Consider the following 72089-nt stretch of genomic DNA (forward strand, 5'->3'; position numbering starts at 1 on the left):
ATCTTCAACACCTAAGGTGGCTTTCTTAGGGAGCAAGTAACACGACGTCAAGAGATCATGGTTCAGATTTGCTCTTGTCGCCATTCATCAGTACTGAAACAATGCATTAATTAATTCAACTTAGCAATCATCGGACGTACTTCCATTGATTGATTGCTTGAAGACCACTAATGTCATGTTTCAAGTGCGTTCACACAGGAGGCGTCCATGATTCAGTATCCTTTTCATGAGAATTAAAATCCTGAATCAATCCAAAAAAGTAAGTTGCTAAATCACTGTCAAATGTGAAACACAAACACAAAATAGTTTTGGCTTTTCTTTCTCCAAAACAAATTAAAGCTATCTAGCATTGTGTTAGCGTGTGGGGGCATCATCAACTGTTTCTTCTTCTTATCTCAACAACACTGTTTCTTCTTCTTATCTCAACACCTCTCTTCACACTCATTCTCACTGTGCACCTTAAAACAGGCACTAAGTCTAGAGTTTAAGAACCAAGAGATTGCGAAAAGGTCGAAAATGCCTGATGGAGCTCCACTTGCTTAGTGGAACAAAGTGAAACATCATTGTTAATGCACATAACATTATATATATATATATTCTTAGATCACAAGTATCAATTCAGGCTCTCACTTTGCTTGTGGAGGTGTATAATTAGTAGATAGTGATTGGATTCCAACTATATGCAAACCGCGTTTGAATTGATAGGAAGAGAGAGTAGACTTAGTTGTTAAGTATTAAGGATTATATTATTATTAATCTCGAACTAGGTTTCATATGAATTCCAGAGTGTAATCCATCAAAAACATCAACATCTAGATTCTCCATTTTCTAGATTCTTGCAATTAAATTCATATTAAAATCTTTAAACACAGTTCGTCAACTGATAATTTCCATGCGTTTGCTTTAGTTAATTAGCACCAATCATTAAACAATTTTATGATATTTTATATATATAGCGAATAGATATTACATGGAAACGCTAGCTGTTTTTTTGTTTTTTGTTTTTTACTTAAAAAAAGGAAAAATGGGATCAGTGACTGATGAGCGAATTCAATGCCTCGAGGAGGTGGACGGAGATGAGCACCGCCGAAGCCGGCACGCTGAGCGTGACGGCCGCGAAGATCCCGATCGCCCAGCTCGGCCTCGTGCTCATCAGGACGGTCTGCAGCAGGCACATGACCTCGCAGACGTCGGCGTGGTAGGTGGCGTAGTAGCGCTTCTCCCAGTCCATCCAGTCCGCCGGCGGCTCGTAGTTCGTCTCCGCCATCTTCATCTCGTGGATCCGCTTACGCAGCACGATCATGCTCTCGTCGACGAGCCTGCCGCCGCTGTAGTCCCAGCCGAAGGCGGCGACTCTGTGGGAGGGGAAGAGGCCGGGACGGCGGCGTAGACCGCCGGGGAAGCTGGATGGCAGGTGGTGGCGAACGGGGAGGGAGAGGGTGGAAGGACACATGGTCGGCCGGTTAAGGAAGGGAACGGTGAATTGCGATGTGAGGAGACAAGGGCGGGGATTTGGGGGGGTTTTTATAGGGATGGCGAGGGAATTTGTCAGGTGATCATTTGGCGGGTAATTAACGGTCGCGGCTTGGCCGTGTCGATCCGGCGGCTGGGGATCCAACGTCGGCCCACGTGAAGCGTCAGGACGTAGACGCGTGGCGGCTAGTATTTAGTCGGCGCCGTAGGGTAGGTTACTACTCGGATTGTTTATTACTTTTTTTGAGATATTAATTATTCGGGAAGCTTCATTTCTTCATTTTGTCAATGGGACACATGGCAATTCAGGATTAATTCTACTAATTTAATAAAAACTAACACACGAATAAATATTTCTACAATTCTTCTGTCTGATCCTTTTAATTAAATTTATAAAATTTAAATTTTATCATGAAATAATATTTTTTAAAAATTAATTTGTTCGGATAACCTGACGCCCGTCGAGCGTCAGCCGTGACTCATCTCCGATGAACTGGATCGGACTCCAGCTCTGATTGCTCTTCTTTTAGGTTTCTCCGATGACCTCGAAGACAGATTTTATAATCAGGCATTCGAACTTTAGATGTGATGGATATAGGAGGTCAGGTGTGGTAGGACAGATCAAAAGTCAAGTCAACGGATCAAAAATCAAATCAATTAGTAATAAGTGAGGTGGAAGCCAAAATGCTCTATCCGACACCTCCGATATAGCTCACCAGACTCCTCCGATTCAGTCCACCAGACTCGGTTGTCCAACTCCTCTAATTCGATTAACCCGACTCCTCCAACTCGACCAACCCAACTCCTCCGACTCAATTTATCAGACTGCATCGACTCGATTAATAAGGTCTTTCAGCTCAGTCACCCTTGGTTGAGACTCATATTCTATGTGGCTTATCATACCGTGGGTAACATAGCCATAATTCTTGGAAGACATGGGCAACATAGCTATTCCTCCCAGAAGACATTGACAAATGCACGAGTAACATAATGGCATACCCACAAGCCTATATAAAGTCACCCGCTTTCACAGGCGCATGTATATGCATTTAGACATTTAAATTCTTCTACTACTCTAACTTTTATTCCTCCCTATTCCTTTACAACTTGAGTGGCGGAGTCATCATGTCGAGTCCAATCTCGACGCTCATTCTAATCTCTCATTGAGCGTTGACATGAACTTTGTGAGCTTCTTTTGCCATCGTGTCATCTGCAACCTTCCCCATAATAGTTATTTTTCATTGACTCACTAGATCATAATCTCAGACAAGAACACCGATTAATCTTAGAGCTAGAAATTTTTTTCCCATGATTCATTTACCGGATAAATCTAAACAAAACTTCTTACACATTTAAAAGTCAACTTTCAAAATATTCTTTCCATTTGATTCATTAGCAATTTTTATTGCTATAAAAACTTGAATAGCAAGAGAGTGTTAGCGCAACAGTTAGATTGTAGGCGTATATGATAAATCCATCCTCGAGATCCATATTGATTAAAATTTGATGTACCGGACTATTCTTTTATAAATTGAACACAATGTAATAACTGAATGGATATTTTTAATTTCATCTCTCACCTTATTTCATAATCAAACATCACAAAAAAACAAAAAGACAGAGAAAAAAAAACAGAGCACACGAGCATCTCTTATTGCATAACCAAAATCAATCAATGCCTCCATGAAAACACACACAAAAAATGTTTTTTTTTTAAAGTTCAACAACATTTGAAAACTTCTAAGATGCACTTGAGTTTCAGCCTGGTTATCACAGATATGTATAAATTAAGCATATCAACCAGTGTTCCTCATTCCTGCAGCAATGCCATTGATTGTGATGAGCAGAGCATCACGAAGTTTATGGTTATCGTCATCGTGCCTCAACCTCTGCAGAATCTCCACCTGCAAGAGATTAAGTGGATTGAGATACGGCAGCCTGCTTTCGATCAACCTCCTCAACCTTCGGTTGTTGTCAGAGAGTTTCTCATGGCCACTGACAATTAGCACAAACTTCTCTGTCGCCTGTAACTCTGACCTTAGCTGGGAACCTAGAGCCCTTCTGCTCTTGGAGACAAGTACCTCTTCGTAGTGTTTTGCTATGGGAATGTCGGCCTTCGCGACTACCATTTCAATAAGATCGATGGTTGATTGGAAAAAAGGCCACTCCTTGTACATAGCCTTGAGGTCCTCCTGGTAGCCCTTGTCACATGCATCTTTGAGGCCAGAACCAACTCCGAGCCATGCAGGGAGCACAAACCTTGTTTGGGTCCAAGCAAAGACCCACGGAATGGCCCTTAGGTGCCCAATGCCGGTGGAAGCCTTCCTCCGTGTAGGCCGGCTTCCGATATTCAGGAATCCAAGCTCAGCCTGAGGAGTGGCCTCCTGGAAGTAGCCTAGAAAATCTGGATTCTCATATACAGTGCTCCGATACTGATTGCAGCTTGCCTTGGAGATTTCCTCCATGACACATCGCCATTTCTTCTCTCTAGGTGGGAGTGGAGGATTCATTGTTGCAAGAAGTACAGCAGTCGAGTAGATCTCGAGTTGCCTCACTGCAGTCTGCGGAAGACCAAACTTGGCCTGGACCATCTCACCTTGCTCTGTCGACCGAAGAGTTCCCTGCCAACAAAGAGAACAAACGGCTCATTGGCATTGTGAATGTTTAGTTGACGATCATTTTAACTAAAGCAAATGTGTGGAATAGACTGAGCTAGATTGGGCTCGACAAAGTGAAGAACTTCACTGTAGGTTGACTTACCATTACTGAACCAGGAGGCTGTGACTGTATGGCTAGATATGTCGGGCCACCACCGCGACCAATGCTACCACCTCGACCATGGAAAAGTGTAACTTTAATCCCATACTCCTTGCAGGCAGCAACAACATCCTCTTGAGCCTTGTATAATTCCCATGCAGCTGTAAATCGCCCAGCATCTTTACCGGAATCAGAGTAACCAACCATAACCTGAATATTATTTGCCAGTTGTTAAAATCAGAGATGAGAACTACGGAAGGATATGTAAAGAAAAGTATACTCACCTCTTGCTGCCCGTTATGGTTCTTTTTAATGTGCTCTCTGTACCAATCAATCGAGAGTAACTTTCTAATCACGGAGCCAGCTGCTCTGAGATCTTTCACCGTCTCAAACAAAGGGACAACTCTAAGCCTGTGAAAGGCACAAGGTATGTAACTCACACTATTCTATGTAGATATTCCTTCTGTCTATTATCATTTGTTTTATGATTCTATCCATTCATATGCATTCGTTTCGCAGAACAAGAACCAGCATAGTTTCTCTATAACATTGAAAAAGTTATACCATGCTGAAACTGATAATTAGAAATCTTACGTTCCGCCAGGACATAGTCGTCCTAGTTCCCCACTGACTGAAAGTCTAGCATCTTTCTGCAACAGTTCTACTGCAAGAACATCACTTGCCTGCCAATTACAAGTAATGCCTCAGAGAAAATATTTGAATAGCAAAGTAATAAGTAACTAGTGTAATAAGTAGATACATTTGAAGCCATTGAAATCACATATGCGCCAAATGAGTCACTCCCTAGTTCAGCAGCAACCCTAAAAGTGTCAAGAACCTCTTTCACATCTGAAGTCACCTGAAACGTACCATCAAATTTTGAATTAAAAAGAAACAAATGCTACTAGTTGAATGGGACTATAGCATGGGATTATAGTGGATACAATTATAAATATCAGCACAAGGAACATAAACAATCAAGCATGTGCAGGAGACAAACTAATGGATTATTCTCAACCTCTATTCATTAATAGATCAGTATATCATCCTAGGTTAATAAAAAAATTCAAAGATTAAGCATCAATTCATATTTTCAACTTTAATGGGAGCTGGAATCCTAGAAAATTACTCTTCCCGACCGTGGAAGTACATTTCTGCTACATGATATCTATGTAAAACAGAGCACTTCAAAAAATCAACAATCAGGTCCCCAATAGGGTTTGCACAATGATAGCAACATATTTGGTTTCAAGTATGCTCTGTAATTGTTGTATACCGTAATGTTTAGCATGTACCTTCCTATCATCAGTGAGATACAAAATCATATATAAAGTATGTTGGATCAGATCTATTGAAGTTGATCCAATTGGTTTAGGTTTGGTTAGTCATGTCGTTGGTAAGTTGATGACTCAAACTAGTGGAGCATCGATATGGTGATGTGAATCGTGTCTCTTCAAATTGTTGACATACCTTTCTGTCTGTTAAGACACCTATTCAGGTGAATTGACTCACTTCTTTAGGATGATCATCACCGATGAGTTTGTCGTCAGATGTCCAAATACCCCTTTGAGTATGGCAGAGGTATCTTTTTGGGTATCATTGTCACCGACTTAATATTGTTGGTCATTGAGTTACCCCCTTCAGATGTTGGCAATCATTTTGGGTAAGTTTATTATTCCAGATAAGATATTTAAGATCAAGGCAAGGGTTAGACCATTTATTTTTAAAACAATATTCCCCACCCAGATCTTATGGTTTATCAACAATTGCCTCATAATATAATGACCTTCGACTTGAGATACAAATACTCAATTGTACATTCAAAAGTTGTCCATTGTTTTGCCCAGCCATTTCATGCTTCCTCATTGGCCAAAATGATATTTGTTGTTTTGTTCTAGGCATGAAATCATGCACACAACATTGTATGCTCGCTGACCTCGAGTCTCCTATGATTTCATGCTAGGGGCATGGAACCTGAGAAAATGCAGAGTGTTGCATGTTTGCTGCCTTTAAGGGCATCTCCAATCATTAAAGCTCTAAATGAGCTTTTTTTATGATTTCAATATGCCATGTCAATATTATAAAACCTCATTGAAACATCCCCAATGGTTAAAGCTCTAAATGAGATTTTTTATGATATAATTCATAGCATGTAGTTGCATGGCTCCATGCATATACATCAATTTAATACAAAAGAACAGATATGAGTTTTCACTACTGCTCTTGAACTATAAACCTCAAACCTCATATCTACAATGGTTTAAGCTTTTTTATTCAGCTTTTTTGATTTTAAAAACCTCTCACAAACCTTGCATTGGAGATGCTCTAAGGCACCTCCAGCTTCTTGAGGAGAGCACAAAAATTGAGATGACTGAGTTTCTATGACATTAATTTCTTCTTTACTCTAGAAAGTGTTTTATTATGATCTAATCATGAAATAGCTATCCATGTTCTTATTCGACCAACTATCAAGAGTTCAACCCACTCTCAGTCACATTATAATTTATCCATTTGATCATGAATTAATTAGTACTTGGTATTGTTTTATTCTATCTTATTTCTTGTCGGGTAATACCCTAGCTTGATTTACTTGTGTGGAAAGATATAGAGGGGTGGGCAGTAGAGGGAAGGGATTATGTTGTTTTCCTCTTCCTCTTCTTCCTCCTAATTACCCAAGTCAAGCAAACCATTTTGGAGGTTTAACGAACCAAATTTATGAAAATGAAACAATTAAGTGGCTTGACTAAGCCTTGCGCACTTAAAGTAGTTCTTCCTTTCAAATCTCAATGTTTGATAGATTATAAAATATTTCAGCAACGTAGCTCACTAATTCCTTTGTATGTTGATAAATGATAATAAAGGAAGAAGTTTTATTAACCTACGAGAATATGTTATCCTACTAAAGAATTTCTGACTGTATAAACATGATTAACTAAATACAAAATCAAAACCTATTCTCAAGGAATACTTCAAACAGCAGTAGATGTCATGTAAACAATAATCATTGAAGATAATGAACTACTCAGAAAGGCAACATACTTCTATGCTGGGTGGAACTAATGGACGTTTTCCTTTCAGCTCTCTAGTCAAAAATTCCAATTTTTTCTCTTCATCCCATTCAGTGTACAATCCCATGTCCAAGTATTTAGTAACAGCATCTAGAGTTTCAGAGTGTCTGCTAGCTTCCTGTAAAAGGCTAATACAAGGTGAACATACCTACGAAAATGCCCCAGTACATCCACAGTGAAGCAAATAAAATCAGCAAGTACTACCTGACGTAAATCAAGCTTCATTAAGACCATACCGAAGGTGGCTACCCTTCTTATCAAATCTGCTAACCGTCCATCAGCAAGTATGACAGATCCACATGATTGCTTCAAAGTGAATATAGAGGATTGGTAATGCCATTTGACCAGCATAAAACTGCTACAAATATTTTATAGAAAGAATCAGAATGGAAAGAGTTTCTAAACTCATACCAAAGATTGATAACAAAGAGTAAGGGGTTCGAGAAGCTGCTCTGTAGTTTCATAGTATTCTATAGGATCGTGTTCAGATGGCAGATCCTCAAGTTGAAGCTCTAGCCGTCTTTGAGTCTTGAGGAGCTAATGTGCAAGAGCATAACATTAGGGTCGCTAAATCTATTAAAACAATGGCGATGGTAAAAGCTTAACTTTCTTGGGTAAACTAGAGAAACAAATCATGCAATTTCTAGCATTTAACATTATCTGTCGAGACACCAAGGGTAGAACTAACCTTGTCTTTCACATTTCCAAGAAAAACCCGGTAAGGAGTGAATCCAGGACGTTGATGTAGACTAGGTTCTAAAAGCTTCCGAAAGCTTGACCTGCCTATTTGAGATTCAGCAAATAGTTTCCTTTGCGCAAGATGCTGACTGGAACTTGACCTAGTCAGTTTTTGAGACCCTGTTACTGATGATTGGCTAGTAGGGCTAGGTAAAGAACCACCAGTAGGTGAAAAACCACCATCAGTTTTTGGCAAGGACAAACCCAGTCGGACCGAAGGTTTCTTATCATTCTGTAGATAAATAAATGTCAGTTAACCTTAATACATGTATCTTTAAAGTTTCAACTGAAGGACAATAAAGTGACTAATTGCCTCAAGATATGAATAAATGAAATAATCCAAACAATATCCACTAAGACTTACCTGACGATTAATATTGCCTGGAAATTCTACTACAGGATATTTAGATCCTCCATCACTGCATTCTGCATGAAAAATAAACAACAAATGATGACTGTTTCATGACCATAATGCATTAAGACATTATTCATGATATCACTGTGTTCCACAAAATATCATCTTTACACTATGAGTCGCCGAACAATATGTTTTCAATAAAATTTTAAAGACCCTACAATGATGGGCCATAACTAGGAATGCAGTAGGTGGTTTATGCTCCCATTTTCCCTAGTGTGTATTTTCTTTGAGTATATGCTCAGTATATCATCTTTCAACTATCATAATTGCTTAAACAAAGCTGTTTTTATCATAAGTTGTTTAACAGGTTACTCAATTGCATGTAAAGCCAAAAGGGTTCCACTACAACAGGAGGAAAGGTGAAACGTCTACCTGTGCAAGCTGGAAGATATGCACCGGCAGGAAGCTGTGCTGGCAATGCAGACATATGCTGATTTTGATGCTTTAGAGGAGTTCGATTTACGCTTGAATTCCATCTTTCAGAATTCAAGTTCTCAGATTCTGATTCTGCATTTACAATGTTACATAAATTCTTACAAAATTTCAACTAATCATTTTATTATTTATTGAAATGAATTACACTTGGGCAGCAGCTTTGTTGCATCAAAACATAGTTTCAAGTTTCAACAAAGAATAAGGTGTAGGTAGGAGATTTATGTTCCAGAACTAAAAGAATGTAATGTAAGTAAATATCTGTGTGAATATGAGTCTTCTTTTTCATGTTTACACAGAATATTTTTCAGTATAAGATATCAGTGTGTGTATATGGTATATGCGACATATGACATGATATATCATAACTAGGTTATATTTGGGTTTTTAGATAACCCGAGACTATGAAACCATCCCAAGTCATATAATATCTAGACTTAGAAACTTGACTAAAAGATGAAGACCCTGTTTTCGCATTAGTTTGGTTTTCTGGATCAGGTAGGATATGTCTGATTTGTTATTCACCCCTAGTAAAATCTAATATTTAGGCTCATTCTTCGGATGGTCAACCCTATATGCATAATGAGAGATAAACTACTGTAGCAGGAAAATTGTTATATATGTGTATAACATAGAAGAAAAAGGATATACTAAGAAAGTTTTTACCTTAGCTTCTATCAACCAATTTGGATGATGTTGATTGGTCAAATATGATTTGACCCGCATCTAGTGGTAACATACCTGATCTCAATCATATTTATCTTGGGAAAAATGAGATTTCTTTGATTTTTAAGACCATTGCCCATAATCAAGCAACTTAATCAATCACTAAGACAAAAGTTGACTAATGGATGGAAGCAAGCATATTTTAACTTAAAAAGGGAAGACTATGCTAGAATTAGTTGCCAATGATGGATTATGGACTTGAGTAATCAACAATCTCAAAGCGCATAGTGCTTTCATTAAAGCTTAATTCTCTCTCACTAGTGTGCAACTAGGTTTCGGCAAATTCTCTAGAAAACAATGAGATTAGTTGCCCTTTTGCGACTTGCGCTACTAGGAAGAGCCTATAAACCATCCAGCTTGGAAATGATGACTTGTCCTAGCAGCAAGAGAAATAATCAAGCTTTTTTTTATGAATAAGAAAATTTAATCATCTCCTTGAACAACCTCACCAACCTCAATTAATCTATTCGATCAGCTCCTACAATACATTTCACTATATGATTATGTTACTCAATGTGGATAAAATAACAAATACTACTATATAGAGCATATAAGTTGAGATGGTATGGATTTGTTCAAGGGCAAATAATAGATTCTACAATGAGACAAGTTGGATCAACCAACGATCGAAATGTCGTTCCGTGCCGGGCAGCACAAACAATTTTTACCGTTCAGCTGGGAAAGCGAAACCGACACCCTATGCGCAGCTATTTCAAGCGCGCGTCACGAGCACTGGAGGCGTCACGACGCGATGCTTTCGACAGAGCCAAAAGAGTAGCGGGATGCTTCCGGTGCTGCCAAAGGTGTGTGGGCGCCGGAGGAGTCGCGGGCGCGCATCGCGGGCGTGTACTGTGTAAAATTAATATTGTAATTTAAATAATTCAAACAATTCTCATTTAAGTGTGATATTTTAAAGAGACTTTCATAAACTCTAATTAAATTATCTTAATAAAATATAAAAAATATATTTAAAATTTTAAACAAATTAATAAATTTTATTAAATGATATTCTGAAATTGTTTTTATTGTTTTAAATTTTATTTAAAAAATCTAAATTTTTTTATAAAAATTCTAATAAATTAAATTTATATTCTGATTTTTAAAATTATTTTGTATTTTTTACTGTTTTAATATTTAATTGATATTTTAATCTTTTTTATTATTTTAAATATATACTATTTAAATTAATAATTAATTAAATGAATAAATAGTTAAGTTATATAATTATTATATATAAAATACCATCGTTGTATTAATTTATATAATTATGATTATTTAATCTAGGCATTGGATAACTATAGAGGTTAGATAGTAAAATATTACAAGAACCAATGTTTCCATCTGATTCACATCGCTCCTTTTAGTATTAGTAAGATAACATATTATGATGTATTAATTTTAATTCAAATTATTAATAGATCAATTTTTAAAAAAAAACTATATTTAATTATTTTTTCTAACAATATTAAGTTGTTTAATAATAGAGAACTTATATAAAATCAATATACAACTTATTTTTAAATTATACACAAAAAATATATTTATCTAATAATTGCTATATATAAATAAAAAAAATACCAAAATTTATATCGGCACGGCACGATACGATACCGAAACTATATCATTCTGGTCTAGAACCGAAATCTTAACACAGGTCGAAATTTTAAACCTTGGAATTAACTAGAGTAGAATGTATAAAGGATAAAGGGAGATCACAAACTCTAATTAATCTAGTAATGTGTTAACTGATTTACTAACATTCTTTTGATGATGTCAATACTTGAAACTTCAACATTCCTTTGTCCAGATATAAAGTAATGGGTTAACTGCTGAAAATGGCCTAGATCCTAGCAAGGAGTGGCAAGCTAATAGACACACAAACTTTAGTGATCGATGCTTCTATGACCTTGATATACTAGCATTTGAACAGATAAGTGGTTCCTTTTTTCAGATTGTCAAATGCAATAAGAAGACGAAGTCATGCAACATGTTATTGGAAAAACATTTCATAATCAAACAGATCTAGGGGTGTAAATGAACCAAGCCTCTCATGAGCTATTTGAAGCTCGGTTTGATAAAAGCTCATTTGAGCTCGTTTAATAAGGCTCGTTAAGATAAACAAATCAAGCTCAAGCTTCACAATACTCGGCTCATTAGTTCGTGAACATGTTCGTTAGTAAGCTCATGAATAAACTTTTAAATGAAAAAATAATAGTTTTAATATTGAATTTATAGATTTTACACTCTACTTATGAAAAATATAAACAAATATATTAAATTTATTATTAGAATAAAATTGTAAATTGTAATAAGAATATTATAATTTTCTCTAAATATATAATTTAGTTTTTAATGAATATTTAAATTTATAATTTATATTTATTAAGCTCGTCTAGGCTTGATAAAAGCTCAAATAAGCTCGTGAGCCATGAATATATTCGTTAAATAAAGCCCGAGCTCGGCTCGATTATAAACGAGTCAAACTCAAACATTCAAGAGTTCAGCTCAGCTCTATTATACCCTTAAACAGATCCATTTTGGAAGATCTTGCACTCAGTAGAAAAATGTATATTGTGAGAATATTGTCCATGCATAACTACGTTACTTTACCACCATGCCATATATAATTGATAGAAGCACATTAGTGCTTGCAAGCATATATTAGACCAACAAACCTTGGAGTGAGATATCCTGTGCCAACTTAGCCAACGCATCACTACATCTGTTCATAGATAACTCAAATCTTAGATTATCAACCTCTCGAATGTAAAGATCAATTGCCATCCACCGTGATAGCAATGAAACATCTCTGGTAACCTGCAGCAAACAGAATAGATACCTTTGATTGACAACAAGTAAAAAAATGAGTTGATTCAACAAACAAGAAGCACAAACAAGGTACAACTACAAGCATGCTTTCACTTTAATGTATTAACTAGTGCTTAAGCATTTGGGGTCAATGGTTCGACCTAACAAATCAATGAATCGGTTCACTTATGCATGTTGGTTGTGATACTTTGTATCGAAGTGGGGCCTAATCTTAGCCATTGTACGGTGTTCAAATAGGGTTGTATATGTGATGTGATGCCACTGTTGAATCACACATACTGACAATTAGGATGGTTCTAGGGTATAAGTTAGACTTTGAACCAATGATTCTTTTAGACAAGCAGTATAGTTTCTTGACAAAAAGGTGTTGGTGTACCTTTTTCATACAATAAAGGATCATATGAATTAGTTGTTAACAAAGCATGACTTATAACAACACATGACCATGAGTTTGAGCATATCTATTGTTAATATTGTGTCTGAACTACATTTAACCCTAAGCGCAATTGTTCCTCTCAAACAACCCTTCCATAATTCAAGGAGAGCGAGGGCATTCAAAACTTATACTTGAGGTTTTTAATCAAATCAATGAGCAGCAAGTCAAAAAATTGATCAAAATTACTCATCTGTAGCACATTCAGGTGAACACTTCAGAAATATTAAATATTTACTTATAAATTAAACATACAGATGAAGAACTCACTTTTGCTGTAACATTTGGATTTCCATCTCGATCACCACCCATCCAAGAACCAAATTTTATGGGCGTGCAGGTTAGGGGAAGTGGCTTACCGGTGTGCTGTAAGTGAAGAAAATTGGGATTAAGTGAAACCATTGCTGTTAGGATCTCAGTCAAAGCCAAGAAACAGAAGGAGAGGAACCTTTTTCAAAGCAGTGCTGACACGACGAAGATAATGTGGTACAGCTTTCCAAAGTGATTGCTCAACAATGTGCAAACCTACCAGCATTTTTTCATGATAAATAACCCTTTTATACAAAATTATACAAGGCTTTTTTCTCAAAAAAACAATTATACCAGCTCTAGCTTCATCAACAGGAGTAGGTTTATGACGTCTCAATTCATCTGTCTGCCATAATGAGGTGATCTCCCTTACCTAAGGAAACAAAAGATTTATGACTATTTGAACTCAGTGAACTCACTCACAAGACTCTCAATAAGAAGATACCAGGTCTTCTATCAGCATTTCTTTATCTTCAATGCTTAGATCAGGTCTGTCATTATACTCCAGAAGATGCTGCAGTATGGGTCAATGTATTAAAATAAATGCACAGCATATCAGACCACAGAACTGAAAGATGAACTGGTAAAGTATGATCATAACCTAGAAAATACCATAATATCTATATACATTGAACTGTGAATTGACTCGACTTAAAGACCTGTTGTGATTCACCACTACTGAATGTTGTGAAGAAGGTTCCTAGGCACAATTGTATATAGAACTTGTTGCCTCTGCATTTCTAGTTGATAATGGTATCCCCAAAAGCACATTCTAGAACCCAAGGCATTTGTCCCTCAAAATTTATCCATTTTCTTCTTGCAATATCATCATGACACAACAAGAACACCTTATCAAGTCTAGCCATAATATTTACACAGATTGTGATTATTGATTATTCAACGTATACTACTTTCTCTATCAATGACAGGATTAGTGGATTTAGCACATACTTGCTCAGGAACATAGACTAATAAATTCATTGAATATTGTGCAGAAGACATAGAACAAGAGGTTTGTCCATTCTGTCATCCCTAAAGCAATTCCCATATCAGTTTTGGATATACAAAAACTGATCATCGCGGACACTAACATGATCACATCAGGAATTGCCTGATGATGATGTTATCGAAGAAAGGTGAGTCAATACATAGATTCATTGCAACATTCCTATTCTAGTACTTTATGCATAGACTCACCTTGCTTCGATAACATGATCACATCAGAAGTTGCCTAATGATGATGATGTTATCGAAGCAAGGTGAGTCTACACAGACTACTAGAATATGAATGTTGCAATTGACAGTAAGGGTTGCAGGTAGGCTCCACCTTTATATCCAGCTTCCTAGTTCATGAGGGCTAGGCTTATTCAATTACTATCAACTATTGGACACAATGACCTTCTCAAACAGCACACCCATGGCTTGTTGTGGCCTTTGTTGTTATAACACAATTGTCTTCAAGCCATGTGCTTCTGTTGATAAAATGTCCTGATGTTGCTATAAAACAAAAGTACACCCATGTCTTGTTGTGGCCTTTGCTGTTATAACACAATTGTCTTCAAGCCATGTGCTTATAAAATGTCCGGATTTTGCTATTAAAAAAAAAAAGAGACAACCGGTACACAAAGCTCCCCCAAATGCAAGGTCCAAGGAAGGGTCTATTGTTCACAACCTTACCTTATTTTACAAGAGGTTGTTTCCGAGACTCGAACCATGACCTCTAGGTCACACGACAGCAACTTTACCGTTGCACGGCTCCCCTTCTAAAATGTCCTAATTTTACTATGAGTTACCAAATTAGGTAAATATGGAGGTAAAAGGGACAAAGAAGGCATTCTCTAGTGTTATTTTTGAGCTTTACCTGAAGGATCCTTTTCAGTGATAGAAATAAGAATGGAACCCCACGTTTCCACAATAAATGCAAAATGACAGAATACAAAAAAAATTAGAATAAGGATAATGGTCCCTAGAATATGGTTGTTATGCACAAATTTTTGTGCATTTATGCAAAAACAAGATAGATGATTCTGGAGTGTAAAATTTAGGCTATATAATATATAAGTGAAAACAATCCGCAAGTCTCACAAATATTAGGCATATAATAAAACTTCATAGTGCAGATCAAAGCAGCACAACAAGCACTAAGGATAATTATAAGTAATCACTACAAAATCCATGTAGCTAACCCCAAATAGTTGGGACAAACACTACTACTTGATGATGATGATGATTAAAGTCATACAGAGTGAACCCTGACCAAGTAAATTAAAAAGAAAAAGAAAAAAAAAAAGATAATGGCCCCATATTGAAACATATCTAATCCATAGATCAAACAAATCTGCAGGATATGATGTTCCCTTCAAAATAAATAAATACAAAAAAACTGCATTAGAATTTACTGAAGGAATTTAAGGTGGAATGCAGATTTAATAGATGAAGATCTCACTTGCTGACCCTTCATATTGTGTCGTTTGAAAATTTTCAACAAACTTCTTTATTCTTACTCCTATTTAATGGTCTATATCCTGCCATTTTTCTTTCTAAAACTGGTTAATATTTCATGCTGAGCCTGACAGACCCACAGATATCACACCGACCAGGCAACAGACTTCGCTTATTCCTTGGAACAAATTCCAAAAATTCTATTGATAGAAAATCATTCAGATTAAAATTGGGTACAACAAGAGGAAAGCCAAAGAATTTTAGGACACATGATCATTTGAAATAGCAAAAGAAGAAATATTCAGTTGAAGTCAATTTCATCATTGTGAATTATTATGTCTATGAAAACAACTATAAAGGCCCAAATATATTACAACTTTTAGAAAACAAAGTGGTAGCAAAGAAGTGTGTGATTGTAGGAGGAAAGGAAAATGAAAAAAAAAACCCAAAAAAATGTAGGTTAATGTAGTAGGGAAAAAAAGCAATACCTAGTAAATGAATGCTCAAGCAAACATACCTTTTAGGTGATAAGCCAAGGCCAACTTTATTCAGAATCTATTGGCAGACTTAACTTACTACTCTTGACATGCACATACTTCAGGTACATGTTAAAGCTCATGATGAAAATAATAATGCAAGCACCAGAATAAACTAACCAGTGAGCATAAATGTTTGTCATTATAAATTCACTTGACATTTTCAAGAGGCCTTGGGCCTTGTGCAATCCTCTTTTCACTTTACAAGTATTGGATACTCTACCAGAATAAACAAATACATACATTAAAGAAAAAGGTGATTAGTCACAGCAGAACACAAGAGATGCTTAACATGAGAAGAAATCTCAATAGGATAAAGTGTTGAACGACAGAAAAATTAATATTTTAAATATGAAAAATGGCAGATCCTCCTGTTTGCATGGAACACCAGCATGGAACACTAGAAAACGAATATGACAAATGCTAAAATATGGTTAAACTATCAAATAATTATGTTTCAATTACTAGAAATCCCCAACTAATACCAGAGACTGCCATCTCTTTGCAGAATGCCATTAGGCAAACAACCATCATGCTCCAGTTAGAAACGAGAAATGCTCTGAAACATGTGTGTTTTGAAGAAGCCCTAACACAATCTAATACTGAAAGCAAGGAAAGTGTAATCCATGACAAGTACAAGGGACACATGGGGTCATAGAGCTCACCGCTATTCTAACATGTTTGTATTGCAGGGTACGCCTGTTTATTTGGGTGGGATGTGCAGTTAATACTATCTCAACCTCCTGCAGGAAGAAGCAAGAAAAAGCGTACTTGTAGCAACAGCTAATCACTGATTAAAGCATCGCCACCAATATCAGAGTACAAACCAGCTTGCAGAAAGTGTTATACAGCTCTTCCGGCGAAACGCCAGTCTGAATCAACTTGTTGAATGTGTCATCGCATGATCTTGATAAGTTTGCATCATGGCGTGCCTTGCGAACCCTGCATCAGAAGCAAGGTGAATGTAATGAAGGAAGGGTACCAAAATGTAGTGAGGGTGAAACTGAAAGAGGTGGAAAAGAAAGCACACCTGTGGTGGGTTTCTGCGATGCCCATGAGGTTGAGGTAATGGCTAAACGCCCGGGCAAGTGACAATGCGTCCTCCAGGGTCATCTTCGATATGTCTGTCGCGAGCTGCTTATCCAGCAAATCCGCTGCCTCCTCCATCCCTATCGATCTCATATTAACCGCAGACTACCATAACAACAAAAAAATGATCAAAATGATCGACATTCCTCCATAGATAGTAAACTGAGAAAGATCTGAGCATCCACCAAAACATCGTTAGCATTTTAACCCAAAATATAGGCGCCTGTTAATATATACTACTAACCAATGCGCGAAACAAACGAAGGATCAAATCTTCGTCGCATTGACGCGAAAACCATGCATCCATCAATGGGATAGAAGAACTAGCTAACCTGAGCGAGTACGCGCTTGCGCTCGATGTTCTCCATGAAGCGGGGTCCGACCTCGCGGTGAAGGACGTCTTGGAGGAGGCTGCCAACGAGGCGGCAGTCATCCTCGAAGGCCTGCATTGAAATCTCCTCCGCAATGTCGTCGGTGGTGTCCGCCATCTTCCCGCACCTCCTCCGATCTGATCCCGACTCTAGTCTCCGATAAACTGTAACCAAGCAGAAGCGAGGCCACAATGGACGAGAAAGCAAAAAGTAGAACCACGAGGGAGAGAGAGGAAAGGCTAGACGCCGGAGAACGCGCCACGCGTCCACGACAGGAGGAGGAGACGGAGAGGGCTAGCTCTGGGACTCCCCCCGCGGAATCAGGATCGTTGGCGCTGGTCCTCAGCGCAAACTCAGCCGTCCGATGTGAGTCAACCTGCGTAATTGATGGACGACCGGTATAACCTGACATATTGTGGGTCCCACAATGCTATCAACAAAGGACGGACCTTTTAGATGACGATCGGATTGGACTGCTTTGTCCTGACCCGGCCGATCCATCCAATTGAACCGGTTTTATAATGAGTAATTTTACATGCAGTCTTTATTTATAAATAAATTTTTTACATGTAGTCCTTATCTATGAAAATCTTTATTTTTACTCTCCAGTTAAATATTTTTACCTAATTGCTCATAATATTTTTAGATACAAAAAATCTAAAAATCAGTATAAATCCTCTTAAATTGAGTATATTAACTTAGAATCTAGTATATTTTCTATCAAATTGAGTACGATTCTTTTTTCACCTCAAAATATACTCGATTTTAGTTTAATAAGCTGAATTTAATAGGAATTATACTCATTTTTAGACTATTTGTATCGAAAAATATGAGGATTAATTTCGATAGAAAATATACTTGATCTTAGTATAGAGTACTAGATTATAGTGTAAAGTGTTGAATTTAACATGAATTATACTTATTTTTAGACTTTTTATACCTAAAAAATAAAAAAGACAATTTTGATAGAAAATATACTCGATTTTTAATATAAAGTACTGACTTTAAGAAGAATTATACTCATTTTTTGACTTTTTGTACTCAATTTTAGAATTTTTGTACCTAAAAAATTTGAGGAGCAATTTAGATATTAATATTTACATGAGAGAGTTGAAACAAGTAATACTTTGCATGCAGGGAGTGGAAACAAAATTTTTTGGACATGGGGATTACATGTAAAGTTAACATTGTGGTTGGAGATTTTTCTCTAATTTATCGTTATTCAAACACCTCTATTCATCGTAACCTTTTGATTTTTTAATCAAAATTTTTTTAAATCCTAAACTTTAAATATTATACCTTAAATATCGTATACCATGTGAACTTAAATTTCTTATTAATTTTAATTTTTTTTTAGTTCGAGCATGAATTAAGGGTGCAAACGAATCAAACCGCTCGTGAGTTACTCAAAGTTCGATTCAATAAAAATTCGTTTAATGATGTTCATTAAGATAAACAAACGAAACTCAAGTTTTACAATACTTGGCTCGTTAGCTCATGAACACGTTCGTTAAATCCATCAATCAACTTTTAAATAAAAAAAATAAAATAGTTTTGATATTAAATTTATAGATGTTATATTCTACTTATAAAAAATATAGATAAATATATTAAATTTATTTATTAGAATAAAATTATAAATTTTAATAAAAATATTATAATTTTTTCTAAATATATAATTTAATTTTTAATAAATATTTAAATTTATAATTTATAATTATTAAGTTCATTTAGACTCGATAAAAATTCGAATAAGCTCGTAAGTCATAAATATATTCACTAAATAAAGTTTGAACTCGACTCAATTATAAATAAACCAAGCTTAAACATTCAAGAATTCAACTCAACTCGACTCAATTATACTCCTAACATAAACTCTAGATATAAAATTTTATTAGGTTAACCCGAGCTTAAAAAAAATTACTATACATTTTGATCCACTCACCTGAATTGCTGTTGCCGACGAGTCAAGCAACATTAAAAAAAATATATTTACCGGTCATGTATTTATATTAAAAAAAAAGGGTCCTATGTTAGTTGTCGATTTCTCTGTCAATTAAGTATATGAGTCTCAAAAAAGTAGATTTTAATGTTTTGATAATTATGATGTCATTATCGTCATATATTATAATCATCTTTAATTTATTTTGGATAAAAAAAGGAATTAGTAGTACTATAAAGTATTATCATCTTGAATTATAATTATATTCGCCTCATCCGTCCCTCAGAATCTGTTTCCAGATTATTTGAAACAATATAAATCACAGGATCACCGCCAAATAACAAATGAAAGGATGAAAGGGATTTTTTCCCCCAAATAGGCATGATGATATCTTGTAGAACATCTCTACTCTAGTCTCTAGAATGATTATGCATTATATCTTAGAATATTAAAAAACACACTTTTTTTTGTTAATCTCTTATCAACATAACACTGTTCATCAAAGGATTGTCGATTCCTGACGAGGTAAAGGAGCTGCGTTTTATAATGTTTATGGGGGCAGAATTCATGACCAGCACGAAGGCCACTTTGCATTCGAAAAACATGTATGCAATTGAGACATTGCTCCTATTTTCATTACTTGAGTCATTAACGTAACGAGCAATTACCACCATAAAGAATTTGAGCAGCTATGTCCCAACATATTTTTGTTGAGAAAACTTCCACACTAAAATAGAGAATAAGGTTATACAAATGGCAGAACAGGATGGTTACCTTCTCAGCGATTCGCTTGCGCACATGGTGTATGACACCGAACAAAAAATAATAAAACAAATATATATCTATCATTTGGTTTGTTAGTAGAATCTACATGAAAAATAGACCCTTTCTCCTCCCTTTCCTTTTCTCACCAGCCTGCAACACAAGGGAAGATCTCATTTAACTGTGCTTAGTCAGGTTACAGGAATGGTTACTATGCCAAAGAAAAAATTCATAGAGCTCATGTTCAAAAAATGTGAATAAATAAGTAATATTCAAAGTAGATTTTGCAAATTGGACATGATATTGAAGCACCATGACAGCTTTAAAATACTTGAGAGAGCTATTCCGCTTTCTATTGACAATGAAAAACATACAGAAGTCAAACCAGTTCAACATGCCCATATCTGGCCACTCACGGGAAAATAGCAAGGTGCATATAGATTAGATTAAAGCTTTTGATGATCACTGAAACAAATTTAACAAGAGCTTCAAGTCTTGTGAATGTATTCGTATTACTGCTAGTGATTTTAACATTTCAATTACTTGAAACAGCTAAACGGAGAACTGTTTGTATGCCTCAGTTGGGTAAGGTAGACAGAAGGAAAGTAAAAAAAGTCTGATTACAGATATGGTTATGGAAAAAAAAAAGAATATTAATTCCTTCACATAAGAACGGATTGTCCAGGATCCAAATATATCACAACAGAATAATGTACTAGTGAAAATGCTCGAAGACTGTTCAGCTAAGAACATTAACAACATAGTCCCCAATCACTCAGCAACTATGATTTGTCTTATTGCAAAACAGTCTTATATGGGTTAGGACATTTTTGGAAAACCAATTTAACACATGCTCTGTGACCAATGTGTCAATAACATATAAAGCTGAACGTTGGGATCCCCATCCTATTGAATGTCACAGTTAATATATATATATATATATATATATATATATAGATTAATATTATTTAAATTATTTGTTTTATTAAGAATATCTAAAAGAAATTAAACAAATTTTAAATTATTTTAAATTTATAATTCTAAATTAATTCTTGAACCCAAATTTCAGATCCATGATTCTAAGTTTTATCATAAATCTAAACAAGATATTAATGATAATAGGAAAATTATTTCATCTCAATATTAATTTTATAAAACTACTTTTAAAAATTATATATTAATTTTTATATGAAAATTTATTTTAATTTATATACAAAATTTAATTAGCTAACATTTAAAATTTAGATTCCTATGATACACCAATATAAAAATCTATTAATTTAACTATTTGTAATAATTTATCAATTTTAAATGAGTAAAAATCAAAAAGGCACCCCAAATTAAGAGAAACATCAATTGAGTACCCTTTTTCCAAAAGAACTTCAAATGGGCATTCCTCTCATGATTTTATGCCAAAATTACCCTTTGACCCAGCGCTGTTGTAGAAGCTACCGGGTAGTTGCTATAATGTATAGAAGCTACAGAATAGTTGCTACAACGTATAGAAGCTACACAGTAGCTGCTACAATGTGTTTAAGATGAATTTAAGATTTATATCATGTAGAATGTAGAAGCTACTCAGTAGCTGCTACAACGTGTTTAGGATGAGTTTAGGATTTAAGATTTATACCGTGTAGAAATTACTCAATAGCTGCTACAAATGTATTTAGTGTGAGTTTAGAATTTAGGATTTAAGGTTTAAGATAATGTATTTAGTGTGAGTTTAGAATTTAGGATTTAAGGTTTAAGATTTAGGATATCTGAACACTATTATATCAAAATACTATTTACCAATTTAGTTAAAATTATTTAAACTTCATCAAAATAACTACAAAACAGTTGTAGAAGCTATTTTGATATAATAGTGTCAAGATATCCTAAATTTTAAATCCTAAACCCTAAATCTTAAACTCATACTAAATAAGTTGTAGCAACTATTGGTACCTTCTATACATTGTAGCAGCTACTAGTAGCTTCTACATAGTACAAATTATAAATTCTAAATCTTAAACTTATCCTAAAAGCATTGTAGCAATTATTGTGTAACTTCTACACGTTGTAGCAACTATCGAGTAGCTTTTACACCAATAGATGCTACACGTTGTAGAAGTTACCCGTAGCTTCTACAACAGCTCAGGATCAAAGGGTAATTTTGAGATAAAATCATGGGAGGAGTGTCCATTTGAATTTTTTTGAAAAATGGGGCGCCGTTCTGATGTTTGTAAACCCCTTTTGATTTTTGCCCTTCTTTGTTTATGATGCAATTTCTATAAATTTAATATAAACTTTTAAAAAAAATAAAAAAAAAGAATTGTATATATATATATATATAATGTTTTTACTTAAATTTGTAGTATTTAATAAGTTTTAATTAATTTGTGTATTATAGCATAATATTAAATAGTTGTCCTTTCATTCATGTCTCCAATCCTTTCATATTTCAACTCGATATCCAAGATCATTAAAGTTGTGCAATAGTCGATCCCAAAAAAAATTTATTTTTTCACACATTATTATAAATATTCACATATTAAATTTTAAAAATATAATATTATAAATATTCACATATTATTTTTCCTACACCTAGAAAATATAAATTTTAAAAATTTATAAATTCCCTTGTATAGTAAGGGCATCATACTAATTTATATATAAAGTTGCACAATGCAGTCCCCAAAAAATAATTGGGTTGTAATTGCTAAAATTTTCACTTCCTAATTATTTATAAAACAAACATATTTTAAGTATCACTATGTTTGCTCTATAACCTAATTTTAAGTATCAATAACTAAAACTATATAGGAAAAATAATTGCACCCACTTTCTCTTATTTATTGCATGATTTTAGGAGTTAGAGTTGCATATGATTTAACCAATTATCATAACATATGAATTAATTACGTCTCTGAACTCTTATTTTATTCTAACAAAGATGTTTAACTCCCTTTTTGGATCCACATATCTCTATTGTCATAAAATATTGGAGTACCTGAGAGCAAAGTGGTTTTACAAAGAAACAATGAAGAATAAAAGGGTTGGATCCAGAGGAAGAGAGATGGAATGCAGATCTGATTCCCATACAATTATTGCACTTGGGTTTTGCAAGTCCTACTTCAATTACATCTAGATTAGTTGTCTGTATTATACTAAAATATATTAGATTTATGAGTTATATAAATAATTATCTGTAATTCACTTAATAAAATATTTGTTTCAAGTTTTATGGTCAAAAAATTGTTTGGCAATGGTACAATTTGAGTCCACATGACATTAAATGAAAGACTGAACAACTAATCTCCATGCTCCATTCAAATTTATGAAAAAACAACTTTATGTGATAATGCTATGTCATTGCATTCCAACTTTTATGGGCATCTTATTCAAGATAGTATTATGTGGTCATTCATTGTCATTCCAGAATCAAAAGGCATCTTTTTATCAGTATAAAATGGTATTAATGAGAGTTTGTTGTTGATATATTCGACATGCTCATTCTGGTTAGCAATAGTTAGTTTATCTCGTCCTTTAGAATTTTACAATGAGATTGGTCACTATCTCAACATTTATAGCTCAACTTCACTTATCTGAATATTCAACCCAGATCTACTAATTCGCTTCATTCAAAATTAGTTAAACCTTTTACACAAGTTTAATAAATACAATAACACATTATAAAAATAGAACAATTTCTACTCACACAACATGCAAGTATTAACTAGTTTACAAACAACGCTAGCTGATTTAGTACATGGGTAAACTATTTCATGTTAGATATGTTAATGATCGAAGCACAACATGGAAATGATTAGATATAGATAGAGAAACTATAAACCAATTATTCCAAGAATTGTGTATACAGAAATGTATAGAGAAGCAGATCAAGTGGTTAGCTTTCTAGCTGATACAAAAACGATGAGATTGTAAACTTTTGTTATGGCAGAATATCTTCCAAAAACAAAAGGAAAACCTAGCCAAATAGCATAATTACATGCTTCTACACACTATTACAAGCATTTCTACTAAGATTGCCCCTAGAACATCAAACCAATTTCCAAAGTCAAAGTTATTCTAGTTTTCTTAATTAGGTCTTGAATAAATGAATCCAGTCTTAGAACAAAAGCAAACATTGTAAGCCCAAAAACTAAAGACAAATCAAGTGTTCATGTTTGACATATTGATGGCATGGTCAAAAAAGATCAGTGCAGAGTACATTAGGAATATCTTTAGAGAGTATGTACCATCACTTTGAATATTCTCAATGTCAGGACGATGGTATCTCTCAACCTGAAACATTCAACATGAAGTCATTAGCGAGTGGATATCGTTATAGCTAAATTGTCCAATGATTTAATGGCATAAGTATCTCATGAAGTAATATTGCTGAAAAACAAACATTTGTATTGTTCGGGACATAATTGTAAATAATTCATTTGCTAAGTGTAAATTGTAAAGTTACAGTAATAAATAATAGACATAAGTAGAGGGTACTACAATGGGTAACGTGCCCCTAATTTTCCTTATAACATAGAATCACAACCACTATCATACCTAATCATCGCCCAATCTCCATATGTGATCATAATCTCTAGCATTTATCGTCCTCTTAGCGCCAATCAAGCCTCTACCTTGATGCATATTGGGAACTAATTTCAATTAGAATTTTGAATTTGTAATAAATTTAGGTATTGAAGTTTGATAACTTTTAATTTGTTAGGAATAATTTAAATTTGGTTAGAGTTTAATGGGTATCTTTTGATGTGGTAGGGTAAGGGTTCTTTGATTTGGTAAGGTTTATTGGTACTATTGTGTTTTTTTATATTTTTCTATGATATAGAGTGTATAGCGGTGTCATGTCTATATAATTTTCAAGCTTTGTTTAATAAAATTTTCTATATGATAATCTCATATATTTTATCCTGGTCAGATGCATGGTTTAAAGTGTCATGCCGAAACGATCGAAACAGGCGAAACATCTCGTTCCGCTCGGCGACCGGCACCGGCACGACCCCGACACCAGACCCACGACAGGTGCGACGTGTTGCGCGACCCTGCAACAGTAGCGGAGAGGTCGCATAACCCTTCCGCTGCGGTCGTGGAGGCATCATGCGACCCTGTCGTCACTACAGAGAGATCGCATAACCAACGTGGTCACGTCGAAGAAGTCATGCAATCTCCGCAGCCATGGCTGGTCACGCAACCTTGCGACAACACCGAAGTCGTGTGGGCTCGCGAGTGGTGTCAGATTTCAGATTTTTTTTAATTAAACTTAGGTTAATTTTTTTAATCAACTCCTGGTTATGGTGGAGATAATCTAAAGAGATTTTATTAAACCCTAATAAAATTATCTAATTAATTTTATATTCCATTTATTTTAATTTAAAAATTATAATAAAATTTTTATTTATTTATTTATCTATTTTCATATCTTTTCCTTTTTTAAAAGATTATTTTTCATCTTGTTTATTTTTTAAATATTTATGTTAAATATTTTTGTTTTTAACTAATATATTTTATATTTAAAAAATACCGAAACTATATCGGCACGACACGATACAGTACCGAAATCGTATCGTTCCGGTCTAGGACCGAAACCTCGGCACGGGTCGAAATTTTAAACCTTGGTCAAATGGTTACTCCTTTACTTCACCAAAAATTCTCACATCATGTTGGTAAATTGCTTTTTCTTTCTATTTGAAAATTATCTTTTGTTTGTTTAGTTGGTAATTTTAAATTTTTCACATTTAATTAATTTTTCTCACAATTTACATATATCATCACATATTATTCATGAAAACACAAAAACAACATTGTCACTAATTTCTTAGGTGGTGTTTGGTTCTCTCCTAGGAATCGGAATCGTAATGGGTATCATAGTATTGTGGAATGGAAATGAGTATGAACTTGGTATCATTCCTAAAAATAATGTTTGGCTAGTTAAATATTTTCAATCGGAATGAACTTAAATTTTCTTTTTTACCTTTAGAGGAAAATAAGAGAAAAAAATTAGTTGAAAAATAAAATTGAATGTGAGAGAAACATATGATGAGAGAGAAAGTGTGATGGGAAAAAATGAAGAGGGGGAAAGTGTGATGAGAGAAAATGAGGAGAGAGAGCGTGATAGGAGAGATTGAGAAGAGAAAAAGTATGATGAGAGAGAAAGAGCGATGGGAAAAAAATGAAGAGAGAGAAAGTGTGATGAGAGAAAATGAGAGATTGAGGAGAGAAAATGTGATGAGAGAGAAAGTGTGATGGGAAAAATGAAGAGAGGGAAAGTGTGATGAGAGAAAATGAGGAAAGAGTGTGTGATGGAAGAGAATGAAGAGAGAGAAAGTGTGATGAGAGAGAATATGGAGAGAGTATGATAAGAGAGATTGAGGAGAGAGAAAGTATGATGAAAAAATGAAGAGAGAATGAAGAAAGAGAAAATAATGAGAGAGAGAGAGTGTGTGATGAGAGAGAATACAAAGAGAAAATGGTAGAGAATGTGTGATGAGAGAGAATGAGGAAAGAGAGTGTGATGGAAGAGAATGAAGAGAGAGAAAGTGTGATGAGATAAAATATAGAGAGAGAGTATGGTAAGAGAGATTGAGAAGAGAGAAAGAATGATGAGAGAGGAAGTATGATGAAAAAATGAGAAAATGAAGAGAGAGAAAATAATGAGAGAGAGTGTGTGATGAGAGAGAATACAAAGAGAAGATGGTAGAGAATATGTGATGAGAGAAAATAAGGAGAGTGAAAGTATGTTGAGAGAGAAAATGTGATGATAGAATGAGGAGAGAGAACAAGGAGAGAGAGTGAAATGAAAGAAAAATTGAACAAATATATTCAAAGGGCATTTTCGTCAAAAACTTAATTCTTATTCTCATTCCATCAAAACCCAAGGGAGGAGGTGGGTTTCATCCATACCCAAATTTTTGGGTTTCATTCCAAAATCTTAATTCCATTCCCATCAATCAAACACAAGGTTTGGGAATGAATCCATTCCCTCATTCCCAAACCTCTAAACCAAACGTCACCTTAGTTTGTCTAACAATCATTAAAAAAAGGGGGGAGGGGGGATACCATGATCCTATTTTCTATTTATTTTAGTCATCATTCATTAAAATCATCACACATCTCTCGCAACAGATATGTTTGTTTGATATGCTTGAGAAAGTTGATATGCTACGAGCTAAACTGACTAACACTCCTATAAATTATAATCTCATATACAAGGATGAGAATCTACCGATAATGATTGGAAAACTAAATTACCTTGCAATTACAACATCAAATATCTCATTTGCATTCAATGTGTTTATTGACGTTTCATGTCACAATCATTAACCATAACCCTATGAATTTTAGTGTACCTCAAAATGTTATGGAAAAGGATCTCTGGTTCTAGATTTAAGGTCATCTTCATTTTTTTTTTTGTAACTAGGTATTGAGTTCTTGCGATCTAACTATTCTTGAGGTGGACGGTCCGGTCCCACATTTCCGCCTACCAAGTAAACCCAGGAAGCGTGATAGCTCCTGATGTGGAGTCCTAGTATCACTGGTAGTTCGATCACCATAAGTGTGTCCTACATGGGAATCAAACCCTAATTACTTGGGAAATGCACTTTGCCTTTTACCACCACACCATGCCCTAGGGGGCAAGGTCAGGTTCGGATTGTAGAATATAATAGTGGATATTAGATCTCCCATAAATAGACGATCTACATCAAGCTATGCATTTGTTTAGGAGATAATTTGATTGTCTAAAAGAGCGCTAAGTACACTGTTATCATCATGTTGAATGCAGAGGTGCAGTATAATTGAGTGGAGAGACAAAGTATAGGCTTATAACTTTACATATAAGCTTATTTGGGTTAAATAACCGAGTTGATCAATGCTATCATATGGTAATATGGTAATCAAGATGTAATGCACATAATGTTTAATTCAGTATTCCATGAAAAAGAAACTCATAAAGATTTGATTCTCACTTTATCAGAATGAAGATGGAATCAAATAAAATTGTCAAGATATTTGTTAGCTCCAATAGTTAATTAGCAAATCTCTCAACAAATCCCTTTAAGGGGTCTAAAATGGAATATGTTTCAACAACAAGCTGAGTCTCGAAGCGGAGGCATGGTGCATCAGTAAAGTTGCTACCGTGTGACTTAGAGGTCACATGTTTGAGTCTCGGATACAACTTCTTGCAAAGTAAAATAAGGCTACGTACAATAAACCCTTTCCCAAGACCTGTATTGGAAAGAGTTTCATGTACCGAACTACCCTTTAACAAGCTAAGTCTCCACAATATCATTGAGCCTTAAGGAGGAGCATTAGGGGCCTAATAATTGTCAATAATCCATATTCTTTTGTGTAAACTGCAAAGTAGCATATGTAAAGGGAACTACTTGTGCAACAAGAACACTAGTTTTCGAGTAATATGTATAAATAAAGGAACCTTGGAATCGTGTATACAGATGTATAAAACTTACACGCTACTCTCTTCCGTCCTTAGTAGATACTCCCCACTAGCCTCCTGAATGAGAAACTCCGTGGGATGTCCATATGGAATGGAGATCTGCAGGAGGCACAACATTATCAATGATAGAATTCTACTTCAATGTAGTTCAAAATATATTAGTGTAACCAACAAGGTCATGCATGTGGTAGAATTATCAAAAGGGCCATCAAACTATTACTGAAAAGGAGATTCTCCTATGATGTCAAGTTATTTTGACACAAACAAAACATAAGAACATAAGATCACACATAATGTTTAGAGAGGACGGATAGGAAATTCATAGAGAGAAGAATCTATTTCAAACCAACTGCATAATTGAGTAAAGAATCATACTGTGGTATTTTTCTGAAACTTCTCTGTGACAACACCACGCGGTCCAATACATTTTATGTTGTAGCCTTCTTTCTTTATTGTCAAAATAGCAGTTTCCCATATATCAAGATATCTAGTCTGGCATTAGTGAACATGTGAAACAGGAAAAGTTCTGGAGCATTACTCATGTACACAAAATCACAAAGATAGAAAAAGAAGAAAAGAAGAAAAATACCGATAATGATACATCATATGTTGCATGCCCACTAGACAAAGTTCTCTTAATCTTCTCTTGCATTTCAGGATCTGTAGACAAATAAGAAGAAAAAAATTTAAATTTGTGTAGTTGGCATAGAGATCAAAGTTAATCATTCAAGGATAATTAAAAACTGAAAGGATGGAACTAACAAAATTGCACTGAATTATGGTTAATTTTATCTAGTAATATGCAAGTGACATTAGGGCAAGTTTACCAAGTTAGAAAGTAAGAAGGGGAGGGAAGGGGAGATAGAGAGACAAGCTCACAAAGTTTAGATATGAAAGAGACAGACTCACAAAATTACATATGAAGAACCATTGTTCATGTGCATCTTTGTATCATTTCCCTCCCTTTCACCCTCCTATCTCTTACCAAGTAAAAAAAAAATCCAACCAGAAGGTCCACTTAAATGGGTAAGAACCAAATTTAACTAAACCTTATACATGAACGGTTGTGTCATCTTTCTGTAATCAACTACACATGATTTAACAAAACCTTATACATGAAAGGTTATGAACCTACCATGTTTCTGTAATCAACTGAAGATGCTTAAACCAGTATTACTCGTCTTCTAATGAATAAATATACTGCATAGATAACTCCTCACATATTGCCAAACACCTTATGCAATCTCAAAGAAGCACATCTCAAAAACATAAAAGGTGCCTTCACAATGTGAAATTTTTTTGGTTATACACATTCAAACATTTTGTTGGTCATAAATTTTCTTGTCAAAACTTTGTAACAATAAGTTGGTATACATAAGTGTGGAAGCATTGGCAAATATGATATAAAGGGGAAAACAATCCAACTAAATAAAAACTTGTTACTCACCACAAGTTATCTTTCTTTGGTCATTGGCAAAAACCTTTACAAGTTCGCCCTAGAGTAAGAAAAAAAAGAGATCTGTCAGATCAAATAAAAATCTCCAAGATTACCAAAGTACTAATATGGAATTAGCATTTGGATAATCCAAGAATAAACAACCGGTATTCATTTAGACATTTCTCTCTGATGAAAGAGATCAAAATAATTGCTCTCTTTTCTTGCGTACTTAGGTAAGTAATCAAATTACATTTTTTACGTCAAAAATTGAAGGTAACGAGAAAAGTCAGAACTTTTACTATATGGATTTTATATAACATGCTAAATTGTATGATACAAGGAAAAGTTTATGTTCTTAACTTATGTGATTAGGAATCATGGATAGGGTTGCAATTATATTTTGGATCTCATAATAAAGATGATGAAGCATTTCAACATTCAAATACTTTGGAAAGATTCAAACATATGCATTCAGAAGATGGTTAGTGTTTCACCTTTAGTTATTCACCCATTTCATTCAACCATGCATCATAATTTGCGTATACATGGATGCAACATTATTGGTATATAAATACATACATTACACCAACATTTAGAGATCTGCTCCATATTCCAAACAGACACAGTTTGTTCGAACCAATTGATAGAAAAGAGAGAGAAACTGCATAGCACCACATAAAACAATCCATGTATCAGATTAATTGGCACTCAAAGTGAAAGATGTGAACTAGAACTATTTGACATTTTCCTCTAACCAACAGATACAACGAGTTTGGATTGCATTTTACCCTGCATCAAATCATGCTATGTACCAGACTAATAAACTCCCAAAGTGAAAGATGTGAACGAAAACCTTTTGTTATCTTTTCCGAACCCTTATCCAAAGAACAGAGACTAAATCTGGGAAGCAGATAGGAGAAACCAAGTCAAGCAGACTACCATATGATGACATGATATTGGTTAACCAATTCAAAAGTATGATCTACCTTCCAACTAAAGTAGGACATTATATGATGACGTGATGGTTATGCGTCAGTTGCTCAAGACTATACTATTAATCAATACTAAATCTGAATACACACATATATTTATATTGACAGAAAAGAAACAACCTTCCGCTTCCTATCATCCAGGGGTTGAACTTCAATAGCAAGGTATGCATCCACATCATCAGCAGTAACTAGATAGTCCGGTTGTTTTGCTCCTACCATGAGAGAGACATTTAAAGTTAATATGAGTTTCAAATTCCTGTAGAAAGATGAGAAGAAGCCAAGTTAAGTTATGCAATACCTTCAATATACTTAACAGAACCATCTTCTAAATATCGTACCCACTGAAAAAAAAAACAATGTTGTAGGACTGAATTCAGTAGTCAATAATTCAAAAATGAAAAAAAAAATGCTGCAATATTTTTTGACAATTAATGCATATACCTCAAAATTACAACTTGTTGTTCCATTGATTGAGTACCCACTTGCATGAAGTTCCCTTCCAGGATAAGCATCACCTGAAATTCGAAGACCATCAATGGCTGGCAGTGGATCATCATCTGCTGCATACCACAGAAATTATCAGAATCCATCAGTACCAATGTAGATGCTGAAATAGATCTTTAACTCCTGAGAAGTGAAAAATTATCCTGCACCTTCAGAGAATGAGTTTCTAGAACTAGGCTCTTCAAGGACTGTAGGAAGGTAAGAGTAAGCATTTGGTTCATCCTGTCCAGTAGTTGTGTAAGGTGAGTTTCCTGAAGCACAATGAACAGAAGGTTCTTTCCCAGCGTGAGCAATTGTCTCCGAGTCATCAGTTTGGGAACTTCTCAAAAGGTCTTTGAAAGATGACTGATTTTTAGATTCCACAGAATGATGTGCAGTATGAGTTTCCCCTTGATTTATTTGAACTGAAGCATCCTGGGAGGTTCTATAATCCCTGAAAATACCCACATAACACCATAGTAAGATTTAAGCCACTATATCAAAAAACAATTCGTGTATTTAATGCCACAGATAGCACCTCAATTAGCACAAGTGCTTGAACAAATTTCTCATATAAAAGAGATATTTGTTGTTGTATCATAACAAGATTTCACAGCAAGCAGAGCAACAATGTTGCTGCATATTCTAAAATAAAAATGAGAATAAGCAATAACTAGCAAACAGATCACTACACTCCACGACACCCCAACCCAAAGTTGAGCTCTATTCATCTCAATAGAAAAAATAACTGGAAAGGTGCTTGTCAATCCAAATGAAACCCTTTTGGTATCATTCCAGAGTGCCAGCACATGGTGTGAGGTGGAGAGAGGAAGGAGATAAAGAAGAAAAAGAAGAGAAGATAAACAAAATTGTTATGGACTTTAGCCCTTCCAGAGTTATTCGTGTTGAAAAAAATACTTGTTGAGCATGTGGTCCTAGCAGAGTTGTTTGCAAGCTAAAAAAACCTGAAAAAACAAACCGAATTTAGTTTTGTTTTGTTTTGGTTTTTATTAGTTCAGTTTAGTTTGATTTAATTTGATTAATTTAATTATCTAATTTGGTTGGGTTAGGGATTCTTTTTTCAAAATTCAGTTTAAATTGAAAAGCCAAAATATTATTTGGAATTTTCATATTTCCATTTATGAAAAACTTATATATAGCATTATTTCTAAATTCTAACTAAAAATAAATGATAAATTTTACTGATTTAATTTCTCCATTATCATATATGACGAACAACTTCAATTTATATCAATTATTCTTCATTACCATTGTTAGATGTTTCTAATAATAGCATATTTAATGATTTAATTGCAACTATGATGTTTATTGTGTTAATGCTACATAAGATTTTTTTCATAAAAAATACTATGGTAATTCAGTTTAAACCAAACCAAACTGAAGTAGCTCAATAATTTAGTTTGGTTTGTAACCTTATTTGATTTGGTTCGAATAAAGTAAGATAAAAAAAATTGGTTTATAACGGTTTGATTTGAATTGACAGGCGCCCCTAAATGCAAGGTGTGTTGTCATTGCGAAGTTATTTGTGAATCATTGTAGTCCTAGTTGAGTTGTACATAGTCATACATAGTCATCACACACCCCTTGGCTGACAAAAGATGCTAGCAATTTAAGCAGACCTACTCCACTCCACGTAATCTTAGAGGAGAAGATGCTTCGAATCGACTCACGCGTAGAAGATATTCATGGAATGCTAATGCTAGCATGTTGTGGAAGACAATAATTGATTCACAAGTAAAACAAAATATGTGAGGGACTGAAAAAGGGTGACAATATAAACCAAGATGCAATACTAACAAACTAAATATCTTAAGACACTATCTTAAATGCACCCATTTCCTATTTCATCCTTTTACTTTTAGTTGCATAAAGGGCAGCAATTCTAGGTCTGTGATAGTTTCAAATGAACAAGGGGAAAAAATCAATATTGGTCATTTAAGTTCATCTATGTGTTATTTCAGAGAACTTTGCTAGGCATAACAAGTTACTCCGAGAACCAAGATAAGTTCAGACACCACTATAGAAGGAAACTTATATATACATGTACATGAAAGCATCGTCAAAATCAACCAAAAAATTTAAAAGAAATCAAATTGTTTGAACTTTGATTAAAGCATCTAAAAGGAATAAATTATCAAACCTGACCTCATGGAAGGAGTGCTTTCTGGAATGTCCTGGTCCAGATTCTTTGAAGGAACACTACTTGGACCATGTTGCTGTTTTTGGTCCCCAACTGTCTCCCAAACATGTTTTGCTTGGAAATTAGAAGAAATTGGAGACTGTGCATGTGGATATGTTGGCTGAGGCACAATTTCCAAGCTATTATTGTTCTTACAAAAGGTTGATTAAAAGTTAGAAACAATGAAGACGACACAAGGAACAAAAGAAGAAAGCATTCATGACATACAGAAACAGTCGCTTGTGCCACCATATGGGAAGGTGACTGTGCAGGAAAACCTGCATTTGATATGTCCGCATACAATGGAGTTATCTGATATTGAGATTCTTTCAGCTTTTCCTGCATGGAGCAAATTTTATGTGCGGCTCATCTACCTTTGGAAAGTAAACTTCTTCATTACAGACGAAATTAAGAAAATTCCATAAGAGCGGTATTCTTTGAAGCTTCATTTTCAGCATTAGATTGAGGAAGGAAATGCAAAATTGAGGAAGGAAATGCAAACAGAAACAAAGTGATTGAAAGATTTCCCCAACAACAATTCCTTCTGTTTCTTTTGATAAAAAGAAAGGAGCAGAGAACATAACCAGAAATTTTTTTCTCAATTTTCCTCTATATTACCTCTGTCCAATTTGAGCAGATACCTCATTTTAGTGCGCAATAAAGCTCAAATGTGGCCTTAAAAAAAATCTAAATTTATTTTGTTCAAATCTATTTTTGATTTATAACGAATAAAAGGAAACCAAAAATAAGAAAATAGTTCCCAATTCTTTTCCTATGAGTTATTTCCCTACCTTCTTTCTTTTCCTAGTTGTTTCCCTTCCTCGTAGGAAACAAGCCACCAGTCAACAATAATTGCTATGGCTGTGAAGCAAGCTTTTGCATTGGGCTAGCAAAAAAAATGAAAAAAATTATTCTGTTAACACATCAGTAGGTGTCTAAATCACAAGCACCCTTTTACACTAAAAAAAAAAAGGGTAGCCCGGTGCACGAAGCTGCCATGCAAGGTCCCAGGGAAAGATCCATTGTATGCAGTCTTACCCTACTTTTTGCAAGAGGTTGTTTCCAGGATTCGAACTAGTGACCTTTTGGTCGCAACAACTTTACCATTGCGTCAAGGCTCCCCTTCACCCTTTTACACTAAACAATTAGTAATTTTAGATTCAAATAATCGCAGCATCTCGATTGGCTTGGCTAATTCCCCGACATCCTCATCAATGAACTCCGAACTCTAATTGTACTATACTTCCAACTAAAAGAACAAGGTACAAAGGCTTCCTTGGCACATAAGATTTAGATTTATTATTTCACTCGCCACTTAAGGTTGGTTCCCTAATTATGATATTGATCTGTTTCTGCATCACCTCCTTGTTCAATCTTCTTGCCTCCTTCGGCTTTTCAATCTTCTTATGTCCAACAAACTTATTTGACTTCAATTTGAATTTCAAATGTACACATTCATCAGTATCAGTATCATAGTTATAATCCTGGAAGTATCTGCAATATTATATTTATCACTCTAGTAAAATATAGACAGGAGTGAATACGGTTCAAATAAAGACAGATTCTTGTCCTTATTTCCAAGAGAATCTCAGACTATGAACCATTCATACTTTTTCCTTCTTATCTCCTGATTACAAGAGGTCGCCTACCAAGGTCCCTCAGGTCTTTGTCTTCCATCTGGAACTTTCTCACCTCTTCCACCATTTACAGGCTTCGACTTCACAACCATTGCCTATACAACATCATCTATCATTGTATACTTGATTGCTCTTTCCAACATCTCAGCCTAATCCTATGGAGAAGTTTCATGTACTGAATTAGAGAACCTTAAAAGCCTTAAAGCATTTTAAAACTAGTCATCATAACAACCGTTCACTTGCTTGGCTACCTCTATGAAGCTCTTTCAAATTTGTTGTGAGAAGCAAGGGTAGAATAACATCTGCTCTGAATTCTGCAGCCAAGTGTTTGGAAAATAAGCATCAAGCAATTCTTTTATGGCATTCTCGGTTGGGACATTTGTCTTTTCAGTCTTTAAAAATTTTATTTCCTAGTCTCTTCTTTTCTGTTTCTCTTCAGTCATTTCAATGTGAAATTTGTCAGTTGTCCAAACATTGTAGAACCCATTTTTCCGAGTCTATAAAGAAGAGTTTGTCTCCATTTGATCTTGTTCATTCAGATGTGTGGGGGCCCTCTCCTGTGACTTCTTTGGATGGCTATCGATATTTTCTTTCTTTTATTGATGACTACACCCACTGTACATGGCTTTATTTGATGAAATCTAGGGAAGAAGTTCCTCGTCTCATTCAAAAATTTTGTAGAATGGTTGAAACCCAATTTAGCTCAAAGGTGAAGACTCTTCGTTCTGACAATGCCCGTGAGTACTTTGCACAGTCTCTAAATACTTTTCTTGAGGATTCAGGAATTCTTCATGAGTCATCCTGTCCCTACACACCACAACAAAATGGGGTGGCCGAAAGAAAGAATCGTCATATCCTTGAAACAGCCCGTGCCCTATTATTTCAACGTCACTTACCCAAATATTTCTGGGCTGATGCTGTCCTTGCAGCTGCTTATCTCATCAATCGATTGCCATCTAAAGGTCTCGGGAACCGGTGTCCTCTCACTATTCTTCATCCTGACGTAGAGTTGTTCTCCCTTACACCTCGGGTTTTTGGTTCTCTTTGTTTTATTCATGTTCTTGGTCCCAAGTCCTCTAAACTTGATCCTCGTTCTATACGAGGAGTTTTTATAGGGTATTCCACTTGCCAGAAAGGCTACAAGTGCTTTGATCCTATTACTAGGACAAGATATATCTTGAAGGATGTTACCTTTTTTGAGTCCGAGTCCTATTATTCTCCTCAGTCTCGTCCTCAAGGGGAGAATACTACCTCTTCCTTTATACCTCAAGTGGTTCCTCATGTGATTCCTTCTCCTATTTCACTGGATGTCATGGAAAATGGAAAAGATGCTCCATCACTGGGCTCCCAGTCTTCACCAGATATTATTACTTACAAACGACGACGACACAAGCAAGGACCTACTGATGATCGGCTAGTTGAATCAGATGCTCCGGCTCCTGATCAAGCAGTTATCCTCATCAGTTGAGCCAACCGCACCTCGAAATATGGATGAGCTGAACCTTCCTATTGCTGTTAGGAAGGGCGTCAGGTCATGTACTCAACATCCTATCTCCAACCACATTTCATATTCTCGTTTGTCTCCTTCATATCATGTATTTGTTTCACAGTTATCAAATCACGATATACCTTCTTCCTATTATGAAGCTGTAAGGGATTCAAGGTAGCAGGAAGCAATGAATGAAGAAATGGAGGCTCTCAACAGAAATGGTACTTGGGAATTAGTTGATCCCCCAAAGGGGAAGAACTTGGTTGGTTCTAAATGGGTCTATGCTATCAAGTATAACTCAGAGGGTGAAGTGATAAGATATAAAGCCAGACTTGTTGCGAAGGGATTCACCCAAACATATGGGGTGGATTACTTGGAAACTTTCGCACCAGTTGCAAAGCTGAACTCGGTCAGGGTAATTCTTTCTCTTGCTGCTCAATATGATTGGCCTCTGTTTCAGTTAGATGTTAAAAATGTCTTCTTAAATGGTGACCTTTATGAAGAAGTATACATGTTACCACCTCCTGGAATTGAAACAAAAGGAAAGGTTTGCAAGCTAAGAAAAGCTTTGTATGGGCTTAAACAATCTCCCAGAGCATGGTTTGATAGGTTTTGTAAAGTCATGATATTGTTTGGCTTTAAACAAGGGAATGTTGATCATACACTCTTTATAAAAAAGAAAGAGGACAGAACTACCATTCTTTTGGTTTATGTTGATGATATGATAGTTACAGGTGATGATGAGGTAGAAATCCAGGCTCTTAAGTCCAAGTTAACATCAGAATTTGAAATTAAAGATCTTGGATCATTGAGGTACTTCCTGGGCATTGAAGTCGCTCGATCAAAAAAAGGAATCTATGTATGTCAGAGAAAATATGTGTTGGATTTACTCAAGGAGACTGGGAAGCTGGGTTCTCGGCCAGCGTTTACTCCTATAGAAGTAAATCATGATCTTACTAGTTCTAGTGGGGAGGATCTTACAAATCTGGAAAAGGGAACATATCAAAGGTTGGTTGGAAAATTACTCTATTTATCTATGACTAGGCCTGACATCACCTATGCTGTTAGTGTAGTAAGTCGGTACATGCATGCTCCTAAGACTATTCACATGAAGGCTGTTGACAGGATTTTAAGGTACTTGAAATCATGTCCTGGAAAAGGCTTACTGTTTAAAGGAGGTGGTGATCTGAAGGTGGAATGCTATTCTGATGCAGACTGGGCTGGTTCTCGAGATGATAGAAGATCCACTTCTGGCTATTGCACTTTTTTGGGAGGAAACTTGGTAACGTGGAGGAGTAAGAAACAAAATGTTTGTGCACGGTCTAGTGCTGAAGCAGAATATCGAGCCATGGCACATGGTCTTGCAGAGATGTTGTGGTTGAGTTTTCTGTTGACAGACATGGGATTAAAGGCTGAATTACCTCTCAGGCTGTATTGTGACAACAAGGCAGCAATCAATATTACAAATAATCCGGTACAACATAACCGGACTAAACACATTGAGATTGATCGTCACTTTATTCGGGAGAGACTTGATTCTGGAGAGGTATGTCTGCCTTATGTTAAGTCTGAGGACCAACTTGCTGATATGTTTACAAAAGCTATACCCCAAGCTGTGTTCAACTCTTCTCTTAGCAAGTTGAACATATTTGATATATATGTTCAACTTGAGGGGGAGTGTTGTGAGAAGCAAGGGTAGATAGGTCTTTTTATCTTTTGTTAATAAGTTGATTTTTAGGGTTGTATGGCTCTATATAAACATATGTAATTCGACTGGAAAGGAATGAATCTTGAGACTCTTTTATTACAACAAAATTTAAGGACAACTCCTCCACTCTCTGCATTGAAGTCATCAGGCTATCTGTGCTTCGGGCAAGGTAGATGATTACTCATAAGTGAGCTTCAAAGTCCCACATCAGCGCCTTGAAACTTATTATTTCCCCTACGAGTAACTTGGAGAAGCACCAATGAGATAACCACTCAATGTATCTAGAAAATTGACACCACAACTCATCGGACACCTCGTACAAGGACACCAAGAGATAAACGTGTGAGCATGCTTTGAAGGATATGTATTTCCATATACATGTCCATATGTGTCATCCGAAAATTCCTAAGCATTGTGTTCTATTGCACCTTGAAGATGAAGGGGTGTCTAGATCATGAGCCCTCTTTTTCCCAACTTTAGACACTCCAATCTTGTTTCTAATCCACTACTTAGCCTCTCCACATCTACCTTTGATACATTTTCTCTCTCGTAGCTTCACCAACTCCACTTTCTCCTCATCAAAATTGTAATTTCTTGTGCCCTCTGTTACTCTAACTTTGACTTTGATGGCTTCACCTTTTCGTTTTCCAATTCAAGAACCATTTACTAACATTTGGCCATCATCCTCACCAGTGAGTTCATTGCCTCCCAAGCTTCTATGTCTACCAGTATTGAATCCCCTGAGGCCTCCAGAAGTCAGGACTCAGTGTTGAAATTTTTCCTCATTTCAAAGGGACACTGCAGGCTACTCATCTAGTTACTGGGTTGCCTCTTACACCCACCTTACCAATGAGTTTGGTAAACCTTAAGTGCACTCTTCTACTCCCTTCTTGCCTCCACACCATCACAAAGAGCTTCGTATAAGCAATGACAAAACTATTATGGTAAAGTTATAACATACTCTAGAAGTCTGCTAGCTGTGATAATGTAGCTCTAACCTCAATTTGGAACAAGGCTAGAGGAATTCGTGCTGAGAGGAGTTTCTTGAAAATTTGTAGTTAGGTTGAATTCACCTGAGTAGGGTTCAGGCATACCAAAGAAGATGAAGTGGGAATGTGATGGGTTCAGGTCATGCAAACCGCAAGTGGTTCAACTGAAGTACAGGTTGAGCTAGGTGCTTGAGTATGACTAATGGGTTTTGGTAAGGGCAGTAAGGCGACCAGTTGTGGTGGAGCTCTGGGTTTTTTGGAAATTCTGAATATTAATAGGTTGGAGCAGGGAAAAGGACGGAGGAATGGCTAAAGCCCAATCAGTGGATGTCCAAGATGGAGAAAACTTTGGTTGTCTAGCACAGTGTCTAAACTAGGGGTGTAATCGAGTCGAGCAGCCGAACTCTTGAATGTTTGAGTTTGACTCGTTTATAATCGAGTCAAGCTCGAGCTTTATTTAACGAATATATTCATGACTCACGAGCTTATTCGAGCTTTTATCGAGCCTAAACGAGCTTAATAAATATAAATTATAAATTTAAATATTCATTAAAAACTAAATTATATATTTAGAAAAAATTATAATATTCTTATTAAAATTTATAATTTTATTCTAATAAATAAATTTAATATATTTATCTATATTTTTCATAAGTAGAGTGTAAAATCTATAAATTTAATATCAAAACTATTATTTTTTCATTTAAAAGTTGGTTCATGAGCTTACTAACGAACATGTTCACGAACTAACGAGCCGAATATTGTGAAGCTTGAGCTTGGTTTGTTTATCTTAACGAGCCTCATTAAACGAACTCAAAAGAGCTTTTATCAAATCGAGCTTTGAATAGTTCATGAGAGGCTTGGTTCATTTACACCCCTAGCCTGAACACCCATTTGGCTAGAAACCTCCTCAGTTTAGGATCTGAGCCTCTTCAATGATGCCTTGCCACCACCTGACACCCATCAAAGAATAAAGTTGTTCCTAGTTGCAGTATTTTCCTCTTCATGAGTACACATTAAGCTCAAATTAACTATCTTTTTTCTCCCAAATCACACACTATTCACATTACCCACTGTTCAAATTGCTTGAGCCCTACATCATACACATCATTCATCCAAAAGTTGTGTTAGTGGATAGTTTTATCCACATTAACGTCACACTAAGGTGTATACAGTTCTTAATTGTGTTTGGAAAAATTAATGGAAAAGAGACTCTTGTCCATGTGACGTCGAGTAGAATATGTATATTATTCTGGAGGTGAAGTTGTAGAGGGATTAACAAGAAAACAACATAGAAGTAACATAAAAAAAAAAGGAATAGCCTAAATTAGGCTTAAACCTATTATGAAATCAAGAGCGCAAAGAAAAAGACATGTAGTCATAACGTGGCTTAAGCAAAACTAATTGATTCAATATCAAAATAACTTGTCCTAAACATCATCTAAGCATAGGTTTATATAACTCTCAAAACCCTCAAAAAAATCTAAACAGAAGAAATAACCAACTAGACTTAGTTCCCTAAAATTTAAGATAAATTAACTAACAAGACTTAGTTCCCTAAGATTTAGGATAAAATTAAATATAATTAAGGAAAAAACAAACTAAACTTAATAAATAGATAACTAATTAAAAAAAACTCAAAAGATGCAAATACGAATACTTTGGATCCCCTCCTGCATCAGTCGCCCGGAGTTGAGGACAACTCGTCCTCGAGTTTATAATTGTATCAGGTGGTAACCTAGGAGGAAGATCGTCTGGTATCAAATCGGCAAAATCTATAATTTGATGCTGGACTTTGAGAATCCTCGTTAATCTGTCGATGGGCACAACATCGTGAACCCTGTTCTTGGCCATCTTCGCATCCCTCAAGTACTTCTCCACTGGCTCCATGCACTTTTTGAATGGGTCCTTGTTGAGCTCCTCAAATCGAGCTTGATGATCGTGGGGTAGAAACCGATGAACTCAAGGCTTCTTGATCAAGTGTTTCAAATGATTTTCTATTTTATCCTTCGTAGTTTGCCTAGCCTTTTCAGTTTCTTCAGCAAGAATGAGTGCAGTCTGTTTGTCAGGATGATACTTAAGAGCAATCTCCCGGTAAGTTTGATCATTGGCAATCTCAAAGTCATCACAGTTCAAAATATCACCATCAAAACCAAAGGAAGGCGTGATATAAGAGCACCGAGGCACCAAAACCTCGTCCTTAATTTTGTCCTCTTCCTTCCCTTGCTGCCATTCAAACACTGTGAAACTATCCACTTCCATTTTAAAAACTGCTTCACAACATCAAGATTGCCTATGGCATTAACACCATTGTTACTTTCAAAAGCTGAAAATTTCACACCATCAGAACTAAAAGAAAAAAACAGCAAATGCTCCTTGAGAATGCATTGCTTCTCCCTGGAAACTGTCCTTGCAATGTTGCAAAATTGTAGTGGCATCGATCTTCATCTTTGACACGTCCATATCTGAAGAAACAACAGAAGAAGTGGCATGACTGGGAATGATTGTGTCAACCTCAGAGACATGGATGTTTGCATTACCGCCATCAAAATCACAATTGGAAACATCAGGTGGGATTGAAGGTGGTGGAGGGTAGGAAACATCTGTAGCAATATGTGGAGAACCAATTACCAATGGAACTATGCCTGATCGAAGAGCATCCTCTTCGCCCAAATGATGCCTACTAGTTTCTCCCCTTGGAACAAAAGAATCCAGAACATTATTGAAGACTTGTTTTCTTCAACATATACATTAGTCTCACCCTTAACATTAATTACTTGACAAAATTCATCATGTTTTGGGATTTTATCCTCAACACTCTCTAAACGATTTCTAAAATCTTCTATTGCATTTTGGTCTTCAATAATCTGTTTTTTGAGGTCATCCCTAAATGTGAAAACTTCATGTCTTGTTGCCTCATCATAAGGTATCTTATCAATTTCATCGATAACTTCAGCCATTCATCATCATCGTCATAAACTGAATCACCAAGTATTTCGATCTTATCGTTGTCTCCGCCGCCTCCTATGATTGGACGATTGGCAGAGTAGGATTTGTCGATGTTGTCGAGGTCCGCATCCTCATGGTTGTCTCCGCCGCCGTAGGAGAAAGGGGGGCATAGAAGCGTTGTGGACCCGACATTCTCTCAAAGTTGTAGGTGGCGGGGCGGTTGATCCAACATCTCTCGAAACTAAATTTGCGCTTGGACATCTCTTCTCAATTGGAAATTAAGGATTTTTTTCAAAAAGGAAATAAAGGAACTTACGATCTTTACGATCTTGCGCCACTAAACGCTGAGATAACTTTGTGACATGTGTATGTAGATATTGAATCTCGTCTTGAGTGCTATGATCACGGTGTGAGGCTTCCTTAGCTGGAACCTGCCTGTTGCGACCACAACCATGTCCAAGACGACCCTCTATTAGATCTTAATGTTCTATGATACCAAGTGACACCGAACAGAATATGTATATTATTCTGAGGTATGAAGTTGCAGAGGGATTAACAAGAAAACAAGAGAGAAGTAACAAAACAAAAAAAGGAATAGCCTAAAGTAGGCTTAAACCTATTATGAAATCAAGAGCGCAAAGAAAAAGAGATGTAGCTATAGTGTGGCTTAAGCGAAACTAATTGATTCAACATCAAAATAACTTGTCCTAAACATCCTCTAAGCATAGGTTTATATAGCTCTCAAACCCCTAAAAAAATATAAATAGAAAAAATAACCAACTAGACTTAGTTCCCTAAGATTTAGGATAAATTAACTAACAAGACTTAGTTCCCTAAGATTTAGGATAAAATTAAATATAACTAAGGAAAAAACAAACTAAACTTAATAAACGGATAACTAAGGGGGTGTTTGGTTGATGGATTTAGAAATGAGGGAATGGAATAATAGTAAAAAATGGTGTTTGGATTGTGGGTTTGGAAATGACAATTTGGGAATGATATCTAGATTTATGGGAATCAACCAAACTCATATAACTAGATGAGTTTCATTTTCATTCTCATTTCCATTGCATCTTACTATCAAACCCATACCCATAGTCATTCCCATCATTTAACCAAACACCACCTAATTAAAAAAACCAAAAGATGCAAATCTGAGCCAAGATAAACCAACATCTAGTTTAAAGAGAAAGGCACAACATAAATGAAAAAAGGATACCTCAGCAATGATAAATCTCTCCTGCATGTGGGTAAACAAAACCTACAAAAGCAAAGTGGCAAAGTGATATGGATTACCAAAATTCAGAATGAAACTGTCTGTTCAATTCATTAAAAAAGGACATGATAGTGTGGATTTCCATTTTCAATAATATCTCCATGTGTAAGGACAGTAAAACAGAATGTGCCAATTGGAATGTAAGTTTATATTCTCTACAATCATAATGGTACAAGTAATGAGGAATGATGGTTCATTACTAAACCAGCCTGCCATTTATTTGAAGTCTGGAGATACTAACCTTAAGATTACTGACAATTGACTGAGCATCAACCACAGAAGGTTGAAGACCGTGTTCTGAGAGAATGGGCACCAAAGAAGATACAAAAGTCGATCTCTCTGCATGAGCAGCCTATATAGAGAACACAAACAAACACAAAATGCCAAAAATCCATTATAATGTTAGTTAATTACTACAAAAAAAAAAAAATAGCCCTACAGAATGGCAACAACAAAAAGAATAGACAAACCATTTAAAAGAGTTAAAAATATACAATTATTACACACAAGTAGCATGACTGTATACATTGACTAGTAACCCAACGAGCAATCCAACCATTTTAAAGAGTTAAAACATACAATTATTATGCAAAGGTAGCATCAAGTTTAAAATTTCGACCCGTGCCAAGGTTTTGATCCTGGACCGGAACAATACGATTTCGGTACCGTATCATGCTGTGCCGATATAGTTTCAGTATTTTTTAAATATAAAATATATTAATTAAAAAATAAAATATTTAACATAAATATTTTTAAAATAAACAATATAAAAAATAATTTTTTAAAAAAGGAAAAGTTATGAAAATAGATAAATAAATAAATAATTTATCATAATTTTTAAATTAAAATAAATGAAATATAAAAAAAATAGATAATTTTATTAGGGTTTAATAAAGCATCTTTAAATTATCTCCATCATAGCTAGGAGTTGATTAAAATAATTAATCTAAGTTTAATTAAACAAATTCCGAAATCCGACACCACTCACGAGCTTAACCGACTTCGACGCTGCCACGAGGTTGCGCAACCCCTCAACCATGGTCGCGGGAATCGCATGACTACTCTGGCGCTACCGCGATGGTCATGTGACCCCTCTGCAGCGGTCGCAGGGTTGTGCGACGCCTCCTCGGCGACAACGGAAGGGTTATGTGACCCCTTCGCTACGATCACAAGTTGCGCAACACGTCGTAGCTGTTGCGGGTTTGGTGCCGAGGTCGTGCCGGTGCTGGTGTCGATCGCCGGGCGAAACGAGATGTTTCGCCCATTTCGACCGTCTCGGCACGGCACTTTAAACCATGGGTAGCATGACTGTATACACTGACTAGAAACCCAACAAGCAACCTACCATTTTTAAGAAGTTAAAACATACAATTAGTATGCAAAGGTAGCATGACTGTCTACATTAACAAGTATCCCAACAAGCAATCTTATCTACATTGGTCCAAAGGACCAGGCGACCAGATACCAATCCCAATAGAATCCGTTGCTTGCTACATAGTAATCTAGTTACCAACCCCAATAGGCATTAATTCAGACCTAGTACACTTGGTCACATCCCAAATCCAATCAAACCAAAAGACTAATCCAACTCAATATAAGATTCTTGGCCAATACAATGGTGACACAATATCAAACTTCATCTTATTTCTTTAGCAATTAGCAAAAAAAAATGTAATTAATATTAGCCACTCAAACTTGTATGCATCCAATATTTCACGCCATAAACCAGGGAGGTAAACAAAGAATATTACTTGCAAGGCATATGTTAGACGAATATTCTCCTCAATAATATCTTGTCTATATGAAATAGCTTTTGATGCAGCATCAACCAAGTCTTGTTGTTGCTGATCAAATGCCTGCAGCATCAAAATTTTTAGATGGTTTTCTATCAGCAATCATAAATTATAGGAGGCAAACTATAAAAAGGTAAGGAAATTAATAAGGGTGCTCACCATGCGCATATAAGCAATTCTTTTTTCTAGAACATATTTCTCATTGCGTATTTGTGCTTCCTATGTACAATGTTGTAATTATTGCTTGGTTCAAATGATCCATCAAAAGGAAGAATGTAGACACCATGGAAGCTCTCCTCACCTTTATTGAATAATCAGCAAGATGCTTCCTTAACTGTGCAATCTCTTCTTCATGCTCTCTGACCTTAACAACAAGTTCCTTGGTACGTAGACTTTACTACTTAGAAACAATTGGAAATATTAAATTGCAGAAAGATCTACAATTTTAAGCAACTGAAACTACCTGCTTCCAAAGAGTACTAGAGTTGAGATTAGACACTGGCACCAAACAATTTCCTGATGAAATGAACCTCTTATCTTGGTCTCCTCCTTCCTTTTGATGCCTATCAAGAGTAACAAAAGAAATCTTCCCGCTTAGATTAGTTTGACACTATAAATTTCCACGTTCTACATTAATTTACCTGCTTGGAGACAAGGATCTAGATGATGGTGTAGAGTATTGAGATGGACCGGCACTGCCTAAAGCAGAATGTACTCCAGGAAATTTTCGAAGGTCACCATTAACCTTGTTGCTCCCATATGTGTGTTGATTAGCCGTGACAGATTCCAAATGAGTTTCCTCCCTTCCAACCACTCCATTCTGATGAAGCACCATAGCTTGAGGATTTAAAGGTGAATGATTTTCTATCCATCTCCTCTCTGCTTCATGTCCAGCTGGAGAATTGGAATTACTGATTTTATAGGCATCCACCTGATCATTTGTAGGTATTTCAGGCCTTAATGATTTGACTTCTAACCTCTGATTAAAAAAAAAAAAAAAAATCAAAGATGTACAAACTACTCAAATCAAATCAAAAAAAGGTATGAACTATTATTGAAGTAAATTAACAGATATATAAGACTGAGGCTATTACTTAGCTATTCAGCTAGCCTTTTAAGATTTAAGTTTAACCATTGAAGAAGTTTTGTTTTAATTGTTGAGGAAATTTTGTTTGCATCTTGAACATTGTATATTAGCACTGATTAAAAAGGAAAGAAAACAAACGAACAGAATAATTTTCTGACATCTTCCATTATGAATGTGCCCAAAGATGCTGAATTTATTAATTTCATTGCTAACACAACTATTTCCTTGATAATAGAAGTTTGTTCCCTACCTACATTTGACCCAAGCAAATAATAACCAAAACAGCACACAAATGTGCCAAAAATTTTAAGATGACAATAAATGTAGGGACAAAAGTCATCCGTTGATATACCAAGTTACCAACCAACACAATCTAGCCATATGAAAATAAATCAGCTAAGATTTTGTTCTCAGATGGAGGTCAGCTTCTGAACTCCAATATTCGATTGCCAAAGAATATTACTTTCTTTTACAGATGACCCATAATCTACAACAACCTAATTATGCAACCTGTTTCTGCTCAAGCGCAACAAAGTTTCACAACTAAATGCGGGCAAGATTAACAAAAAACAATTCAATACTAAGAGATAATATTTTTCAGATATAATAGAAAGGGTTTCATTAAACATTCATTAGCTGCATTATCAGGCAATTGAAAATTAACATCAAAAACACTTAACCAACTTACTAAGCACCCAAAAGGCGGTTCTGTCATCTGTGAACTTCTAGCTCATATTAGAATTGACAATTGACAGTTCAAATACTATTTAGAAAGATGAGATGGTTCCAATCTCACAAAGTCCGCCATGCTATACTACCCAGTCTCACTGAGTCCAAGATTTATCAGGCATAAACATAGAGAACTAAAATTGACCGCATACTGATGCTTGATTTCATACTAAAATATTGAGGCAAGTAACTGACCCAAAATATTACATAACAAGAAACAATTTAGAAAAATACTAATTAGAAAACAATTTAGTCCTGGATAGCATGTTGGTCTTGAGTGCTTACATATTTTTCTAATTCTTGTGCTTTTTGCAAGAGTTCATTCTTTAATACGTTGTTCTCTTCCAACTGCAAGATAACAATAATAATTAGAAATTTGAGTTTTCTATGTTTTATTGCTAACGTCACTTCATTATCAAAAGATAACAAGCCATTTTAGTAAATAACAAAGACGAAAATTACTGCAAGGTGCTGTGAGAATAACTGAACAGACTAGTTCAAAAAATAAAGAACAGTCTAGTTAAAAAAAAAACAGAGAACAGTCTAGTTTTAAAAAAACATAGAATGGACTAGTTCAAAAAAGCATAATAATGATTGTTTTTTCTGTAAAAACACAATAATGTCATTGTTTTTCTGTATCTAGGAGTTGAATGGCATACAACAACAACTAAGCCTTATCTCACTAGGTGGAGTCAGCTAGGAGTTAAATGACATAGTTTGTGAAAATAAAAAAATTGACATACAGAAATAACGCAGAACAGAATAGTACAAAAATATAATAATGTTTGTGCAAAAAAACATAGTTTGTTCTCTATCTAGGAGCTGAATGGCATAATTTATGCAAATAAACCTTAACTCTATACATCAACTTAATTGAGTAATTACTAAAATCTGGATTAAGCAGTCCTGAGATTAAGACTAGAATAAATCATAGCTTAAATAGTTCAATAAAACACAACGTATTTAGACATCCAAACCTTGCTGAGAGTTGAAAAGATCCAGACAGCTGAAAGGTATTATCTTATATGTAGCATAACTTACTCTTTCCTAGCAATGGATAACCTTATAGATAACAAGTTAAATGATAATTAATATGATGAAATAGGCAAGAAGATTCCGGAGCTTTAATTAGAGATTTTATTCTTAATTTTTGTCTCATATCCAATGCAATCTCAGGGCAAAGTATCCGCAGCAGGGACCAAAATGCAAATTGCTTAAAAGGAGAAAGTCCACCGGGGTTCTTCTAGCAAATGCAGTTGTAATAAATTAATTGGTTGTTGGTCCAAGAAATTCTGCCAATTCATGATTCATTCTATAGCAAACTAAGACTACCTTCGTGTAATTCTTCCAGAATGCACATCCTGCTTGCTCTGACGATAAGCCATTGATGCACCACGAAACGATGAATTGGGTTTATTTCTCAAACCAACCGCATATAGAAACTAAGATAATAGGAAAACTTCACAATATGGAATCAAATTGAAGATTCATAAGGCAAAATATCCACAGTACGAGCCTGCGAACTAAGTCTAAATCACAAGCCAGGATTCCAGTGAAATCAAATAGCGAGAAGCCAACCTGTTGCTTGATAGTGCTCTCGGCATCCTCCAACGCCTTGATGACTTGGTGAACGCCCTCATTTCGGCCATCGCCTAAGACCAACCCAGAAAACCTATCCACCAGGTTCCCGACCCTGCCGCCGCCATACGACAGAGGGATCCACGGCGGCGGCGAGCCACCTCTTTCGCCGTAGATATCCCTCCTCGGGTTCGAATCGTGGCTTCCCATGCGCTGGACATCCCAGAACGCCCCTCCCCGCTCGGGGCCAGTATCAGAGTAGCCCGAGGACCTCAAATCGGGCATCAAAAAAGATCAAATCGCGAAGGAGTGCGCAGCCAGTGGTGGATCGAGAGGTGGCGCAAGGGATCTGGATGGAGAGCGAAGAGAGGGAGAGGGTGGAGAGGAATCGACGCACGAGGCCGGCTCTTCTTGCTCGCGAGCGAGTGAAGGTGAGGCGAGAGAGAGAGAGAGGCAAAGGGACACAGAAGAGGAGATTAAATTTAAGATGTGTTACTAATAAAGGCTAAACAAGTTTGGGAGACGATATATTTATAACATTGCCATTGCAAATTCAAAAGATTAATATTTTTGTGCATTTTTTAATAATAATTGATTTTCATTCAAACCGAATCGGATGACTGTTGGTTGTTAGTCAAACTGGTTAAATTAACCGGTTCGATCCGGTTTTAACAACGCTATAATTTGCCGGATTAGCTCGTGCTCATTTGTCCAGACGAGTTGAATAGTGTATAAATCGCACTTAAAGTTGTTGTGAAATTCCTAAAAACTTATCTTTCAGATTTCGGACAGAAAAAACTATGTTTCATTTTACTCTTCCTATCCATACCATTCTTATTGGATTTCAAAATCAATATCACTACATTATTTTAAAATCAATATCACTATAATATTAATTTTCTAAAATCAATATCAGTATTTAAAAGAACAATATCATTTTTATTGGATTTCAAAATTAATACCACTACTTTATTTTAAAATCAACATCGCTATGTTAATTTTGTATAAATCTTAAAATGAATATTATTTTGATATTGTATTTTAAATATCAACATGCCGATTTTTGAAATATTATAATACTAATATTCAAAACACAATATCATAATAGTATTATTTTTTGAATACAACATCATTGTAATATTATTTTGATAAGAGGAATAGAATAAGAAATAAATACGTTTTAAAAAAATCTAACATTGTCTTTCAAAAAATTCTATAACTTAAGTGCGTGTTCAATTACCGATATACAATACTAAATAACCAGAAAGTTACAAGTAATTTAAATATAAAAAATATTAATCAATGAATAAGTATTTGTATTTTAGATGATCCAGAAAGCACAATCGTTTTTAACCCACTTCAGAAAACTGTTATCAATATTTCAAAAACAAGAATATAACAACTACAGGGTACATCATTTCGTTGCTACAAATCAATCTGATTCAGTCTGTTATACCAAACGGAATGCAGTGTCATGTGAAACAGATCATACTCTTTGGGCCTAGCATTCCACAGAAAATGCTTTTGCAGCTTCTTCACGTTCATCTGCATGATTCTGTACTGTTCCGCGCCAATTCCTAACAAGATGTCCTTCAAATTTTGTATATCCTTCTCCGCGACCACCACAGAGAACGCCCTCCAATCGAGCACCTCCTCGAACGGGAGTACAAAGTGATCGACAATGATCACTGGAACGCACTCGAAGTAGATGGACTCGACGATCCTCGGGCTGTTCACTTCGTAGCCCATCGGGCAGATGCAAAACTTGCTCGACTTCATGTGTTGGGCATATGACATTTTAGCAGCAACCTCTTCCGGCAACACTTCATAGATCCTCATATCTGGGTCTCTACCTTTCCAGAAGCCGATGAGGATGGGCCTCACGCGGCCGTGCATGTGACCGGCAAAGAAGGCCAGAATGGACCTCTTGGAGCTGGGCCGACCACCGATGCCTCTTTGAGGCCTCTTGGGGTTTCTGATGTAGGTCTCCGGAAGAGACACATCCTTCCCTCGAATGAAGATGCCCTCGGAGACATCTGCATTGCACACGACTTTGATCGCGTTGTCTCGTAGCTCCCCGTGCAGTCTAGTGATGTAAGTTGCCTGAGAGGAGAGGCAGAATGAGTCGAACAATCATTTGTATAGATTATCAAAAGCAGTAGACTGTATACATACCCAATCATGGCAGCCTGCAAAGAAATGATCAGCTCCTCTCGTCCTGTTCCAGAAAGGATACTTGGCAGAGATCATGTTGATGTAATTCCTTAAGAATATGGACAGTGGTTTGTTGCTATGTGAATCAGGAACATAAAGATTTGCTCTGAGCTGCCTCGAGCTAAAAGGCATGTAGAACAAATGAGCCTTCTCAGGATCCTTTGTCACAAACTTTTTGCTACCCTCCATTAATTTCATGAACCATCCTTCGGAGGCGTAGATGCCTCCAAGCTCTGGAGTGTGGAAGAGGGGCCGGGGACCGTCGCCATAGATGTACACCTTTAAAATTTTCTCCATCAGCTCGTAGCTCCTGCAGAAACATTGGTGAAAAATCTGAGCATGTTCAATGGAGTTCAGATGACCATCTAGCAATTACTCTGATCTACTTCAGAGACAGTCATATGAATTGCACGCATTACTTCAATGTGCTTCTGCAACTCACATCGATAGAGAAGGCAATTCGTCATTAAAGCAGTTCATCATTCTCACCTCTTAAACATTGAAACATTCAAGAACAATGGAGCATGGAGATCAGGATCGTTGAAGACAGGAGGAGCATTAGCGATCTCCTTCTTGGCGTACACCAGCTGCCGATCAGTATTCTGCAATACCACAGCAAGTGCTTCAGAGGTCAAAATTGGTGATAGAATCTACCCTGAAAACGAAAGGGAAAACTCTTTTCGGAGGAAGAACAAGTTGAACGCTAAACGAAGCCTCTACCTTTGGCGAAAAAGCAGGGGTCTTTATGGCAGGACGTCTTGGGGGCTGCAAGAATTCATCACAAGATACTGAAAACTTAATTGGCATACTGCAATTTTGGAAAATTCCATGGGGCGAACTCGAAATCTACCTCCGGAGCAAAAGACTTCGTTTTCCCATCAGTATTAGATGAATTCGCCTCGGCGGCAGCGAAATTGACTACGGGAGTGGGACTTGGAGCAAGAACAAGCTGCAAGTGCGAAGCGCGAATAAGAAATCCATTCCTGTTTTCCCTCAAGCCATGAAGAAAAAGTAATAATCTGCCCTTATACCTACCGCATCTTCTAAAGGCGGCTCCTTTAGGTCAAACTCATCTAGGTAGATGGCCAAGGCATCAAAATCCCCAATTGGAGAAGGGGAAGGCGGAAACCTATGCGGAGCTGCGGCTGGGCCAGGGGATCCCGATGGGCTCAGGAAAATAAGATGCTCCTCGCCCTGAGTTGTAGAAGCGGGAAGAGTAACGAGAGGCGGAGGAGGAGCTGAAGATGAAAGGAATAGTTCGTTGTGAGAATCTGCGGCGGAGAAGAGGTCAGAGACGCGGGAGGTGGAAGAGGGGAAAAGAGAGAGGAAGAGCGCAGCGACGGAGATGCCAACGGCGACGAGAAGGAGGCTCTTTCGCGAGGCGCCGACGCCGCCGCATCTGAGGCGGCGAAGGACGGCCTTATCGAGGTCGACGGCGAGCATGGGCGAAGGAGGCGGAAGGTAGCGCGAGGAGCAGAGGACATGGCGAAGAAAACTAGCATTGGAGTAAAAAATTGGAACAGGAAACAGGGGATTGGCAGCAGCTGCGGCGGCGACAAAACAAGTGTGATAGTCAATAAATCACCATTTTCGGAGCGGCGAAATTTACGCTAGTACCCCTGCAGGGTCCATGGAGCTACAAGTTTATATTGCCCATTTTATTCTTTTGTCAAAAAAGAATATTCTGTTTAATTCTTTTCTTCCTCGCACACAATGATTTTGTGCACATAAAATGTATATTTTGGCCGTATGGTATTTATCTCATGTTACTTCTAAGTTCTAACTAGAAAAATTGAAGTCCCCGGAGCCTAAACTCGTAATAATAAGATATTTAAATTATTATTCAGATACTTATGATTCAAATATTAATTAAGACATATTTATAGAATTTTTTTTTTCAAATAAGAAATATAATCAAAAGATATTAAATTTCTCCATTGATCGTATTCTGATGATGAGTAAAATTTTTTTATAAAATCGGATCTATCATTTCAGAATAGTTAATAAAATTAACTAAAATTATTTTTTTTAATTAAGAAAATTATAGAAGCGTGATTTAATAGGAAAAATAGAAATAAATTAATAAGAATTATTATTATTATTATTATTATTATTATTATTTTTAAAGGAAAGTTGAGCTGATTCAATGCGTGTGGTGGGGCAGGACTAGATTGGAAACTGTGAACTTGGCCGAGATGTGTTGATCAGATGATCAAAGTTGACTGATTACTTCCATGTTTAAAAAACTTGCGGTGAGGGCGAAAGAAAACTCTTCCCCCGCATCATGTGCTGCCGTTAAAAACGGGAGCTCACGTTCTGACAGCTGGCGTTAAATGAGCTTCTTTTTTTAAAGAAAATAGAAAATAGAAAATAGAAAATAGAAAATCAAAAGAATATTTATTTTAGGACAAAAATCAAAATAGAAATGAGTGGTCCTTTTGGGGAAAAAAAAACAAACAAAATCAAAAAAGACACCCTCTCACATCACATGTTTTATCTCCCTAATATCCCTTATTCCAATATTATTATAGTATCTAACGGTCATTACTACAATGTAAAAGCTATCTATAACATGTGGAAGATATTTTGTATATATTACAATGTCAACAGTATTATTACTACTATTACTATTACTATTACTATTATTACTACTACTCAGAATAATAATAATTTATTATTATTATTATAATAGCAACATTTATAAACTGTTTTAAAATAATTTTAATTAATTTAAAATGATTTTAATCCAATTTAAATAACTTTGATTAATTTAAGATTTTAGAATTTCACTACAAGTGTAGTAATTATTATAATATGTAACAGTTAGCCAATAGTGGTAAAATATAAAAAATCATCTATTTCACTTTAATCCAATTAAATTGAATTGTAAAGTTTAAATCTTACATATTGTAGCAGCTACAAAAATAACTTATACATATTATAGCAACTATTGATAGCTACAATAGCAACGCTAAAATAAGAGGTATTATGTGAATAAAATATCGGATGGGATGTCCTTTTAATTTTTTTTTTTTAAAAAAAAATTAGAACATCCATAGCAGATTTTCTAAATAAAGATTTTACCTTAAATTTTATATTTTACATAAAAAAATATTTACAATAACTATCCTACTCGTTCTCTAAATTTTGATTTTATAAACAGTACTTTAAATTTAAGAAATAAAATACATTCCCTAAATATTAAAAATATTATTTCATCTAATTATCACTTTCCACTTCCACATTTGTCACTTCATAGATAATAATACAAAAATATATATGAGAAAGAAAAAATAATAAAAATAAAATAAAAATATGGTAAATTATAGGGAAGCTGATGTATTGTGTGGTAGGAGGGGTGATTAACTCCGTTGCTTGGTCGATGAGTTGTTACAGCAGAAAACACTCAAGCAACGTTAACGCCAAGATTACTTAGTATTCACCTCAAATGAGGTGATTAATCCAATAATTCGGTCATCTCTCACATATCTACTATGTAAACACTCCTTCGAAACAATCCGGAGGTGGAAAAGCCTCATACAAACTCACAATACAACAAGAATAAAAGAAAAGTTAGTACAATAGAAATCTTACCAAATTTACACAAATGAAACCCTAGCTAGCTTCTTCTTGTTATTTGGGAACGTTTCTTGACCTTGGAAGTGCAGCAACACTTGTTTCCAAGAAGCTTCAAGAACCGGTAGTGATGATCTGAGCTCGGTGAAGAGAGTAGGAGAGGAGGAGAAGTGATGAAATAGTACACATGTCAACCCTTTTCTGGGTTACCGTTGGCATCTTAATCGATTAAAAATTTCCTTAATTGACTACCACATCAGCAATTTGCATAATAGTTATTTTCTAAAACTTAATCGATTAAGTCTTCCTAATCGATTAGCCTAATCGGTTGGAAAGCTTTATGTGTACTCGTGAAAACTGTTTAATCGATTACTGTAATCGATTAAATCTTCCTAATCAATTAGCCTAATCGATTAAGAAGCTCTTTGTGCTCTTGCGAAAAACTGTTAATCGATTACTCTAATTGATTAAGCATGCCGCAATTAATTACCCTAATCGATTATGGCCATTTCTGTTTCTCGTGACAATGAGCTTAAGCGATTAAGGTAATCAATTAAGCTATGGTAATTGATTACCAAACCCTAACTTCCAAACCTAAATCCAGGGTTCCTCTACCCAATATCCGGTCAACCATGACCTGTTGGGACTCCTCATTGCCTAGCGTCTGATCAATCTTAACCTGCTGGAACTTCTCCACAAAGTGTTCGGTCAATCGTTTGACCCACTTAGACTTCCAATCACTATGTGTTCGGTAAACCTTTGACCCACCTGGATTTTCAACTGTCTACATTTACTCACTAGAACTTCCTCACTACCTAGCTTCACTCACTATGATTTTCATCTGTCTAACTTCACTCACTAGGGTTTTTCACCTGGCTTAACTCATCAGGGTTTTCCATCACTTAGCTTCACTCACTAGGGCTTTTCACCTGGCTTCACTCACCAGGATTTTCATCTGCCTAGTTTCACTCACTAGAGTTTTTCAACTACCTAGCTTCTCTCACCAAGACTTCCACACCAAGTGTCCGGTCAATATTGACTCACTTAGATTTTCTTCTTCTACCAACCTTCCCGTTAGCCTAACACTTGTCTAACCTCCAATTAGGACTTTTCAGTTAAGTATCTGGTCAACCTTGACCAATCTCCCCAAACAGACAATTACACCTGCAATCTCCATATATTGTCAAACATTAAAACTCAAATATCAAGACTCAAGCTTGAGTCAACTCAAGCTTAGTCAAACTAGTCAACTTTAACATAGGAAAATTGCACCAATATTGTGTAGTGAAAAGTGGATATCCAAATTTAATAAAGTAATTCTTCTACCTTAAATTTGAAATTTTGGATAAGGAATCTAATGTGGGTGCTCTTAGAACCCTAAGTGATCTGAACCATGACTGTTTTGATATGTTTTCAAACTAGTACAGGTTAGATCTTGCTTGTGTCACTAACTTATATATCTAAGTGTGTAGGAACTTAGAAGAATACACAGATACCCAATGGCTCAAGATCTGATGGAGTACATTGAGGAACAAGAAAGGTCAAGCAGTATCAGAGACAGTGAACCTTGACAAAAGACGCATAAAATAAGAAGGACGGTACGGGAAAGGAGTCAACTAACTCAGTGTATCTGAGGGACGAGGAGCTACGGAAGAGTACTTTGGCATCCAAGGGACGAGAAGTCAGGAAGAAGCATGTGCAAGGTGTTGGATCGTGAAAATCGATAGAGGAGGGGTGAATATCGATCAAAAATGTTTAAGTGAGTACGCAGCAGAAAGATAAAAACACAACTCTAACACGAACCTTGGTCAACTCCTACTCCAAGACCCGCACTCGTTAAGTGCTTTCGTTGGGAAATCACTAATAATTCATAAAGTTATTACAAAAACTAAGTACAGGAATTATTAGAAAGAAAAACCGACAACACTGAAAAGAAAAACTTGAGCCGCTTGTTGTCGAAGTAGCTTCGCAGCGTAATAGGAGCACAGCACGGCAGAGCAAGTGTTGGAAGATCTTATTGTGAATTTTTCTTTACTCCAGGACTCATCCTCCTTATATAGGATTCTCCGGGCGCCCGGATCCCTTCTGGACGCCTGGAGTGTGACGTAACCCAGCAAACCTTGAAACTCCATGTTGCAAAGCGCGATGAGGATAACTTTTGTATTCCGGGCGCCCGGATCCCTTCCAGGTGCCCGGACCTCTGTTTTCCAGCAGCTTCAACTCCTTGCAAGAAAACGTTAGTCCGAAGCATAAATGCAAATTATATATCCTGTAAAACAAAGTGTTAACACAATTTTTATAATTAAACAAGAGTATTAATTAGATTCCATCTCACCAAGATCAAAATCTAGTCAAGATCTCAACTTAGAGTTCCAAAATGGTTCTAAGTTGGATCGGCGCCTAAGTTCTCTTCCCGGAAATGCGTCATCACAGTCACTCCCCTCCATTGACTTACCTCAACTTACTTGCCATACGTCCGGTCAACCCTTCGACCCGTCTGGACTTCGTGTCAGCTATCAGGTCAGCCCGTTGACCTAGCTAGACTTCGTGTCAGATGTCAGGTCATCCCGTCGACCCGTCTGGGCTTCGTGCCAGCTATCCGATCGGCCCGTCGACCTAGCTGGGCTTCGTGCCAGACATTCGGTCAGCCCGTCGACCTGTCTAGACTTTGTGCCAGCTATCCAGTCGGCCCGTCGGCCTAGCTGGGCTTCTTCTGCACACTTGGTCAAAGTGTTAGATTACAATGAAACTAACTTAACATACTTTGTCATTCATCAAAACTTGAGTTAGACCATTAGTGCTAACCACACCAACATAAGGCTTCGAGAAATTTGAGCGACTAAAAAGTGTTTCCAATCAACCAAAAGCAAATGATTAGGTGAAAACTATTGAATGGATAAGCCCATCTGCCATGTCAACAAATGACTGTTAGGGCCCTTGGCGGCCGACTTGAGGGAGTGAATAGCCCTGCAAAGAAAAAATGAAAAACCTTCCTCGAACTTTTATAACTTAACTAATATTAACACTTGCATAAAATAAATATAAGAAACTAAAACAAAGAAGAGGCATGAAAGAGTTTACTTGGTTACAACCGAGGAGGTTGTTAATCCAAGGAAGTTGAAAGCGCACTAAACAAATTCTCCATTAGGCGGATAAGTCTCTTACAACATTGATGGCTCATAATAATAAGATTGGAATCAAGTAGAATCAATTACAAGTGTTTTCAAGTGTTCTATCTAGGCTTCTAGGACCAGAATTGTATTTATGGCCCTGTTCGGGGCGCCTGAAAGGGTTCCGGACACTTGGAGTGGGATAAAAGTTTATCCCCGACGCAGTGGGACGTGCCACATCACAAATATCTAAGTTTTGGTTCCAAGCGACCGGGCCACCCGGAGTTCAGGCGCTCGGAGCACCCGGAATCTAAGTCTTCCGCTCCGGTCCCGCTTGCATTGGTCCAGATCTTCCGCTCAGGTTTCGCTCGCTTAAGTGATCTCCTCCATCCAGAATAGGACTCACCTGAACCCAACTTCTGGCCTTCAAGCAATCTTTCGCTCTGGCTTCTCATCCCTCGGAAACACCGCGCACCTCCTTCTCGTCCGCCCGCATACTCTTCTGCAGCACCTCATCCCTCAGACGCACCGAATCCATCAACTCTCTCCCGTGTCGTCTTTCTCGCTAGCTGCATCTTTCGCTCGACTTCCTGTGCTCCTAAGTTCCTACACACTTAGACATAGGGGTTAGAAACCAACAGGACCTAACCTGACTTGGTTGATCACATCAAAACTATCTTGGGATACTAACAATCTTCTCCTTTTTGATGTGATCAAACCCAAGTTAAGTTAGGATAAACCATAAACAAATAGCAGTTATAAATTTTTGTAAAAAATTGTAAGTACAAAAATTAATAAAATTGTACTACCCTCCCCCTAGACTTAATCCTACTACTCTCCCTTTTGATCACATTTAAAAGTAGGGTACATTTAACATATTACTTGGAAAGTCTAAAGAGTCTAAGGGAAAAAATAAATAAGAAAAGTTAAGTTTCAAAAAAACTTTGATTTTATAAAAACATTCCTTTAAGAATAAAAACTTTAGCCAGGGTTGAAAAAAAATTCACAGAAAGTTAAATTTTTAGTAAAATTAAATTTGTATTTTGATCACTAGTTCATAAAAAAATTTCTAACTAAAAAAAAATTCAAAAGATTGTTAACGGTAAAAAAAACTTAAGCAAATTTTAATGATTAGACTTTATAAATTTTTCTAGCAAAAATTTAAAGCATTACTTAAATGCTTCATAGTAAGTCAATTAAACATTCGATTCAGTAATTGACTTCCAGACTGTGCTGAGACACTAGACTTTCTTGGTTATTGGATCATCAACCACTTCTAGACAAAGCCTCTTAAAGAATTTAAACATTTAACTTTCTTTCTGAAAAGTCATAAGTCCAGAAAAATAGTTAACCTAAATATAATTTTCGAACCCAGTACAGGTTCCTATCTACTGGATTCATTAAAAATTTGGGAGGTACATAACTTCTGGAGACTTTTCTAATTTGTCCTTGGTGTTTTCTAATGTACCAGTTTAGCCTATCGTACTTTCTAAATTTTGGTTTTTGAAAGTTATTCAGTTCAAACATGCATATTCATTTTTCAAACTTTCGATTTGTATTTTTAATTTATCATTTTCTAATTTTAAATTATCAAATAAATCTAAGAGGCATGCATTAGCTAATTATCTTTTCAAGTTTATATTTTTTTTTTTCTAATTTTACTAAATCCTTGGAAAGAATCTTAATAAATTTAAATGACTTTTCAAGAGATAAGGCACGTACCTGACTTACATCATTTTCTGATGCTCCCCCTTCGTTGTAGTTTTTCTCTAATGATCCTCCTCCTTCATCGATGCTTTTGTCCGAAGACTCTTCCCCTTCATTTATACTCATCTTCGACGAGCTTTCATTGTCTTCAGGTAGGTACTCGACTATAAGAGTTGTTCCGGCAAGTTCCTCAGTTTCAGATTCTTCTTACGTCGATTCAGTGTCCATCGAGGAGTTGGATTTGACTTCTTTTGATTCTTCATGGAGCTTCAAGAACTTTTCCCAAAGTTCTTTTGCACTTTGATAGTTACCTATTCTGTCGAGATTCTCAACCGGTAGTACGCTTATAAGATAAAATTTAGCCTTACCATTTGACATAAAATCGTCGGGTTGTTTTTTGGTCCAGAGGTGTTCTTTGAGTTCTTATCCGTTCATGTTCTTTGGTTCTTTATAACCATATTTGATTATTAATAAAATATTAAAATCTGTTTTAAGAAATACCTCCATTCGTCACTTCCAAAACGCAAACTCCCCCTTGAATGTTGGTGGATAGATGCTTACACCGGTCATTTCTTGTGCTTCAGTCGGTAGTTAGTCCTTCTGAAATGACCTTACTCTGATACCACTTGTTAAGACCCTTGGCGGTCGACCTAAGGCAGTGAATAGCCCTGCAAAGAAAAAAACAAAAAACCTTCCTCGAACTTTTATAACTTAATTAACATTAATACTTGTATAAAATAAATATAAGGAATTAAAGCAAAGAAGAGGCACGAAAGAGTTTACTTAGTTACAACCGAAGAGGTTGTTAACCCAAGAAAGTTGAAAGCGCACTAAACAAATTCTCCTTCAGGTGGAAAAGTCTCTTACAACGTTGATAGTTCACAATAACAAGACTGGAATCAAGTAGAATCAATTACAAATGTTCTCAAGTGTTCTATCTATGCTTTTGGGACCAGGGTTGTATTTATAGTCCTGGTCGAGGCGCCTGGAAGGGTTCTAGGTGCCTGGAGTTGGATAAAAGTTTATCCCCGACGTAGCTGGACGTGCCACCTCGCAAATGGCTAAGTTTTGGTTCTGAACGCTTGGAAGGGTTCCGAGCGCTCGGAAGGGTTTCGGGCGCCTGGACCACCCAGAGTCCGAGCACCCGGACTAGGTGCGGGACTTTCGCTCCGGTCCCGCTAGCATTGGTCCGGATCTTCCATTCCAACTCCGCTCGCTTGGATGGTCTCAACCATCTGGAATAGGGCTCACCCGACCCAACTTTCGGCCTTCGAGCAATCTTTCGCTCCTGCTTCTCGTCCCTCGAAAATGTCGCGCCTCCTTCTCATCCGCCCATATACTCTTCCACAGCACCTCGTCCCTCAGACGCACTGAGCTTGTCAACTCTCTCCCGTGTCGTCCTTCTCACTATATGCATCTTTTGCTTGACTTCCTGTTCTCCTAAGTTCCTGTACACTTAGACACGGAGGTTAGAAACTAATAGGACCTAACCTGACTTGGTTGATCATATCAAAACTACCTTGGGTTGAGTGGATGAGCCTTATTTGCCACATCAACTTGCCATGGCAAGGGCGTATCGATGAGTGGATGAGACATATTCGCACCATGTTAGCTTTTCGATCGACCGAATAGCTTGATTGGTCAATCAAACATGCAACGTCAACAGCTTAAGCGGTGGCTATAAAAGAAGGTGAGGAGCTCAGTTAAAGAACAACACACTCGAATCAGATTCTAGTTTTTTGTTCTTTTAATTATTATTCTTGCACTCAATTATTGTAAGGAGCTTCTTCGTCTCAAGTTTGTTTTTGAAGATCAGAGTGGGCATTCATAGTCTTGCACTATCAACTTGTAAATTGAAAACTAAATAAACAATTGAGTTCCTTATTATTTCTTTTATGTTTGTTTTATCTTTATAACTTGTGTGTATCCTACTAAATCATTAGCAAGAGAATTTCTAGTTTTTAATTTGCATGGCACTATTTACCACTAGAATTTTTTAGTTTTTAATTTGCATGGCACTATTTACCTTTCAATTCTAGTGATCAGAGTCGCTTTCATTGTACTAACAAGGAGTTTTTTTTTTTTTTTTTTTTTTTGATGATTTATATAAGTTGGGGGCATTTTTTTTTCTCGCCCTTTATTTTAAAGGGCAATACACACCCAATCAAATTTTCCATAAAAATATCTTTATTTTAATATTATTAAGTGTTAATACACACCCTTTAAAGGTTGCTACTAAATCCTGATTTATGCTTAAGGTTGCTACTAAAAATCAAGTGTTTATGCATCTCCAGGAGATATGCATAGATAAGGATTTAATATTATTAACTCCTGGAGATATCTAACGAATAAGAATATAAGCATGGATGAAATGCCGCTTAATGGAAATAATAATCACCAAGTCTAAAACAACCTAAAATACTACTACTACTATTATTCCATACTAATTTTAATTCCAAAGAATAATAATAAGAATAGCATATTGTCATCTAATTTTTCAGCAGCAGGGTGCATATAGTGATCGTCACCAAGATATTACTTTTGAATACAAAGCTAGACAGTGAAAATTGAAGCTAGGAAGGGAAAACAAATGCGCTTTAATCTCTATAGCAACTGACCACAAACCAGGGGTGATAACTATTAAATTTATCGGTTATCTAATGATCCCAATAGCTCGAAGTGTTAGGAAAAGTAACCAATAAATATTTATGTGCTTAACACTCTCCCTTTCATTTATAGTTAGGAATACTAAACTCAAACAGGGTTCTAGTGCAAAGGCAAATCATGAACTAATGGGTAATTATTACTCGCACATAAAATTCAAACCTACCTACTATGGTGCCATGATAAATTCAAATCCAACGCATGAGCTGATGTGTAAATATTTCTGACACATAACTTCATGAAATCTTCTATGTAACCAAGATAAATTTGATTGTCTGACCATTATACTTGAAGCTTGAATTGTCAGAAAACAAACTATATAACCAATAGATTCATATTTGAATAATGTTAACCGAGCAGAAGTTAGTCATCTCAAGTTATTATTTCCTTTTTCGTACACCCTTGACACTCTGAACCAAATCTTAGAACATTTCTTTTAATTATTCATGTCTTTCCTTTTCCATATGATGATGGAGCTGATTATGTCTCAGTTTCATAATGGAGAAAATTTTTGTTCTCTATCAGTAAAACATTTACAATGGTGAAACATGCAAATCTAAGCACTGCAGGACTAGACTGATGTTTTTATTTTGTGGCCAGATGATCCAAAGATCCATGTATCAAAAATCAAAGGAGTGGCAAACGAAGCCGATAAGAAAAGTGATAGACAAGCAAAATTCTTCAAAATTTTACCTCTTAAAGACTGAAACATTGTGTAGTGAAAAGTGGATATCCAAATTTAATAAAGTAGTTCTTCTACCCTAAATTTGAAATTTTGGATAGGGAATCTAATGTGGATGCTCTTAGAACACTAAGTGATCTAAACCACGACTGTTTGATATGTTTTCAAACTAGTATAGGTTAGATCTTACTTGTGTCACTAACTTATATATCTAAGTGTATACGAACTTAGAAGAATACACAGGTACCCGATGGCTCAAGATCCAATGGAGTACATTGAGGAACAAGAAAGGTCGAGCAGTATCAGAGACAGCGAACCTTGACAAAAGACGCATCAAATAAGAAGGGCGGTACGGGAAATGAGCCAACTAACTCAGTGTATCTGAGGGACGAGGAGCTACGGAAGAGTACTTTGACATCCAAGGGACGAGAAGTTGGGAAGAAGCATGTGTAAGGCTTAGAGAAATTCGAGCGACTAAAAAAGTGTTTCCAGTCAACCAAAAGCAAATGATTGGGCGAAAACTATTGAATGGATGAGCCCATCTGCCATGTCAACAAACAACTGTTAGGGCCCTTGGCGGCCGACTTTCAGGGAGGGAATAGCCCTGCAAAGAAAAAATGAAAATCTTCCTCGAACTTTTATAACTTAATTAACATTAACACTTGCATAAAATAAATATAAGAAACTAAAGCAAAGAAGAGGCATAAAAAAGATGACTTGTTTACAACCGAGGAGGTTGTTAATCCAAGGAAGTCGAAAGCGCACTAAACAAATTCTCCATTAGGCAAAGAAGTCTCTTACAACGTTGATGGCTCACAATAACAAGACTGGAATCAAGTAGAATCAATTACAAGTGTTTTCAAGTGTTCTATCTAGGCTTATGGGACCAGAGCTGTATTTATAGCCCTGTTCGGGGTACCTGGAAGGGCTCCAGATAAAAGTTTATCCCCGACGCAGCGGGACGCGCCACATCACAAATATCTAAGTTTTAGTTCCGAGCGCCCGGACCACTCGGAGTTCAGGCACGCGGAGCACTCGGAGTCCGAGTCTTCCGCTCCGGTCCCGCTCGCATTGGTCCAGATCTTCCGCTTAAGCTCCGCTCGCTTGAGTGATCTCGTCCATCCAGAATAGGACTCACCTGAACCCAACTTCCGACCTTCAAGCAATCTTTCGCTCCGGCTTCTCATCCCTCAGAAATGTCGCGCACCTCCTTCTCGTACGTCCGTATACTCTTCTGCAACGTCTCATCCCTCAGATGTACTGACTCCATCGGCTCTCTCCCATGTCGTCCTTCTTGCTAGCTGCGTCTTTCACCCGACTTCATGTGCTCCTAAGTTCCTGTACACTTAGACACAGGGGTTAAAAACTAACAGGACCTAACCTGACTTGGTTGATCACATCAAAACTATCTTGGGGTACTAACAATCTTCTCCTTTTTGATGTGATCAAATCCAAGTTAAGTCAGCGTAAACCATAAACAAATAGCAATTATAAATTTTTGCAAAAAATTGTAAGTACAAAAATTAATAAAATTGTACTACCCTCCCCCTAGACTTAATCTTACTACTCTCCCTTTTGATCACATTTAAAAATGGGGTACATTAAACATATTACTTGGAAAGTCTAAAGAGTCTAAGGGAAAAAATAAATAAGAAAAGTTAAATTTAAAAAAAAACTTTGATTTTTTTTAAAAAAATTCTTTTAAGAATAAAAACTTTAGCAAAGGTTGAAAAAAATTTCACAGAAAGTTAAATTTTTAGCAAAATTAAATTTATATTTTGATCACTAATTCATAAAAAAAAATTCTAACTAAAAAAATTTTCAAAAGATTGTTAACGATAAAAAAAAACTTAAGCAAATTTTAATGATTAGACTTTATAAATTTTTCTAACAAAAATTTAAAGCATTACTTAAATGCTTCACAGTAAGTCAATTAAACATTCGATTTAGTAATTGGCTTCCAGACTATGGCGAGACACTAGACTTTCTTGGCTATTGGATCATCAACCACTTCTAGATAAAGTCTCTTAAAGAATTTAAACATTTAACCTTCTTTCTGAAAAGCCATAAGTCCAGAAAAATAGTTAACCTAAATATGATTTTGGAACCCAGTACAGTTTCCTATCTACTGGATTCATTAAAAATTTGAAAGGTACATAACTTCTGGAGACTTTTTAATTTGTCCCTGGTGTTTTCTAATGTACCAATTTAGCCTTCCGTACTTTCTAAATTTTGATTTTTGAAAGTTATTCAGTTTCAAACATGCATATTCATTTTGCATATTCATTTTTCAAACTTTCGATTTGTATTTTTAATTTATCATTTTCTAATTTTAAATTATCAAATAAATCTAAGGGGCATGCATTAGCTAATTGTCTTTTCAAGTCTATATTTTTTTTTTCCTAATTTTACTAAATCCTTGGAAAGAATCTTAATAAATTTAAATGACTTTTCAGGAGATAAGGTACGTACTTAACTTACCTCATATTCTGATGCTCCCCCTTCATTGTAGCTTTTCTCTAATGATCCTCCTCCTTCATCGATGCTTTCATCCGAAGACTCTTCCCCTTCATTGATGCTCATCTTGGACAAGCTTTCATTATCTTCAGGTAGGTACTCGGCTATTAAGAGTTGTTCCAGCAAGTTCCTCAGTTTCAGATTCTTCTGACGATGATTCAATGTCCATCGAAGAGTTGGATTTGGCTTCTTTTGATTCTTCGTGGAGCTTCAAGAACTTTTCCTAAAGTTCTTTTGCACTTTAGTAGTTGTTGATTCTGTCGAGATCCTCAACCAGTAGTACGCTTATAAGATGAAATTTAGCCTTACCATTTGACATAAAATCGTCGGGCTACTTTTTGGTCCAAAGGTGTTCTTCGAGTTCTTATTCGTTCATGTTCTTTGGTTTTTTATAACCATATTTCATTATTAATAAAATATTAAAATCTGTTTTAAGAAATACCTCAATTCGTCGCTTCCAAAACGTGAACTCCCCCTCGAACGTTGGTGGATAGATGCTTGCACCGGTCATTTCTTGTGCTTTAGTCGACAGTTAGTCCTTCTGAAACGACCTTGCTCTGATACCACTTGTTAGGACCCTTGACGGTCGACTTAAGGGAGTGAATAACCCTGTAAAGAAAAAAAACAAAAAACCTTCCTCGAACTTTTATAACTTAATTAACATTAACACTTGCATAAAATAAATATAAGAAATTAAAGCAAAGAAGAGGCACGAAAGAGCTTATTTGATTATAACTGGAGAGATTGTTAATCCAAGAAAGTTGAAAGTGCACTAAACAAATTCTCCTTCATGCGGAGAAGCCTCTTATAACGTTGATAGTTCACAATAATAAGGCTGGAATCAAGTAGAATCAATTACAAATGTTCTCAAGTATTCTATCTAGGCTTTTGGGATCAAGGTTGTATTTATAGCCCTGGTCAGGATGTCTGAAGGGTTTTAAGCACTTGGAGTGGGATAGAAGTTTATCCCTGACGCAGCTGGACGTGGCACCTCGCAAATAGCTAAGTTTTGGTTCCGGGCGCTCGGAAGGGTTCCAAGCGCCCAGAAGGGTTTCGGGCGTCTGGACCACCCAGAGTCCGAGCGCCCGGACTAGGTGCGGGTCTTCCGCTCCGGTCTCGCTAGCATTAGTCCGGATCTTCCGTTCTAACTCCAGTCGCTTGGATGGTCTCGGCCATCCGGAATAGGGCTCACCCGACCCAACTTCCGGCCTTCGAGCAATCTTTCGCTCCTGCTTCTCATCCCTCTAAAATGTCGCGCGCCTCCTTCTCGTCCGCCATCATACTCTTCCGTAGCACCTCGTCCCTCAAACGCACCGAGCCTGTCGGCCCTCTCCCGTGCCGTCCTTCTCACTAGTTGCGTCTTTCGCTTGACTTCTTGTGTTCCTAAGTTCCTGTACACTTAGACACAAAGGTTAGAAACTAACATGACCTAACCTGACTTGATTTATCATATCAAAACTACCTTGGGGGTACTAACAATGATCGTTGAGTGGATGAGTCTTATTTGCCACATCAACTTGCCATGTTAGCAAATGATCGAAGCAAGGGCATATCGATGAGTGGATGAGACATATTCGCACCACATTAGCTTTTCGATCGACAGAATAACTCGATTGGTCAATCAAACATGCAACATCAACAACTTAGCGATGGCTATAAAAGAAGGTGAGGAGCTCAGTTAAAGAACAACACACTCAAACTAGATTCTATTTTTCTATTCTTTTAATTGTTATTCTTGCACTCAATTATTGTAAGGAGCTTCTCCGTCTTAAGCTTGTTTTTGAAGAGGAGATCATAGTGGGCGTTCATAGTCTTGCACTAGCAACCTGTAAACTGTAAACTGTAAACCAAGTAAATAATTGAGTCCCTTATTTCTTTTATGTTTGTTTTATCTTTATAACTTGTGTGTATCCTACTAAATCATTAGCAAGAGAATTTCTAATTTTTAATTTGCATGCCACTATTTACCCCTCGACTCTAGTGATCTGAGTCGCTTTCGCTGCACCAAAGGGCCAATACACACCCAATCAAATTTCCCATAAAAATATCTTTATTTTAATATTATTAAGTGTTAATACACACCCTTTAAAGGTTGCTACTAAATCCTGATTTATGCTTAAGGTTGCTACTAAAAATATGCATCTCCAGGAGTTATGCATAGACAAGGATTTAATATTATTAACTCCTGGAGATATCTAACGAATAAGAATATAAGCATAGATGAAATGCTGCTTAATGGAAATAATAATCACCAAGTCTAAAACAATCTAAAATACTACTACTACTATTATTCCATACTAATTTTAATTCCAAAGAATAATAATAAGAATAGCATATTGTCATCTAATTTTTCAGCAGCAGGGTGCATATAGTGATCGTCACCAAGATATATTACTTTTGAATACAAAGATAGACAGTGAAAATTGAAGCTAGGAAGGGAAAACAAATGCGCTTTAATCTCTATAGCAACTGACCACAAACCAGGGGTGATAACTATTAAATTTTTCGGTTATCTAATGATCCCAATAGCTCGAAGTGTTAGGAAAAGTAACCAATAAATATTTATGTGCTTAACACTCTCCCTTTCATTTATAGTTAGGAACACTAAACTCAAACAGGATTCTAGTGCAAAGGCAAATCATGAACTAATGGGTAATTATTACTCGCACACATAAAATTCAAACCTACCTACTATGCATGGTGCCATGATAAATTCAAATCCAACACATGAGCTAATGTGTGAATATTTCTGACACGTAACTTCATGAAATCTTCTATGTAACCAAGATAAATTTGATTGTCTGACCATTATACTTGAAGCTTGCATTGTCAGAAAACAAACTATATAACCAATAGATTCATATTTGAATAATGTTAACCGAGCAGAAGTTAGTCATCTGAAGTTATTATTTCCTTTTTCTACACCCTTGACACTCTGAACCAAATCTGAGAACATTTCTTTTAATTATTCATGTCTTTCCTTTTCCATATGATGATGGAGCTGATTATGTCTCAGTTTCATCATGGAGAAAATTTTTGTTCTCTATCAGTAAAACAGTTACAATGGTGAAACATGCAAATCTAAGCACTGCAGGACTAGACTGATGTTTTTATTTTGTGGCCTGATGATCCAAAGATCCATGTATCAAAAATCAAAGGAGTGGCAAACGAAGCCGATAAGAAGAATGATAGACAAACAAAATTCTTCAAAATCTTACCTCTTAAAGCCTGAAACATTCAAGAACAAAGGGGTAAATAGATCAGGGTCATCATAGACAACAGGTGCACGACAAATTTATCTCTTGGCATAGTCGCATAGAGAAGTTGTTATCAGTGGATGTCAATGGAATCGGCATTTTTAGTCCATTCTGGCACGACAAAAGAGGCACCCCTAGTTCATGATAAGAAAAATAAATGAGTCCAAGACATAAGGAGAATAAAAAATATATATATTTTTTTCATATCTTCCTTGATTATTATATATCCTATTTATAAGTTAATATATCACAAATATTAAAAAAAAACTCACAATCCCATTAACATCATAATATTAACCACTAACACTATATTATAATCATTACCTTATTATTTCTCTCCACTAACTCAATTAAAACATGTCCACTAACATATTAATTTTATCAACAATCCCTCCCTTAAACTGATATTTCAAATGTAATAATCAGTTTAAAAAGAAACTTTTAAACTCCATGTAGAAATACTAAGTAACTTTCTGAGATTTTGAAATGTAGCAAATTTGAGAGGCTTAGTTAGTATATTAGCAATTTGATCATCGCTTCTGCAGTAAATAAGATTAATGACTTCATCATTTGTGAGATTTGTCAGAAAATGATACTTCACATCTATGTGTTTACTTCGCCCATGTAGCACTGGATTTTTAAAAAGTTTTATTGTCGAATTGTTGTCATAATAAACCTGAATAGGTCCATCCTTTTTTAAATATAATTCTGTAAGAATCTTCTTTAGCCAAATAGCTTGACAAGCACAAGATGTTGCAGCAACAAACTTAGCTTCCGTGGATGATAATGTAACAATTGATTATTTTTTTGAAGACCATGAAATAGCACCTGTACTCAACATAAAAATGTACCCAGATGTACTTTTTTGATCATATAGATCTCCTGCATAATCACTATCAGTAAAACCAAACAGATCTGACTTTTTTCCCTTTTTATAAAATAACTCAAACTCTTTAGTACCTTGCAAGTACCGAAAAATTCTCTTTGCAGCTAAGAGATACATTTCTGTAGCACAATCCATGTATCTACTAATCATACTTACAGCATGCATAATATCAGGTCTCGTCACTGTCAAATACATTAAACTCCCCATTATCTGTTTGTAAAGTGTGGCATCAACCTTCTTTCCTCCAATATCTTTATGTAACTTCACTCCAAATTCAAAAGGAGTATTTACAGGATTGCAATCTTTCATTTGAAACCTGTCTAGAATTTCTTGCACATATCTTCTGTGAGAAATAAAAATTCCAACAGAAGCTTGCACCACTTCAATACCAAGGAAATAATGCATCATACCAAGATCAAACATTTCAAATTCTTTCATCATAGATTTTTAAAATTTTCCAAATATAGATGTACTATTTTCAGTGTAGATTAAGTCATCTACATATAAACAAACTATCAATATTTTTTCTCCATCATCAATCTTAATAAAAAGAGTTTGTTCATAAGAGCACTTTTGAAAGCCTTCAAAAAATAAGTTTCTATACGATTATACCAAGCTCGTGGGACTTGTTTTAATCCATATAGAGTTTTCCTTAATCCATAAACTTTATGCTCATTACCAAATTTCACATAATCCAGAGGCTGATCGATAAATACCTCTTCTTTCAAATCTCCATGGAATAATGATGATTTACATCCAATTGAAAGATATGCCATGAATTTTGTGTTTGTGCGGTTAGCACTAACGGTCTAACCCAGGTTTTGTATCGAACGATCACAGTCCAACATTTTGTGCCGCTATCTCTATCATCACTCTGATTGTATCATGTCTTGCTACAGGAGCAAAAACTTTTTTATAATCAACATCAAACTCTTGCTTATAGCCCTTTACCACCAAGTGTGCTTTGTACTTGTCAATCTCACCATGCTCATTTAGCTTTATCTTGTAAACTCACTTTATACTAATTGTCTTTTGTCCTTCAGGAAGATCACATAACTCCTATATATTATTTTCTTCAATTACTGTAATTTCATCATCCATAGCTTTTCTCCATTTTAATTTTTTAACAGCCACTTCAAAAATAGTGGGGTCACAATCTAAAAATAAAGAAAAATGTGTAAGAGGATCATCACCTTGATCAATTCCAGTCACCTCATAATTAGACATCCATGTTAGTCTTCTTCAAACATGTTGTGGCCTTTGTGATTCTGCTTCAACCGAACTTTGATCTGCTATAGGAATATTTTGAGAGACTTCCTCATGTTGCTCATTCTCCATAGGCTGTTATACTTTCTCATCATCATCAAAATCAACAGGGATAATTTTTTTAGCGTCATTTTGATTCCATGGCCAAGTGTCTTTTTCATCAAAAATAACATCATGACTTATAATGGTTTTCTTAGTGCAGGGATTATATAATCTATAAGCTTTTGATGTATTACTCATACCAAGAAAAATACATTTTTCACCTTTGCTATCTAGTTTCTTTCTCCTTTCATCTGGAATATGAGCATAAGCGATACATCCAAAAATCCAAAAATGATCAACAACTGGTTTTTTTCCACTCTAGGCTTCCTCTAGTGGCATGTTTTGATCAGATAATGTAGGACTTCTATTTAACATATGGATGCTCTAAAAACTTTTAGGAATACCAATTGTCGTTAGAAGGCTTCGCACCATATTCATAATAGTGTGGTTCTTCCTCTTGCATACACCATTCTATTAAGGTGTGTAAGATATTGTAAGTTGCCTCTTGATTCCATGATTCTCACAAAAATTTGTAAATTCATGTGAGTTATATTTGTAGGGGATCTAGTATGGCTGGCTAGAAGGGGGGTTGGATAGACGGCACCCCCAATTCGATTACTTCCTACGTATTTGTTAGTGCGTAAGAGAAAATACAATACTAATATGAATACGAAAGCTAAAGAACAAGCAAACAAATCGACACGCCGATGTAACGTGGTTCGGAGATAACTTGCTCCTACTCCATGGCTGTCTGTAAGGTGAACGATCTCGATCTGTCGGTGGATGACTCCCCAGCAAACTCCGGCTAGCTCACATAACTCCTTATGGGTGGAGAAACTTCACCACAACTCTTACAAGAACACTTGAGATGCTAGGACACAGGTAGACTACTAATAGGGGTTAACCACCTCTATTTCATCAACCTTAACCAAGCTTTCAAGCCTTGGTTATATATGCCACGGGTTGGAAAACCCCGCCTACTAGTCAACCGGTGAAAGTGCCAGTCGACTGCCCTCTATGGAGATTAGATCGTTACA

The 72089-nt window shown here is 36.0% G+C and overlaps 4 protein-coding genes across 11 annotated transcripts; all 4 read right to left on the reverse strand.

The window, feature by feature from the left end:
- Positions 1-924: 924 nt before the first annotated feature.
- On the reverse strand, positions 925-1515 carry LOC121977811. Its single transcript, XM_042530232.1, has one exon. It carries the CDS (start codon positions 1451-1453, stop codon positions 1031-1033), a length of 423 nt encoding a protein of 140 aa, XP_042386166.1. The 5' UTR covers positions 1454-1515; the 3' UTR covers positions 925-1030.
- A 1582-nt stretch (positions 1516-3097) lies between these two features.
- On the reverse strand, positions 3098-17820 carry LOC121975962 (phosphoenolpyruvate carboxylase 4-like). Its single transcript, XM_042527904.1, has 20 exons — positions 17583-17820; positions 17192-17355; positions 16989-17103; positions 16827-16904; positions 13629-13697; positions 13478-13556; positions 13323-13399; positions 13145-13240; positions 12288-12429; positions 8827-8961; positions 8401-8462; positions 7987-8268; positions 7710-7835; positions 7503-7604; positions 7270-7416; positions 4991-5089; positions 4825-4913; positions 4515-4641; positions 4234-4440; positions 3098-4094 (listed from the first exon to the last, which is right to left on the reverse strand). The coding sequence occupies exons 1-20, from the start codon at positions 17736-17738 to the stop codon at positions 3270-3272; spliced, it is 3177 nt and encodes a 1058-aa protein (XP_042383838.1). The 5' UTR covers positions 17739-17820; the 3' UTR covers positions 3098-3269.
- Positions 17821-20273: 2453 nt separating this feature from the next.
- On the reverse strand, positions 20274-49625 carry LOC121975963. 8 transcript variants are annotated; one of them, XM_042527911.1, is made up of 21 exons: positions 49132-49625; positions 47839-47901; positions 46379-46668; positions 46201-46300; positions 46039-46116; positions 45897-45956; positions 45696-45800; positions 44186-44296; positions 43888-43929; positions 34125-34235; positions 33863-34047; positions 31867-32150; positions 31655-31773; positions 31512-31554; positions 31334-31425; positions 30231-30279; positions 29373-29443; positions 29159-29275; positions 28797-28882; positions 24564-24609; positions 20274-20478 (listed from the first exon to the last, which is right to left on the reverse strand). In XM_042527911.1, the coding sequence occupies exons 1-21, from the start codon at positions 49414-49416 to the stop codon at positions 20431-20433; spliced, it is 2385 nt and encodes a 794-aa protein (XP_042383845.1). In that variant the 5' UTR covers positions 49417-49625; the 3' UTR covers positions 20274-20430. The 8 variants fall into 8 exon arrangements, with proteins under 8 accessions (XP_042383845.1, XP_042383841.1, XP_042383844.1 ...); XM_042527907.1 differs by having other exon boundaries at positions 46039-46101; positions 46379-46716; XM_042527910.1 differs by having other exon boundaries at positions 31655-31770; positions 33863-34017; positions 46379-46716.
- Positions 49626-50426: 801 nt separating this feature from the next.
- On the reverse strand, positions 50427-52999 carry LOC121975965 (probable glycosyltransferase At5g20260). The gene is made up of 6 exons (XM_042527914.1): positions 52381-52999; positions 52196-52294; positions 52066-52110; positions 51835-51947; positions 51307-51655; positions 50427-51234 (listed from the first exon to the last, which is right to left on the reverse strand). Exons 1-6 carry the CDS (start codon positions 52786-52788, stop codon positions 50557-50559), a joined length of 1692 nt encoding a protein of 563 aa, XP_042383848.1. The 5' UTR covers positions 52789-52999; the 3' UTR covers positions 50427-50556.
- Positions 53000-72089: the final 19090 nt, after the last annotated feature.

Source organism: Zingiber officinale, chromosome 4B (genome assembly GCF_018446385.1).
Source record: "Zingiber officinale cultivar Zhangliang chromosome 4B, Zo_v1.1, whole genome shotgun sequence".
NCBI classification, from domain to species: Eukaryota; Viridiplantae; Streptophyta; class Magnoliopsida; order Zingiberales; family Zingiberaceae; genus Zingiber; species Zingiber officinale.

Coding starts and splice junctions, on each gene's coding strand:
- LOC121977811 (XM_042530232.1), bottom strand. CDS start 1,453: ATGTGTCCTTCCACCCTCTCCCTCCCCGTTCGCCACCACCTGCCATCC.
- LOC121975962 (XM_042527904.1), bottom strand. CDS start 17,738: ATGGCGGACACCACCGACGACATTGCGGAGGAGATTTCAATGCAGGCC. Junction 17,356..17,582: donor GCAAGCGCGTACTCGCTCAG/GTTAGCTAGTTC, acceptor TTGTTATGGTAG/TCTGCGGTTAATATGAGATC. Junction 13,557..13,628: donor AAATGCTGATAGAAGACCTG/GTATCTTCTTAT, acceptor TTGTTTCCTTAG/GTAAGGGAGATCACCTCATT.
- LOC121975963 (XM_042527905.1), bottom strand. CDS start 49,416: ATGCCCGATTTGAGGTCCTCGGGCTACTCTGATACTGGCCCCGAGCGG. Junction 34,236..43,887: donor AGAGATTTATCATTGCTGAG/GTATCCTTTTTT, acceptor TGCTCCATGCAG/GAAAAGCTGAAAGAATCTCA. Junction 28,883..29,158: donor AGTTTCAGAAAAATACCACA/GTATGATTCTTT, acceptor TGCCTCCTGCAG/ATCTCCATTCCATATGGACA.
- LOC121975965 (XM_042527914.1), bottom strand. CDS start 52,788: ATGCTCGCCGTCGACCTCGATAAGGCCGTCCTTCGCCGCCTCAGATGC. Junction 52,111..52,195: donor CGAAGTCTTTTGCTCCGGAG/GTAGATTTCGAG, acceptor GAATTCTTGCAG/CCCCCAAGACGTCCTGCCAT. Junction 51,235..51,306: donor TTGCAGGCTGCCATGATTGG/GTATGTATACAG, acceptor CTCTCCTCTCAG/GCAACTTACATCACTAGACT.